The 60123-nt window shown below is 46.4% G+C and overlaps 5 protein-coding genes across 13 annotated transcripts; 2 read left to right on the top strand and 3 right to left on the bottom strand.

Annotated features, from left to right (window-relative positions):
* Nucleotides 1-530: 530 nt before the first annotated feature.
* On the bottom strand, nucleotides 531-22935 carry DNAJC18 (DnaJ heat shock protein family (Hsp40) member C18). Its single transcript, XM_045830211.1, has 8 exons — nucleotides 22839-22935; nucleotides 20740-20926; nucleotides 13804-13949; nucleotides 9967-10152; nucleotides 9169-9278; nucleotides 7679-7788; nucleotides 5610-5782; nucleotides 531-743 (listed from the first exon to the last, which is right to left on the bottom strand). The coding sequence occupies exons 1-8, from the start codon at nucleotides 22876-22878 to the stop codon at nucleotides 619-621; spliced, it is 1077 nt and encodes a 358-aa protein (XP_045686167.1). The 5' UTR covers nucleotides 22879-22935; the 3' UTR covers nucleotides 531-618.
* Nucleotides 12733-13260, top strand: LOC123813224 (60S ribosomal protein L28-like). The gene has a single exon (XM_045830214.1). The coding sequence runs from the start codon at nucleotides 12850-12852 to the stop codon at nucleotides 13258-13260; it is 411 nt and encodes a 136-aa protein (XP_045686170.1). The 5' UTR covers nucleotides 12733-12849.
* Nucleotides 22936-27168: 4233 nt separating the features above from the next.
* ECSCR (endothelial cell surface expressed chemotaxis and apoptosis regulator) lies at nucleotides 27169-35997 on the bottom strand. Of its 2 annotated transcripts, XM_045824192.1 has the most exons (9): nucleotides 35772-35997; nucleotides 32318-32362; nucleotides 31769-31828; nucleotides 31162-31287; nucleotides 29950-30063; nucleotides 29449-29547; nucleotides 29195-29231; nucleotides 28431-28527; nucleotides 27169-28182 (listed from the first exon to the last, which is right to left on the bottom strand). In XM_045824192.1, exons 1-9 carry the CDS (start codon nucleotides 35830-35832, stop codon nucleotides 28174-28176), a joined length of 648 nt encoding a protein of 215 aa, XP_045680148.1. In that variant the 5' UTR covers nucleotides 35833-35997; the 3' UTR covers nucleotides 27169-28173. The 2 variants fall into 2 exon arrangements, with proteins under 2 accessions (XP_045680148.1, XP_045680157.1); XM_045824201.1 differs by lacking the exon at nucleotides 31769-31828 and having other exon boundaries at nucleotides 35772-35925.
* A 7772-nt stretch (nucleotides 35998-43769) lies between these two features.
* SMIM33 (small integral membrane protein 33) lies at nucleotides 43770-49306 on the top strand. 3 transcript variants are annotated; one of them, XM_045827152.1, is made up of 4 exons: nucleotides 43770-43958; nucleotides 45181-46107; nucleotides 46607-46712; nucleotides 48705-49306. In XM_045827152.1, exons 1-2 carry the CDS (start codon nucleotides 43950-43952, stop codon nucleotides 45754-45756), a joined length of 585 nt encoding a protein of 194 aa, XP_045683108.1. In that variant the 5' UTR covers nucleotides 43770-43949; the 3' UTR covers nucleotides 45757-46107; nucleotides 46607-46712; nucleotides 48705-49306. The 3 variants fall into 3 exon arrangements, with proteins under 3 accessions (XP_045683108.1, XP_045683100.1, XP_045683118.1); XM_045827144.1 differs by having other exon boundaries at nucleotides 45181-46712; XM_045827162.1 differs by having other exon boundaries at nucleotides 43781-43958; nucleotides 45367-46712.
* Nucleotides 46735-53759, bottom strand: STING1 (stimulator of interferon response cGAMP interactor 1). 6 transcript variants are annotated; one of them, XM_045827104.1, is made up of 8 exons: nucleotides 53742-53759; nucleotides 52755-52853; nucleotides 52034-52260; nucleotides 51721-51904; nucleotides 51353-51461; nucleotides 50251-50489; nucleotides 49328-49514; nucleotides 46735-48754 (listed from the first exon to the last, which is right to left on the bottom strand). In XM_045827104.1, exons 3-8 carry the CDS (start codon nucleotides 52258-52260, stop codon nucleotides 48561-48563), a joined length of 1140 nt encoding a protein of 379 aa, XP_045683060.1. In that variant the 5' UTR covers nucleotides 52755-52853; nucleotides 53742-53759; the 3' UTR covers nucleotides 46735-48560. The 6 variants fall into 6 exon arrangements, with proteins under 6 accessions (XP_045683060.1, XP_045683051.1, XP_045683067.1 ...); XM_045827095.1 differs by lacking the exon at nucleotides 53742-53759 and adding an exon at nucleotides 53196-53242; XM_045827111.1 differs by lacking the exon at nucleotides 53742-53759 and having other exon boundaries at nucleotides 52748-52961.
* Between the last annotated feature and the right edge of the window lie 6364 nt (nucleotides 53760-60123).

The raw sequence follows: 60123 nt of genomic DNA, 5'->3' as shown, positions 1-60123 counted from the left end.
TTCTGGAACCCTCTGCAAGAGAGAGAGAGTTAGGGAAGTAGAAGAAGAAACTCAAATCAGGCATTTTGCTAATAATTCTGAATAGAGATTCAACAAATAGAATACTACTGACGGTAATAGTTTACTTTTCTCCACATTCCCATTAGGAAATGGAAATATGAGTAGGAACACGTTCCAAAGGCTGGGCTCTGGGGAAGACGACGACTCTCATGTAGGGAGAGGTATAATTCTTGGTGCACTTTGTAAACAACTAACATTCAGCTGCTTTGGCTATGCCTAGGAATGACTGGTTAGTGAGGAAGGGAAGGAAGAAGACTTGAACCTGCTGTGGGATGCCCTGAACTACACTCCTAAGGCCCGGCAGGTATGGGGTGGGAAGGCTGAATCCAACGTGTTGCCATTAATTCAACTTAGAAGAACTGTTTCCGGCCCCTAGAGCCAATCCCAGGAAGGATTCTGTGGCCAGTCTGGCTCCATGTTCAAGTGCCTCTAACTCAGCCCACCGAAGTTAGCAAATTGTAAAATGTTCATCATTTCCTAGTTCTGTATTATCAAATGGAATTAGGAACATAAATAACAAGTAGCAAAACCCCGACCCTGCATAGAACTATCATCCTCTCAGCCCCCTCTGCGTAGGCCAATAAGTTTGGACAGTTTTTCACAGTTTTCAAGTTTCAGCGACTCGGCTTTCTCTTTCAGTCGTTCATCTCTGTACAATCCTGCCAAGTTTGTCAGCTCCGACTCTGAAAGATAAAAGAGGCAACCAATTCATCAAAAACACTCAAGCTCCTTTGTGTCATTTCAAATAGTTCTGAAATCAAAGTTCCTTTTACTTTATTTAATGTTTTCTCTTTCGATTAAATTTAAGGACCACTCATTTATTCAAGAAACACATATCAGGCAGCCATCCTCCACCAGGCGCTAAGGATTAAAGGACACCTGTGGGCCTGGAGTCCACCAGCATCTCTGCTCTACTATAAAAACACCAGACTCAGTTCTTATCAACAGAACATTTGGCACCAGATTTAGGAAGCGTGCATGTGTGCAGTAAGAGGAGACTGTTTCACAGTCTTCCTACGAATGGTATTCAGATGGCAGTTGGGAGAGAATGGACTCCAGTCGCCTGTTCCTGTCATCTGAAACAAAGACAGCTGCTTCATTCTTTCCCTTGTGTTGCTGGATCATAGCTCACACTCACTCACTGACACAGAGCCTGCTTCTGGTGGGTAGGCCTTCCATAGAAGGCCAGGTTGCCGGCAGCTTCCTTCATTCCCTCCCCACATGTGGGGTACCTAACTCAAAGACCAGAGGCAGCCAAACTCCTTTAAAAGTGAAATCATCTGGATCTGGTGACCGTTGTCTCCTTGACTAAATGAATTTCACTTTCTCTTAATGGTGGAGAAGGTCATTCTATTTTTAACCAGAATATAATCTCCGCAGTCTTCCCCAACTCAACAGTAGTGGCAGCCTCTATTTTTTATTGTTTCGTAAAGTTTCAGAAACAGCCTTGGGAGGAAAGACCTTAAAAGCACCTCCAGAGACATGCTGTGTATTCACAGGATGGCATGCTTGGATGGGCTGCGTCTCTTCCGAAAGCCCCCGACAGCAGGCAGCTACGCAATGTTTAAAGGACCATGCTTGTGAAAATGCTATTTTAATCATTTGGAAGTATGCTATCCATTCTTAATCATCTTGCTGACAGATTTTGTTTTTCTTGGTGGAGCCAGAGACACCTGTCTGATTAATCAGTGAACTGCCTGGAAACAGGAATTAATACTTAGACAGGGGGAACAATGGGCATTGGTTTCTGAATAAGCTTCTATCGACACAAAACACCGTCTGGCATTTCTGCTCACAATGATTCTATTTACACCAAGTAAGGCCCAAAGTGCAGATTAAGTGCAGGACTCCAGGGTGAGGGGTGGGTATGCATGAAAACCCTCCCCCTACAATGAGGGCTCAGAGCCTGGGCCCTAGCTCAGCAGTTGCTTGGCAAGCGGCGAGTCTCCTAGGCTTCAGAACAATGTGCTCTCTTCCCTTGCTGCGGGTGCCTGCAGTGCCTGCTAGCCACAGCTTGCCTTGGCACCGTCTCCTTGCAGGTGATGGGCTTCATGGAGGAACATGTGCTGCACCCAAATGAAAGCCCTCCGCTCCTATGTCCTGCCCAGAGGGCAGCACTAACTCATATTTCTCTGGCTCCTTTGGCTTGTGGGAGAACTGCTTAGGAGGCCTCTATAAAATCAGTCTGTCCCTTTGGTCCTCTGGAATCACACCGGTTACACCGGTGTTACACCGGTGTATGGGACAGCTTCTGTGGCTTTGCTTTTCCCTGAAATGATTTCTGTAGGTATTTTTTCTCCTTCCTTCTCATCTTTTTGTTTTTTGATTTCCTTAGGTTTTTTGCTCACAAAGCTTATCTAAATACCTCATTGCTTGAAATCTCACTCCAGAAAATGTCAGGGCTATTGATTCGTACTATTTTCTACATTGAAGACCACGGTAACAAGCTGGTGAAAGATAATTATGCATATGTGAATGCTTTTCTTAAAACATCACACTGCTTTTCATAAAGTTCATTGAAACTGTGTTTCAGTGCTCCAGAGCTTGAGACTCCTGCCCCAGAGCAACGACTTTGCACAAGGTTAGTGACTCAAAACAAACCATGTCCCAAACCCCCACCACCACGCTTAGAGAAACTTCTCTCCAAACTGCCAGTGAACCCTTTTGCTTTTCAATGAAGCAAAAGGTCAACTCAGTGACTATGTTATGTTTGACAGGTTTGGTTAATATTCAATAACTTCTAAGGGGAGAAAATCTTTGGGAGGGACAGGATTGAGAGAACATCTTTTCTTTGTAAAAGGTTTACTGTACCCTGAATGCCAGTATAATAGGTGGGCAGAGCACTGAGCCTTCAAGGTAAACTGACTCAGACAAGGTGCCAAGAGAATCAAGTCCCAGAACCTCTCCCGAGAACACTCTGTGCAAAAACCCAGATCAGAATCTTGATGGTGGAAGACCCCAACAGATCCCAGCCACCCTTATGATCCAGCCTAATGAGACAGCGCTGCATCCAGTCTAGCAAGGCCAGTCAAGGCCCGAACTCCACCAGGAACGAGGCACTTACTATGTGCCAGACACCGTGCTAAGCACCCCTTCCATTTTCTGTAATCCATAAAACCTCTCTAGGAAGAAGTTCATTTACCCCCATTACGGAGCCTAAGCTTCGACCCACTCTGCTCCCCTTCTCCAGGGCACAGAAAGAAGTGCTCCTCCGCCAGACAGAGCGAGGAGCTCAGCTCAGCTCAGCTGGGCCAGGAGGCGGCTCCTGCCCGTTACTTTTGCCCATCCCAGCCCACTGGCATGGCCACTTCCCCTGGCGTCAGGTTTATTTTCTAGACGCAGCTGTGAAGGAGAAAACAGGGCAATTAGTGTTCATAGTAAAAAATTACTCATAGAATTCACTCAGATTAAGCATTCTAAGGGAGAGCAGAGAAAAGAAATGAACAAAAGATTAAAAAAGACAATGGGTAACTTTGCTAAAACCGGTTTCGATTCGGTATTTTGCCAAGAGTGAACTTTGTTCTCAAGTGGGTTTATTTTTACCACCTCCAAGGGCTAAATTTAACCTTGTTGGCTGCACTTGCTGCTGGATCCGGAGGGCAGATGCTGCTTGTTCTCAAATGGCATTTGGGTTGTGTGGGGGCTACGGACAGTCACCGCCATCCTTAAATGCCAGAAATAGATTTTTAAGGGGTTTGTGCTGATAACCCCGGTTAGAACCTGTGGGTACATGCATCATGTTTACTCACTGGATTTTTATTTATACATCAAGAGTGCAAAAGCCCCGAAAATAGCCCTTGTGGGGGTGAGGGCAAACGTCTAGAGGCCGCCTTAGGTGCAATCCTTATTATGAGCTCCTTGGGTAGTTCCAGCTGGGGTATGTGTGCGGGTGTGTGTGTGTCTGAAGAATGTCAAATGCAGATTTTCATCCAGTTCTTGTAGAAAGCAACAAATTCAAAACCCTCCCAGGGCCCAAAACAAGGGGGGCTTTCAGGGCACACACTGTGGCCTTTACCAGATTTGGATCTACAAATATACGGCCTTTCAGTCTGAGGCCTTTGTCTTGATCCAAATTCTTTCCTGATTTTTGGAAACTTGTAGGATACTTCCTGAACCCTCAGACTTTTCAACAAAAAAAGCAACTTTCTCCTTTTGCTTAATTCCCCCTTATGCCCCAGAGTCATTGCCTACCATGCTCCTAATGCAGCTAAGAGTTCAGCTGGGCTTTGCCCTACGGATGTAGAGGGCAGAGACAAGGTCCCTAAGACCAGGGTTAGGACACTAACCCTGTTCTGTGAGTCCTAATCCTCAGCATTTTCATTGTTTTCCAGTCTTGAGACTCTTCTCTTCCAAAGACATTTGTTGAGCACCTGTTCTGAAATAAGGACTGGGCCAGGTTCTGGCGACACAAAATTCATAAGACATGGTTCTTGTCCTCAGACCCCACAGTCCAGTGCGGAGACTGACATGTACCTACAGAACACTAGCTCTGTGAGAGCAGCTCTGTGTCAAGGGGATGAGCAAAGTGCTTTGACAACACACAGGAAGGAGAGATTAACTCGGGGCGGGGCTGGGATGCATGAAGGGTCAGCTAGGGCTTAGCAGCACTGTGACTGAAGAGCTAATTTTATCAGACACTTTCAGATGTTTAATAATACCCAGTACTAAGGTTTTTAAAAAATGAGTTAGAGTTTGCTTTCAAAAAATTAACGAAGCCACATTTTATAAGAAAGTTACTAACAGTGCGTGTGTGTGTATAAGTCAAGTGGGATAAAAAGTGAATCTGTTGGCTGAGGAACAGGGCTACGCTTGCTACCAGCACTCCCCGTTAACACTCATTAGAGCTGTAAGCCAAGTGGCTGTTGCTGTTGCCCAAACTGTCTCCAGAGAGGGAAACAGAGTGGCAGGCCTGCCCACACCCACCCTCACTGAAGCAGCAGACCCAGGGAGGGTGGCTTTTGCTCTGTGTCCATAGCTGACAGGAGAGGGAGGGAGGGGGCATGTGTCTCAATAACAAAAACTTATAAACCTTTGGTCTAGCTCAAAAAGTTAGGCTGGATCAAACAGATTTCCCTCTTGGGAATGTGGTTGGAATTAGGAAAGTGGACCAAATCAGCTAGCAGCGAGAACTTACAGAGGAAGCTTGTGATAAAAGAAAAAGGGGCCAGTGATTGGTGGGACTGGAGAAATTGGAAGAGCAACCACAGAAGACAAGGTTATGAAGGAGGAGAGCCTGAAGAAGCAAAGGAAGGCAGATGCAGAGAGCGGAGCGGGAGCAGATGGGCAGAGAGAGGTAAAGGCTCAGAGACAGGAGGATACAGAGGCGTCTAGTGCTTCCAGCCTAAGTTCCTAAGATTTCCAACTCCTGGCTACACGTGTCCTGTCAATAAACGTCCCTTTTTTATAGTAGCCTGAATGGACCTCCGTCCTGACTCTGTTCACATAAACACGTGCAGCTCAAACAAGGAGAGAGGACTGATCAGGAAGCTGGGGGGTGCCGCAGGTTGGAAGCATGGCCCCCAGCGAAAGCCTCTTTAAGAGCATCTTACTTTGTTGTTTCTCCTTCCAGCAACTCGTCTGGATGTAGTCAATGTAATCCTTCTCTATCGTCTTCTCCAGCTCACGCAGAGATGCTCCCCTGTAGACCTTGTCAAAGTTTTTATCCACAAAGTAAGGCACCTGCAGGTTCTGGGTTTCTCTAGAAATGGTATAGCCCAAGGTCCTAAAACCGGGAGAGAAAGGCTCAGGTAAGTTTGTTATATTTGGCGGCATCACTCAGCACTGGCCTCACAGACAACGCGATCACAATGACCTCTGCATAGGGTAGAGGTAGATATCATGGTCTAAGGCACCTAATGTTGATAATTTCCCTAGCAAAGTAGTTAGTGTAATGTTGTTATTATTGCTCTTCCATGAGCATCTTCATGCTGTGGGTTCAGCCTCAGCTGAATTCTCTTAAAGGATTCCTCTCTTTTATGTGTTCTATGCTAAAAGTACAATGCTAATGTCCAAAATTCAATTCAGATATTGTGTAGGACCTAGGTAGTACTTGGTGCAACCGAGCAAATGCTGGTTGAATAAACTGTTACAGTAAACTATTTACAAATAAGCAATTAGCTCACACCCACCCAGCATCAATCTGTAGGACACAATAGAAAGTACTTCACACATAGCTAAGTGAGAACTGCAGCAACAACAACAACAACAAAAAAACCCCACAAGATTCCATTGATGCTTCTAGGCTACTTTTGTGGGTCTAAGGTCTCCAATGGTATCTGGTGCTTAGAAATATTGACAGGTCTGGGTTAACTAAATTTTAACCATAAAAAAGTATAGAAGGGAACTCAAATTCAAGGTAAAATAATGTAGCAGCAATGTGCAAGATGCAAGCTGATTTTACTCAAGCTGGACAAATTCTATCTCAAATGAGCTATACTTGACCTTTCCTCAGCCTCCTCCTTTGATCTCTCTCCTTCAGGAACTTGCTGAGTGTCCAAGAGCTCAGGCCATGACCACTCCCACCTCCCTCTGGGGAACCGTTAGCAGTTTCCTGACTGCCCCACTGGCCTGACAGGAAAGGAGGCAGTAGCACATGGAGAAACATGGGAAGTCGGGAAATGAGGGTTTCAGGCCGGTGTGATCTGATAGCAATGACCTATCTGTGAGTCTCAGATTTCCTCTCTGTGAAATGAGGATATTGACTTAGAAGGATACTTTTCAGTCTCCAGTGGTCACCAGCAAAGACTCTTCCTCCTAGGTATTGCCCAATGGACTGCATGTTTTAAGGTTTTTGTCCACTAAGCTATAATAATAAGTAATGGCTCATTTTCTCATTATTAATTTTTTAAAATAATGATTTTTGAACTTTAGCATGGACCAATAATAACCTGGAGTGCTTCTTCAAAGGCAGACGGCTGGCTCTCACCCTCATTTTTATCACCCTCACCAGTTTCTGGTTCAGTAAATAGAGACGAGGCCTAAGAGTCTGCATTTCAAACATGTTGCCAGTTGATGCTGATGGTCTGGGGACCAACTTTGAGAATTGAGTTCATTGAAATAATTAATGAAGAAATAAAAAATTCCTATCAGGGCTCATAATCTTCATGTAATACAAGCATTACAATGCATTTCTATATTTTCAGCAAAAGCAAAGAAATGTGATAGCTATGGTTTGATTATACGACCTTATCATAAATAAATGTCCTATTGCAATTCCTTAAATTTAAAATCAGTGATCTCAGCTACTATGTTCCCAGACCCACAGGAGTCCAGCAATCCTATCACAAGCTCAACAGATCCTTTTAACTTGAACACCGTATGATAAGGATTTAATCTGAACCTGGAGTTACTTTCTATTAATATTTCAGAAATCAGTTGTTGCTGTTCTGCAACTGACCAGATGATGTCGCTGTCAAACAAAGCAATCCATGTCCTGAGTACACAGAAAACTGTCTACAGTATTTTTGAGTCTATGCACTATTATTATTCAGCTGTTGGCTTTAAACACAAAACCATGTTTTCCACAACAAAAGGTAAAATAAAATGTTAGTTATGTACAAGAAAAAACTTCAAGTCTTTCACCATTCAGATTGTTAAGATTTATAAATATTTGACTTACGATTTGTAGAATAGACTATATGGGGGATTAGTAGCTAGCAGCTGAGTAATGACAGATATAATCACAATCACAAGAACTGGAAGTAACTGGATAAATGCAGAATACGTAGTCTGAAAAAGAAAAAATATCTGGTGTAAGTGTTCTTCATCAATATAAAGCTTATAGGAAATAGGATTGTTTTCCCAAAGAAAATACATAATACCAGTTTGCTGAGAGGTACCGAACAACTCTTTGTTCTTTCTGCTGAGAAAGCTAAAGGAGGCCCACCCACAATCTGATTGACACACAGTAATTCTCCTGCATTCCCCTTTTCTAAGACCAGTGAAGTAGACACCTCTGGGTGGGTCTGCCCAGACTGACTCCCATGGGGCCATGTTAGTATTGCCCAATACTGTATAACTTTGTTGCTTCGGCCACAGCTGAACAGACTAGGGGACAACTAACTCTAGCAGGGATAATCACATTCTCCCCACTCCTAGGAATTTGGGATTGTGATTCATCATCATTTACTGCTAGGCAGTCACTCAAATGAAGGACACATACTCTTAGGCACTGGGGTCTGGCTGTTTACAAGGGTAAGTAGAACAAGCAAGGCTGATTAGAGAGAACACAGCAGATGAAAAAGGGTGGGGAAACTGGAGACAATCTGGCCTCAACTAGTCATGGAGCGCAGTTGTGTGGGTGCCCGGCAGCACACATTCCTGGTTCCCATCTGTCGTGAGGTTGAGCTGTGCTTCTTACCCTTGAGCTTCATGATACCCCTTTGATCCATTACCTTAAACCCCCTTTAGTTTTGAATATTTTGAAGGTTAAAGATTTTATTTATTTACTTTTAGAGAGGGGAAGGGAAGGAGAAAGAGGGAGAGAAACATCAATCAGTTGCCTCTTGCACAAGCCCCAACTGGGGACCAAGCCCACAACCCAGGCATGTGCCCTGACAAGGAATCAACCTGCAACCTTTTGCTTTGTGGGACGACACCCAGCCAACTGAGCCACACCGGCCAGGGTGAAGGGGGTTCTTATTTTCTGCAGTCAAGAATACCTTGGTCAAGGTACCCCAAAGGGGAAATGATTTCCTGGGATAGCCACTAAAGAATGGGTGAGGAAGGGGATTACCCTTCTGGTCTATCTGGGCCAACTATCCAGGTCTTCTTACCACAGCTCCTGCCTTCCTAAAGCTCATTTCAGTAACAAACTTCAGTTTGAACTTCTTTTTTTTTAAAGATTTTATTTATTTATTTTTAGAGAGGGAAGGGAGAGAGAGAGAGAGAAACATCAATGTGCAGTTGCTGGGGGTCATGGCCTGCAACCCAGGCATGTGCCCTGACTGGGAATCGAACCTGCGATGCTTTGGTTCACAGCCCGTGCTCAATCCACTGAACTATGCCAGCCAGGGCTCAGTTTGAACTTCTAACACCAGATCATCTACCATAAAGGCCAGCTTAGTACAAGTGTTTATGAGCAGCATTTCACCTGTCCTCCCTACGTACCTGAGGTTTATCTTCTTCCTCCTCCTTCCGTGTCTGCATCCTCTCATGTCGGTGCCGCCGGTGGTAATAGTGGGCATCATCTGTCACATTGGAAAACATATGAATATTTCCTGAAAAAGAAAGAAAAACCCTTAGTATGGGATATGGTAAACTCTCCTTCCTTGCCTTTCCCAAGTTTCTTCCTCCAAATTAGGTTCTCTGAAGGCAGAATATTGTCCCATCTCACCCAGCAGAAAAATAAGACAATAGGTAAACCAAGTGAACTACCTGGAGATGGAATGTACTTAGCTCCCTGCCTTTGTTTAAATAGTCCTTTGTAACCAGTGAGTTCGAGAACTGTAAAAGCAATTAAAGAAAGAGCATTTGGGCCCTGAGTCCTGTCTGACATCCTATGTTTGCTTCCTTGCCCAATATCAGAATCTTTAGCAGCAACACATGAAATTCAACTTACTTCCTGGGCATTTAATTATCCCAATTTCCAACTTGCTGAGGGTGCTTTTCTAACTTTTATCTTTCTATAGCTGTTATTTTGCAATAATAATAATAATAGGCATTTTGCTACTAATTTATAAAGAACTTAAAAATATCTACTCCTCACAGCAGCCCTGTGAGGTAGGTATTATTAACCCCATTTTTCAGGTAAAGAAACAGAATAAAAGAGACTAAGTTATTTGGTTAGAATCACGCAGAGTTGGAGGCTGGAGAGTTGCCTCAAATGCAAGTTCACCTGATTCCAAATTCTTGCTGTTTTCACCATACTCTTTTTTTTTTTTTTTATGACAATTCTGGGATACTAACCTGTAGGAAAGTGTCCTCCAAAGAAGACATTGAATAGCTCTTCCGGAGTGATGTCAGCTTCAAAGTCCCTGTAATAATCATAAGGTCTGGCTCGAGGGGCAGTGAAAGTCACCTGTTCATCTCCATATTCATCATAGCGGAGTCTCTTGTCAGGATTGCTAAGCACAGCAAAGGCATTTCCTATTGCTGCAAACAAACAGAAAAGCACATGAATACATAGTCTTGGCTGTAGCTGAAGGTGATCACAGTAGCAGCAATGAAGAGCCTGGAGTTGACTGGTGCTGGGCAGCTTCACAGGGACCTAGAGAGGTGCTTGGGCTTAGAAAATTCACCAAAGTGCTTGCCCTTGAAATTTTGCATGATCTAGTTAGAAAAGCCAGAAACAACACTGGACTCCAGATGAACTAAGAACTACTGTTTTCATTCATAAAAATGTGTTCTTATTTCACTTGAGAGCAATAGTTTATGGTTGGGAATAGTTCATACATTAAGTATTGGTGTTCTAATTTGAAGTTTAGAAACAATTTTCTGAAGAAAATAATCAGTAAAATTATTGTTTGGCTAGAAGCAAAGTCCTTACTCACCACAATCTTTTTCAGCTTCCTTTAGAAAATGGTCTTTAGAACTCTGGCTGGTGTGGCTCAGTAGAGTGAGTGCCTGCCTGTGAACCAAAGTGTCACCAGTTCAATTCCCAGTCAGGGCACATGCCTGGGTTGCAGGCCAGGTCCCCAGGAGGGGGAGCATGAGAGGCAACCATACACTGATGTTTCTCTCCCTTTCTTTCTCCCTCCCTTTCCCTCTTTCTAACAATAAATAAATAAAATCTTAAAAAAAGAAAGTGGTCTTTAGAAATCAAGAAATGTATCTCTAATGTCTCAATGAAAGATCAAAGACTGAATAGATTACAAATGTCATCATCACCTCTCCTCCCTATTTGTCCAATTTATTTCAAACATATAATCCATACCTCCAATTAAATACCCCCCGAATCTTTTAAAGGTATCCCCACCCCTATCTCTGATTCAGTCAACACTATCAGAAACACAGAAAGAGCAGTACTTTATGATTCTTTTACCAGGGGAATTGTTGAATGTTTACAGCAATAAAACAGCTAAGCAAACAAACAAACAAACAAAAACCCTAAATAGAGTTGCTTAAACATTCACATCCCTTGAAATCGGGCAAATACATGAAAGCAATGGTATCAGTCTGTGAGAATCTGTACATGAGGAATGTGGGTTTCCTGTGTGTTTCTCTGTAGAAACCGTGGGGAGAACCAGATTCACCATGGCACATCATCTGAGGTAAATGGTGACTTTTTAAAATTTCTCAGATCCATCATTTTTTTACTTTTGAAAATTTCAAATCTATAGACGAGTTGAAAAAATAGTACAATAAACACATGTATACCCTTTACCTTGACTCACCAATTGTTAGCATTTTGACACTTTGCTTCCTTCAATTCTCTATACATACATAAATACATATAATACATTTTTATTTCTTTTGCTGAGCCATTTGAAAGTAGGCTGCAAATATTATAACACTTTACCCCTAATATTTCAACATGCATCTCCTAAAAAGAAAGACATTCTTCACCCTGACTGGTGTGGCACAGTGGATTGAGTGCCAGCCTGTGAGCCCAAAGGTTGCTGGTTCGATTCCCAGTCAGGGCACATGCCTGGGTTGTGGGCCAGGTCCCTGGACACATGCAACAGGCAACCAATTCAACGTTTCTCTCACACAACCATGTTTCCCTCTCTGTCTTCCTCCCTTCCCTTCTCTCTAAAAAAGAATAAATAAAAGACCTTCCCCTACACCATTATGACAGCTAAGAAAATGAACATTAATTATCACCCAGTCAAGGTTTACCATATATTTTGCACTTGGTTTCATATCTCTTTAGTTTCTTTTATTTATTTACTTATTTATAAGATCTTATTTATTTATTTTTAGAGAGAGTGGTAGGGAGAAAAACATCAATGTGAAAGAGAAACATTGATCAGTTGCCTCTCACATACCTTCAACTGAAGACCTAGCTGGCAATCCAGGCATGTGCCCTGACTGGGAATCAAACCAGCAACCTTTTGGTTCACAGGCTAGTGCTCAATCCACTGAGCCACACCAGCCAGCACTCTTTAGTTTCTTTTAATCTAGACTAGTCTCTCCAACTTTTTTGCTTTATGTTATATTAAATTTTTTGAAGAGTAGTTCAGTGTTTTTTTTGTAGAATGTCCCATATTTTGATTGTTTCTTCAATATTATATTCAGGTCAAACATTTTGGCAACATACTATACCACATTATGTAAGACTGTTTCAGTATTGGTGATGTTGGATCATTTGATTAAAGTGATGACAGCTAGGCATCTCCATTATAAAGGAATCTCCCCGTTTGTAATCAATAAGTATTCTGTGGGGTGATACTTGACACCATGTAAATATCCTATTCAACAACCAACTATCACACAATGGTTTTAGCATTGATAATTGTTGTCTGAATCAATGACTTCACTGAGGGTGAAGCTCTTAAGTAAGATTTTATTTGTGTGTTGGGTCCAAAATATTTTTAAAAATTTAATCCTTACCCAAGGATATGTATACTGATTTTAGAGAGAGAGGGAGGGGGAGAGCGAGAGCGAGAGCGAGAGAGATGTATGTGAGAGAAACACCTCTGATCAGTTGCTTCCCATATGCGCCCCAACCATGGATTGAACCTGCATCCTAGGTATGTGCCCTGACTGGTAATCACACCTGCAGACTTTTGGTGGACCAGATGGATGCTCCAACCAACCAAGGCACCTGGCTAGGACTCGAAATATTTTTTAAGAATATATTTCTGGCTCTTTCTGGCTCCGGCTGCCGCTGCGAGAGGAACTCCAGCCATGTCTGCCCACTTGCAATGGATGGACATCCGGAACTGCTCCAGTTTCCTGATCAAGAGGAACAAGCAGACGTACAGCACCGAACCCAATAATCTTAAGGCCCGCAACTCCTTTCACTACAAGGGGCTGATTCACCGCAAGACGGTGGGTGTGAAGCCAGCGGCCGATGGCAAAGGTGTGGTGGTCGTCATGAAGCGGAGATCTGGCCAACGAAAGCTGGCCACCTCCTACGTGCGGACCACCATCAACGAGAACGCCCTGGCCACCCTGAGCAGCATCCGGCACATGATCCACAAGAACAAGTACCGCCCAGGCCTGTGCATTGCGGCCATCCGCAGGGCCAGCGCCATCTCGCACAGCCAGAAGCCCGTGATGGTGAAGAAGTGGGCCCGCTCCACCAAGAGCTCCTGAGCACCCCCTCCCCCCAGAGCAATAAAGGTATCAGCTAGCTTTCTTCGGGGGAAAAAAAAAAGATATTTCTGAAAGTACCATGGAAATCAATGGAAAAAAGATTAGACAGGTTTCTCACATGAACATGTTGGGTGCTAACAGAAGCTTAATGAACGAAGGGTCCTATGGTTGGAGAAGTTCAGGAATGCTGTCTAGGTCCTGCTTGCAAGCGGCCAATAGCCTGTAAGTTCCACAAAAGGAATCACGTTTGTTTTACTCACCGTGGCTCCTGGCACATAGATCTTCCACAAATATTTGCTGAACCAATAGGTAAGTGGTCCCAAAAGGTATTATAGAGAAACAAAATATTTTTTTCCAAAAGAAATTAAGGTGATGTGAATGAAGACAGGAGGGAGCTAGGCTGATAATCACTATTTAAGAGGTGTGGCAAGGAAAAAATCCCTGCTATGGCTTCATAAAACAGTTACAGGAGAGGCTGAAAACAGGGTGTTATGACTGATCATCACAAGAAGGGCAGAATTAAGCATTAGTTCAGGGTCAGACCTTTGAAAGCATCTGTTGCTCCAGGAGCACAGTTCTTGTCAGGGTGAAATTTCAGGGCGAGTTTTCGGTAAGCTTTCTTAAGCTCTTCATCACTGGCATCTCGAGAAACTCCCAGAATTTCATAGTAATTTCTGCATTTCTTGATCCTAAAAACACACATCAGAAACATAAATGTCTACAAAGGCCCCTTTTATACAATTAAATACAAAGTAGTATACTGATCTTCCTTCTAGTTTGTGAGCCCCAAAACAAACCTAGAAGAAAATTGCCAAACACATGAATGAAACATTTAAAGTCATTAACAATGTCCTTCCACTGAGAGTGTAATGTCTTTCAAAGTAGTTTCACATCTGATATTTCACTCTTTCTATGTTCCTACAGGTAGCAGACAGAGCAAGTGTGCTAACCCACCCTGTCAAGGTGCAGGCTCAGGTCCTGAGAGTTGAACCACAGCCAGCAGAGCTAGAAGGAATACCTGTCCACTCTATTTGTTTATTATTTTCCCTTTCTCTCTCTTTATTCCTAAAGCCATCTTTTTAAACTTTGTTTTTAAAGTTAATCTGAGTATATACCCATGATAGGAGAAAAATATCCAACAGTACTAAACTGTATGCAGTAAAAACATTTTCCACTCCCCCATTCCCTGTCCCCAAGGCCCCCACTCCAAGGGCAGCCGCTGTTAGAAGTTTTCCTCGAACCCTATGCCCAGAGTGAGAGTACATGTACAGGGGCACTTCTATTTTTTTTTTTTTAACCTAATGGCAGGTCTTAGGTACTTATAATCACCTTTCTACATCTTGTTTTTTTTTTTAATTAACAATTTATCTTAGAGATTGATCCATAACAAATAGAGATGAGAAGTATAGGAAAAGAGTTTAGAGTGGCAGTTCTGAATCTTCTGATCTCAGAAATATTTTATACTCTTAAAAGCTTTTGTTCATGTGAGTTATATCTATCAATATTTACCATAGTGGAATAAAAACAAAAAAATTTAAAACACAGCATGATGACATAATTACATATCAGGTAGCTTTTCAAAAACTCCACTGTACAATCCTGAAAGCATAATAATGAAAAAGCAAATAATGTGCTTGTATTACTATGAAAAGTTTAAAACTTGCAGATCCCCCAAAAGGGTCTTGGAGTTCCCAAACCACACTCTGAGAACTGCTGAACTAGAGCATGAACTGGGGAGTCAAAATGCCTTGACTGGGATCTGATCTTGCTGTGTAGTTGACCTCTGTGCCTCAGGGTTGTCTTCTGAAGTGGGCTAATAATGACAACTGTTTTCACCGAGTTGTTACTATTAAATGAAGAACTCATCACAGTGCTCGATACTCTTCTGTCTCTCCCTCTCTCCTCTATAAAGTACTTGTTTAATAACAGCTTTATTAAGCTATAATTCACATATTGCAAAGTTCACTCTTAAAATGTACAATTCAGTGGTTTTTAAAGTATATTCAGAGTTGTGCACCCCTCACCACTATCTAGTTCCAGAACATTCTCATCACCCCATAAAGAAACCCAGTACTCATTAATAGTCATCCCTCACTCTCCCACTCCCCAGCCTCTGGCAACCACTACTCTACTTCCTGTCTCTATAAATTTGCCTATTCAGGACATTTTATATATAGGGAATATACAATATGTGGCCTTTTGTGTCTGGCTTTCTTTACTAGCATAATGTTCAAGGTTCATTCATATTGTAGCATGTAATTGTATTTATTCCTTTTTATTACCGAAAAGTATTCATTGTACGGACATTCCCCACTTTGTTCATCCATTCATCAGTTAATGGATTATTCCAGGTTGTTTCCATTTGGGGGGCATTATGAATAATGCTGTATGAACATTCATGTATAGGTTTTTGTGTGGAGATATATTTTTATTTCTCTTGGTATATTCCTAGTAGTGGGTTGCTAGGTCATATTCTATGGTTACTCTTCTGAGGAAATGCCATATTTTCCAAACTGGCTGTACCATTTTATATTCCTGCAAGTAATGTACAAGGGTTCCAATTTCTCCACATTCTCATTAATACTTGTTATTGTCCATCTTTTTTATTATAGCCATCCCAGTGAATACAAGATAATACGGTATCTCATTGTGACTTTGATTTGCATTTTCCTCATGACTAATGATACTGAGCAACTTTTCATGTGCATATTGGCCATTTGTCTGTCTTCTTTGGAGGAATACCTATTCAGATCATTTGCCCATTTTTCTTTTATTATCTTTTAAAGATTTTATATATATTGACTTCCGGCAAGATGGAGGAATAGGTGGACGCACTGTGCCTCCTCGCACAACCAAGATTGGAACAACAATAATTTACAGATAGAATAACACTCGGAACTGATAGAGGATTTATCTGAATGGAAGTCGGACAGCCAAGAAGTTGAAGTAGACCCGTGCATCCAGACTGGTAGGGGACGACGAGCCGGGTGGGTGCGGGGCTGGCGCGGGTCGGCGGCACACGGAGGTTGGGAAGGATTTGCCGCGAAATCATCACGACAGCCATCCAGGGCACAAGAACGCAGCGGGGGTCCCTGAGTGCGCAAGCTGCGGCTGGCGGACCCATTGAGGCAGCGATTGTGGACCAGGGTAGAGCTCGCAGCCCAGGATCCCAGAGAAGGGTCTGAGCCCAGGAGAACGGATCTGCCATCATTGTTCCCTCCCGTCCCGCTCCCGCCCCCGCCCCCACATATAACGTCACAATCTAGCGACTGGGGTGCCCAGCCCCGTGAACACCTAAGGCTCCACCCCCCACCGTAACAAGAGCGACCAGACCAAAAAGGAGAGAGACAGGGAAAGACATAAGATATGTTTCCAACAGAACAGATCAGTCCCCCCAGGACTCATCCTTTTGAGCGACCAAGAAATAGCCAATCTATCAGATGCACAGTTCAAAACACTGGTGATCAGAAAGCTCACGGAATTGGTTGATTCTGGGTGCAATTTAGATGAAAGGATGCAGGTTACCATAAAAGAGATGCAGGAAGATACACGGAGGAGAGCCAATAGAGACAGGAAGGAATCTGAGTCTCAAAACAATACAGTGGACCAGAAGGAAGATAGAATCAACCAAGCAGGAAAGCATGATGAAATAAGAATTCAAAAAATCTAGGAAAAGCTTAAGAGCATCCAGGATACCTTTAAACGTTCCAACATCCGAATTATAGGGGTACCAGAAAGGGAAGGGGAAAAGCAACAAATTGAGCACGTATTTGAACAAATAATAAAGGAGAACTTCCCCAATCTGGCAAAGGGAACAGTCTTCCAAGAAATCCAAGAAGCTCAGAGAGCCCCAAAGAAGTTGGACCCAAGAAGAAACACACCAAGGCACATCATAATTACATTAGCCAAGGTAAAAACGAAGGAGAGAATCCTAGAAGCAGCAAGAGATAAGGGGACAGTCACCTACAAAGGAGTTCCCATCAGACTGTCAGCTGATTTCTCCAAAAAGACCTTACAGGCAAGAAGGGGCTGGAAAGAAATATTCCAAGTCATGAAAGACAAGGACCTACATCCCAGATTGCTCTATCCAGCAAAGCTCTCATTTAGAATGGAAGGGAAGATAAAGTGCTTTTCAGATAAGGTCAAGTTAAAGGAGTTCATCATCACCAAGCCCTTATTTTATGAAATGCTAAAGGGACTTATCTAAGAAAAGAAGATAAAGAAAAAGACATGTATAGTAAAAGGACAGCAAACTCACAATTATTAACAGCCACACCTAAAGCAAAACCAAAAGAAACTAAGTAAACAACTAGAACAGGAACAGAACCACAGAAATGGAGGGCACATGGAGAGCTAGCAGCAGGGGGGTGGGAGGAGGAGAGAGGGGGAAAAGGTATAGAGAATAAGTAGCATAGAATGTAGGTTGAAAATAGTTAGGGGGAGGGCAAGAATAGTACAGGAAATGTAGAAGCTAAAGAACTCACAAGTATGACACATGGACATGAACTAAAGGGGGGGAATGTGGGTGGGAGAGGGGGTACAGGGTGGAGGGGAGAGAAGGGGGGAAATGGGACAACTGTAATAGCATAATCAATAAAATATATTTTTAAAAAAGATTTTATATATATTTTTTAGAGAGATGGGAAGGGAAGGAGAAAAAGAGGAAGAGAAATACCAATGTGCGAAAGATTCATTTGCCTCTTGCATGCCCCAACTGGGGACCTGGCCCACAGCCCAGGCACATGCTTGACTGGGAATTGAACTGGTGACCTTTCAGTTTGCAGGCCGGCACTGAATCCACTGAGCCATACCAGCCAGGGTGTCATTTCCCCATTTTTCAAGTGGACTGTCTATTATTGAGTTGTAAGAGTACTTTGCATGTTCTAGATATAAGTCCCTTATCAGATATATAATTTGAAAATATTTTCTCCTGTACTGTGGGTTGATTTTTCACTTCCTTGATGTTATCTTTTGAAGTACAAAAGTTTTAAATTTTTATAATATCCACTTTATCTATTATTTTTTTGCTTGTGCTTTGGGTGTCATGTCAAGAATCATCGCCTAATCCAATGTCACAAAGACTTACGCTTATGTTTTCTTCTAACAGTTTTATAGTTTTAGCCCTTACATTTAGGACTTACATTAGGTCTTTGAGTTAATTTTTGTATCTGTGTGAGGAAAGGGTCCAAGTTCATTCTTTTGTATATGGCTACTCAGTTGTTCCAACATTTGTTAAAGACGATTCTTCACCCCATTAAATTGTCTTGGTGCTCTTGTCAAAAATCAATTGTCGGCCCTAGCTGGTGTAGTTCAGTGGATTGAGTGCAGGCTGAGAACCAAAGTGTTGCAGGTTCTATTCCCAGTCAGGGCACATGCCTGGGTTGCAGGCCACGGCCCCCAGTGATCACACATTGATGCTTCTCTCTCTCTCTCTTTCTCCCTCCCTTCCCTCTCTAAAAATAAATAAATAAAATCTTAGAAAAAATCAATTGTCCATAAATATAAAAGGTTATTTATGGACTCTCAAAATTCCATTCCATAGATCTACATGGCTATCCTATCCTAGTCTACACTGTCTTCATTACTGTAACTTTGTAGTAAGCTTTGAAATTGGAAAATGTGAATCCTCCAACTTTATTCTTTTTCAAGACTGTTTTGGCTGTTCTGGTCCCTTGCGTTTCCATATGAATTTTAGCAACATCTTGTCAATTTCTGCAAAGAGCAACTGGGAATTTGATAGGGATGTGTGAAATCTGTTGATCAATTTGGTGAGTATTACATATTACCAATAATATGCCTTAGAATCCATAAACACAGGCTATCTTCATATTTATTTAGATATTTAATTTCTTTTAATCAAGTTTTGTAGTTTTCAAGGTACAGTTTTACTCCTGTTAAATTTATTGCTAAGCATTTTATTTTTTTTAAGGTGTTATAAATGAAACTTTTTTTTTTAATTGTTTTCTTGTCCATTTTGGATTATTCATTGCTATTGTATACAGAGACAATGATTTTTGTATATTGACCTTATACTTTGCAACTTTGATGAAGTAATTTATTATTTCTAATAGCTTCTGTTTGTGTGTATGTGTGTATATATTCCTTAGGATTTTCTATACTAGATCATATCACCTGTGAATACAGTTTTACTTCTTCTTTCCAATCTGGATGAATTCTATTTCTTTTTGTTCCCTAACTGCCCTGGCTTGGGCCTCTAATACAATGTTCAACAGAAGTGGCTAGAGTGAACATGCTTGTCTTGTTCCTGTCCTGTTTCTGATCTTGGAACACACTGCATTGTTCACCATTAAGTATGATGCTAGCTGTGGATTATTTGTAGATGGCCTTTACCAGGTTGAGGAAGTGCCCCTCTATTTGTACTGTGTGGAGTGGTGTTGTTATGAAAGTGTTAGATGTTTTTTTAAAGATAGGTCAAGAGAGGGAGAAAGAGAGGGAGAGAAACATGGATCTGTGAGAAAAACATCCATCAGTTGCCTCTTGCACACTTCCAATTTTGTCAATATTTAAAAAAACCCCGCCTTGGTTGGCGTAGCTCAGTGGATTGAGCACAGGCTGCGAACCAAAGTGTTGCAGGTTCGATTCCCAGTCAGGGTACATGCCTGGGTTGCAGGCCATGACCCCCAGCAACCGCACATTGATATTTCTCTCTCTCTGTCTATCTCTCTCCCTTCCCTCTCTAAAAATAAATAAATTTTTAAAAAAATTAATTAAAAAAAACAAGCTTTTGGTCTTGTTGCCTTTATCCTCTATTTCATTTATTTTTACTCTGTATTATTTCCTTCATTCTGTTTGCTTGGATTTAATTTGCTCTTCTTGTTTTAGTTTGTTAAGGTAGAAGACCCGTAAGTTATTGAGTGTATATAAGAATATATATAAATATTTATAGCCATAAATTTCCTTCTAAATATTGTTGTAGTTTCATTCCATACATTTCAGTATTGTATATTTTCATTGCCAATCATCTCAAAGTATTTTCAAATTTTCCTTGTGATTTCCTCTGTGACCTATTTGTTATTTAGGAATATGTTGTTTAATTTTCACATTTGTGAATGTTACAACTTTCCTTCTGTTGTTCATTTCAGAGAACATACACTGTATGGTTTTAATCCTTCTAAATTTATTGAGGCTTGTTTTATGACCTAACATATGGTCTATCCTGGACAATGTTCCATGTATACTTGAGAAGACTATATATTCTGCTGCTTTGGGGTAGAATGTTGTATAGATGTCTGTTATATCTAGTTGATTTTCCCTGCCTCTCTTACAGTAGAAGCAGGACAGATATCTCAGATTACACCCTACTACTCGACTTCTACTAGTCCTGCCCCTAATGCTAAGAAGCTATTTTGCTTTAATAACAACAACAACAGCAACAACAACAGTCAATACTTATATAGCAAATTGTCTGTGCCAGGCACTCTACATAAAATCACTCAACTAATCCCACCTCAGGCTCACCTTTGAACCCCAAGCAGCTGCTCTTCAGTGTAAGTGGCATTCCCCTCACCCTGCCAGGTCTGATTCCACTCATTCTCAGACTTCTTTTCCTTTTGTGCCTTCATGCAGTTACAGCAGCCACAGGGGTCATGAGTTTCACGAGGTCTGTCCTCTGCGTATTTGTTTCTTCTAACTGCATCAATGTAAGCTGCAAAGCAACAGTCACTCCGTTAGTCCTCAATCTGACCTGCGAATCAATTTTGCTACCTGCCTAACCTATCTGGGAGGCTGCTTGTAGGCAGGAGAGCTGAGTGTGAGGGTCAGGCTACTGACATCATGATGACTTTTAAGCATCCACAAAACAAATAAACACCTTCCTTGAGAAAACAATACTGAAAATATGGAAGCAACCATGAAATACTTATAATTCCAGAAACATGAAGCCATACCTAATAATGTCCATCATACCTACAGTGGTCAGTCATCAAATAATTTTGGCTCAGAGCTAGAAAAGGTGCTCAAGAGGTGTCTGCCCAATACCTAGCCTTTAGTGCAATGCAGGGGGAAGGCCTAGTTTTCTATGGTGCATGGTCAGAAGTGATATTGCTCATAAAATAACTTTTTTGTTGCAATGCCTCCCACCACTAAGATTTAAAGAAGAGATGAATTCAATTCTTTCTAAGCTAACAGTAATTAGAACTAATATGTACAAGACACTGGTTGGATAGATCAAGGAGAGGTATGGGTAAGATCTACTCCTGACCATAAGAGTGTTACAGTTTAAAGGGAGAGAATTTAATTAATCTTAACACCTACGGAATGTAAAGAGGGCCATAGCAACCCAGTCAAAGAAGGCAGAGTACTCATGTCCCATCTGGAGGATATGGAACATATTTTTAAAACATTCTTTTCCTGCCATGGCTGGTGTGGCTCAGTGGCTTGAGCATGGGCTGTGAACCAAAGAGTCACAGGTTCGATTCCCAGTCAGGGCACATGCCCTGGTTGTGGGCCGAGTCCCCAGAGAGGGCCACGTGAGAGACAACCACACACTGATGTTTCTCTCCCTCTCTTTCTCTCTCCCTTCCTCTCTAAAAATAAATATATAGAATATTAAAAAGAAAACATTCTTCTCCTGCTTAACATCCCTTAGTGACTACACATTGCTCCTTGTCCAGATTTCTTACCATGGGTCCAGGCTGTCTCCTGCCTCATTTCACCACATGCTCCTTTGCAGTCTATGCTTTAGCCAGTCCAAGCTCTGTGACCAGCAATGCTTTCCCTTCTCTCTGCTCCTTCTGCCCACCACATTCCTCCTGCAAGGCACTAACTACAATGCATTCTTTATGTCATCATTGTAACACTGTCTCCATAAGGCCTCCTCTGACATCCAGGCTGTGTTGGCTGCCTTGTCAGTGTGGTTTCCAAAAGTGGACCTTACTGTGTATAGCCCAGGACTTATTGACCCTGCTTTGTAATTGACTGTTTACCTGTCAAACTCCCTCAGTGAACTAAGAGTTCTGTGATCTCTGGGGCCCACGCCTGTCAAATTCCTGCTGCAAGATCAGCATAATGCAGGGTACATAATAGGTATTGGATCAATACTCTTTGCCTGACTGTAGGATGGAAAAAAACGGCCTGTCCGTCCTGGTGTGGGCTGCAGCGACAAGACCAAACCGAGACCAAGGATCAGGTGGCCCAGGTTGGTAGCGAGCATAAGGGGCCGGGTTAAGTAAACTGCGGGAGACCGCATTGCCCCGCTGACCCTTTGGCCACCCTGGTGCGGGCGGAGTCTGATTGCCCAGAGGACCCTGGGCGGGGCCGGGCCGGGCCGGGCCGGGCCGGGGCGGGGCTGGGGGCCGGAGGCTACGAGGCATCACAGATGACTCTGGGCTCCGGGCCTCTTTCTCCGCTTGAGCCAGCGTTCTCAGTTTTGGGATCCCGGCCCCTGCCCTGAATGGTCCACCACCTCCTCATTTGGAACCCTGCTCAGGCTCAACATGTCATAGGCCTGCATTCTTCACCTCAAGCCCAGGATCTCAGCTCTCGGGCACCTTCTAGGGCCCCATCCCTGATCGCTCCCAAACCCCACTCTGTCCCACCCTATGGCCAGGACCTGGTACCTTCCGTCCAGCGCTCCCCGCTGCCCAGAGTAGCTGCCATTTCTGGTTCCCAGTCAGCAGGTCAGCCGAGCCTCTCCGGCGCCTGAGGCTAAAAAAGATGAGGGGGGGCCTGGGGGAGGGGGCAAGAAGCGTGGGGCATGCTGGTCATTGTAGTCCAACCCATTGAAGCAGCGGGACATTGGACTACAACTTCCGGCAGTCTCCGCGAAAGGGACAGTTGGAGATGCAGTGGAGTAAGGGGCTCTTCCTTTGGAAGCGAGGCCTGTAGAGGTGCGTTGTTGCTAGTTGACTGCTGCGCGGCTAGTGGCTCACAGCAGGAAACTGTGACCACTGTGGGCAGCGCTGTTCTTCTTCTGAAGAATGGGGATAGTGGCTTCGTCCCCGCCTAACACTGGGGACATTCAAGGAGGCGCGATGATACCCTGCCTGGGAAAGCCTTTGCAAACTATGGGCTAGAGTGTGACAGTATGACTGTTTTTCTCCTCAGGGAGGTCGTTTCAAAATATACAAGAATGCCCTCTGGTCCGGTAACTCAATTGATTAAAGCGTGGTCCCATACGCCAAGGTTTTGGGTTTCATCCTCCTTCAGGGAACAAACAAGAATCAACCAATGATTGCATAAATGGGGAAGTCGATCTCTCTCTCTCTCTCTCTGTCTCTCTCTCTCTTTGAGATCGATAAATAATAAAAAATATATATATATACACTAACGCCTGTTAGGAGACTCAGAGACAGGTTTTGGGGATGCTGAACCCAACCCTGGGAAGTTAAGAGCCATGAAAAGTAGAAAAGTGGGGTAAATTTATGTGGATAGAGGGCAGTCTGGGTCTACCCCTCCTCCCTCAGCCCTTCAGGCACAGCGTCATTAGAGGAACCACTGGAGGTCAGGGGTGGAGAAAGAAAAATAGGGCAGGTGCATATTACAGCTGGCATTGCAGCCCCTGTCTTCGTTTTCTTTATCTTCCATCTCATCCTACTCCAGGACCCTTCTGAGACCTTTCTCATCTCTTACCCCAGTAGTTTCCTTAGTCCATTCCCTTTTATCTGAAGACCACACCTTAGAAGATCAGTAAAAAGAAAGTGAAGAAATATTCCCGCTTTCTCTCACTTAGGTTTGCATGGAGTCGAGCCTTTTAGCAAAGAATAAAACCAGTTCTTCAGCCCTGAGTGGTGTGACTCAGTGGACTGAGTGCCGGCCAGCGAACAAATCAGGGCACATGCCTGGGTTGCAGGCCAGATCCCCAGTACTGGGTGTGCAATAGGCAACCATACATAGATATTTCTCCCTCCCTTCTACTCTCTCTAAAAATAAATAAAATCTTTAAAACAAACAAACAAACAAACAAACCAAAAAAACCCAATTCTGTAAAAGTGAAAAAAATGATCATGGTCATCCCCAAACCAAACCAAAAAGCCTTAGGTAGTTTGGGAAGACTAGACATTTTGCTCTAGAAATTGGAAAGGTGGGGTGTGCCTTGGAGTCCAGGGGAGACACTCAGAGATGTCCTGGTTGCATGAAGTTAGAAGTATCAGTTGAAAGTGGGAGTGCTAGACAACTGTAGGGGTGATTGGACTGAAAAGCCATACTAAATTATGGGGCTACTCAGAAGTAGAGTCCAGGTTCAAGAACACTGGACAAGATTTGGGACACTGGGGCCTCTTTGAAATACTAATATATGGTACCTCAACAGCCTTTCCCGTCACCTTCTGAAACCTCACTTTCCCCTTCTTTTCTAGACAACTCATTTAACTCCAAATCAGAAAAAAAAGAGGTTCAGAATTGCAGCCTTCTGAGATAATTGCCATGCAGCTGTACCCTTCTGTTCATTTATACCTCAACTAACTCTTCTAGATGAATTTTCCTATGACTCTATCACCAGTACTAACTTAGAACTCCAAACCCCAGCATTTAGAACACTTCCATGCCAGTTTTTGTTTAAGTACACCAAACACTCAACAAAATAATTCCCACGGTCAAATTCAATCTCCGTGTTTGGTAAAAGAAAAAGCTGTGGGTTCAAAGGGTTCAGGATGGTGGGGTTAGGGAAAGCAACAGCAGGAAGAGCGAGAGAGCCACTGGGAAGGAAAGGGAAGGGAAATTGGGATCTGTAAGGCAGTTCACAAAGATAAGAAGGTAGGTGCAGAAAGAAGTTCAAAGAAGTGAGAAAGGACATCCGTTAATCCAGGGGTGCCGCTGAGCAAAGACACACCATGTTTTCCAGCAGATTCAAATAGAATTAAGTAGTACTGACCTGACTTTGGGAAACTGTGTGCAGGACCTAGGCCAAGGGGATGCACCATGATTTTTGTACACTATTTTACCTAGAGCCAGCCTCAGATTTCTATCAGTTTTCTCTCCTAACTTTTAGAAATGCTTGTTGAACTGTAGTGAATTTTTGCTCGTGATTCTGAGGTTGACCGTGTGCCCTATATGGTTGAGATGATACTCCATCCAGACCTGGAAGAAAGATGCCAAGTAAATGACTGCTCTGTCCAACTGGGTCTGTGCACCAGAGCTGGTTTGCTTGTTGCCCTTGCGTGGGATGGGGGGAGAAGTGAAAAAAGGACACTCTACAGCAACCACCCTACCCCCACCACTTGTTCCTGCTTTGGAAGTCTGTAGTTCTGGGTTAGAATAGGGAGGAAGCTGTCTTGTAAATGCCCACCATCCTGTTGTCTAGACATCAAGGAAGAGATATTGTCTCAGGGAAGCTTCAGGAGCTGCAGAAGGCTGCACTCGGATTTCCTGTCAGAGGTGGGGTCTTGTTTTTGCATAAATAGCAGAACCCCCTTATATAGTTTGCTAGAGAGCAGAATTCAGCATTAAGTGAATTCATCCTCTACCCTTTCTAAAAGGATAGTTATTTAGCAACTGGAAAATGAATATGGCTAATGTGATACTGCAGTGCTAGTTTTAGGGTAAAAGCCTTTCAATCTCATATTAATACCAGTTCACCCCTTTCCCCCCGCATATAAATACCTTATGACTAACAGCTTGTGTTTGCAGGACATTGTCCAGAGTTGGGGAAGCTTATGGCCTTATAATGGAGACATCAACTGAGTTACCTAGAGTGAAACCCATGTCCTTGACCTAATTAGTCCAGCATGGTAAGCAGCCGAACTAGGTGCCCATGATAGTCAGAATAACAACTGAAACAGAATCCAGTACTTCTAGCCATTGTTACGTCACCCGGAGGGTTCTATCCCAATGACAGATTTTTGTACTGGAGCTAGCTGGGAAGTCAGGTGCTTTTGGCAGTGTGGCTAAAATAAAATACATCTGAATTATTTTTTAGAAATACTACAGTATTGCTGTCATGGGTTGAGTACTCCAAGAAATAGACTCTGAGACACTAAGAGTTGCATGCTGACATTTTATTGGTGAGTGCCTCCAGGAGCATCTCTGAGGCGTAAGGGGAGCAGGATTGGGCCAGAAGTTGAGACAAGAGGTCCAGGTCTTCATCCCCACACCCATTCCCATCAACCAGTCATCAACCAGCTGTGAGCCCTTAGCAGCCAACACTTCCAGCAGTGGGGGAACGAGTGCCATGATCCTGAAGTGTGGGACCTAGACACAAGTGGCACGCCATGTTTTTCTGCTATAGTTGTCAACTAGTGCTTCCCAGGTATCTCCACATTTACCACCCCATTTTACAGGGCCATGAGGTAGACAGGGCCAGGTAGGTTCATTCTCTCCTTTGTACATGTGAATACAAAGGGAAATCTAGGTACAGGGGATGTAAAAGACTTGCCCAGAATCACCTAAGGCTTGTCTCTGGCTCCCACTCAGAGAAATATCTACTGAAAAGATTGTTTTTTCCTACTTTGAGAATTCATAGGACTTTAGAACATAAGGATCAGAAAAGTCAGTAGAGGCAAGTAGTCCAGCCACCTCACTTTTAAAGCAAACAGGCTCCATGATGGGGGCTGATTTCTCCAATGTTGAGCTGTGCATCTGTGGCAAAGCCCAACCTTGTGACTAGTCTTCCTGCACTCAAGAGCCGGTGTTCACGACCTCTGACATGCCGGGCCCAACGTGCCACGGGAGAGCTGCAGACGTGAGCAGGCTGCAGGCGCTGCCCCGAGGATTTTAGAATCCGCTGTTTCTTTAGTGCACGTGAATTGTTTTAGCGACACAGAGAAAATGAAACTTTTTGTTCTAGGCTTTCTCTCTCATATCACCTTGAGGAGTCTAAATCCAGAAGAAAAGAGCCTATTTTGGCTTCGGAATGGGTAATCCCTGTCCTCCCTCTGTTTTAAACCGCCAACGAGCAGATGCTTACACAGAGTTGAATGCTGCCTGCAAACATACACAGACGACTCTCCCGTCGACTCTTCCCAAGATTTATTTTCAAACACAGATTACTAAGAAAACAGATAATTGCTTTCTTTTCCTCCTTCTGTTTAAATGACTTTACATTATTTATTATCCTTTATTTTTAGGACACAAAGATAAAGCTGTATGGGGTAAAGAGGTGGGTTTTGCATTATAAAGTCACAGACCTGTCTTCGCCCAGACCTTCCCAGTGTTGTTCCCACAGCCAGAACCACAGTGAGGGAGGTCTGCCCTGGGGCAGGCGGAGGACATTTGCCCTTTTAGTATTCAGCTCATACCCCCGGCGTTTCCTAGTCAGAACGCTGTTGTGTCTCCCATGTTCTCACTCTCCAGATTTAGTATTTCTCTACAGATTTAGATTTCTCTAGCAATCTCTGACAATTGCTCTCTGGCTACAGCTCCTCTTCTCGCCCCTCTGTTAGAGTGGCTAGGCTAGTCAGTCACTGCATCCCCATACTCAGTAAACTAGACGGACAGAGGTAGGCCTGACAAAAAGTTCTTTCCACCTCCCAGGTCTCTCAGAGTTCCTCGCAGGGGCAGAAATTTGCATACATGCCTTGCCTAGATAAGGAGGCCCCAGAGCTGCTAGAATGTTCTGTTAAGAAATGTGCATGGGAGCATAGATCTTAAAAGAAATGAGGCTACAGGCCAGAAAATAATTTTAATGCCAAGTAGAATGGACCAAGCCACTTTGTCATTTTCCTTGCTTTTGCTCTACAGACTTCCCCTTCCTATGACATTGAGAAGGTGGGAGGAGCTGGCCGTGTTCCTAGAGTGACTGTCCATCCATGTGGGAGAGAGGCTTTCGTGTTGGTAGCTTGCTCCTAAGTCTGAAGGAACGTCAGTATCCTTTAGATCTGCAGTAATGTAGTATGGAGGAGATGTGAAGCAAAAAAATAATTTATGTGGTTTATTGCCTCTACTGATCCCATCGCCTTCCTCCTTACAGTCACAGGGCAGCTGCATCATCTTCGGTCTCCTAGGGACCCAAGGTTGCTTTTAAAGAACCTGCAAAATAAATACTTAATGAGGAAGGATGAACTCCTCGGGAGTGGTAAAATAGGCAAGAGGAGAGAAAAGGCTGGGTCTTTGAAAATATCTCATTTCTGGTTAAGGAACAAGAGCCTGACTACTTTAACATATTTTCTATTTATGTATCCTAGAGGATGCATTATAATATTCCAAGTAAATATAAGTGTTACTTTAAATAAAAAAGGAGCCTGAAAAGGAGAAGAGGGGGACCAGGAAAAATGCACCTTCTCTGCTGAGCGGCACCCTTTGCTGTTATTCATGTTGATATTCTTCATGGAGATGAGGGTGATGCTATCTTTCTCTCCATTGGCTGTGGAGCAGCTAGAGGTAGGAAGGAAACATGGGTTATAGATAAGAAAAGTGGGAGGGCAATGTGGGGGTCAAGGAACTGTGTAGGGCTTGTTGAAAAGTAGACCTTTGTTTCAGTGGTGGACCCTAATGAAATGAAAATGTTTTGAAGTCCAAAAGACTTGTATTTAAATCTTTGTATTACTACCTACTGCTTGTGTGGTCTTGACCAAGTTATGACCTCCCTTGAGTCTCAATATTTTATCTGCCTGAATAGAATATCTGCCTTAGTAATATCTGCCTGAGAGAATTACTCTAAGAATTTGAGATAATATTACCAAATATCTACCACAGGGCTTAGGACGTACAAGGTATTCAGTAAGTGGTTCCTTAAATGAGTATCTTCTTATTTAAGGAGTATAGTAGAATCTGAATTCCTATACTTTTAATGAAGGGGTAATAAGGGCTTAGCCCTGGGATTGAGGAGTTCCAGTCCATCCCCCATCACCAGTTGATTCCTTTCAGGTCCAGGTCTGCTCCTGTCCTGCTTGCCCCCAGCTCTGGCTTCAGAGGGGGCTGTCAGAATTCCATCCGTGGGTATGTGTGTGTAGAAGACAGGAAGCGTTGGTTGTTGGCTCCCTCTTGGAGGGGAGACTGAGGTCAGATGGATGATTCCAACTTATACCTCTGACAGTCTTACCTTTCAGATAGCCCGGAACTCCCAGGCTTCTGGGGATCTGTAAAAATCCAAAGGCACAGACTGGGGATCACATACTGTTACTCAGAAGTCCAACCTGCCTTTCAAAGGTCACCAAAGTGGACTTTCCCATTTTATCCACTGATGCGGATGTGCCATTCCAGCCCTCAATTCCAGGCTGGATGTCAGTCCCAGGATCTAGCTGTGAGTGCTCAGCAGAGAGAGGCAAAGGGGGGCCCTGAGGGTCAGGCATGTACCTTCGGGTTCCTTATTCTTCCGACACTTAAACCTTAGACTGACCACGCTGACCAGGATGATCACAACCACCACCAGAATGACAATGAAGCTGATAACACCTGAACAAAGAAAAGGTTGGGGTGAAGGGGAGGCAGAGGAAGGGACAAAAGGGGGTAACAGGAGTTTAAATTATTTTCCCAGCTAAGTGCTGTGTAGACAGGCTCCGGAGCAAAGTGAATTCCACTTCTGTGCTGAGAAGGGGAACGAGCTCTCAGCCTGCTGCCCTGGCCAGCATGGGCTCCACAGCCCTTCCCCACCCTCCCATGAGAACATGGAACCCCGCAGAGCCCAGCCGAACTGACTAGAGAGCCAGTGGAGACTCTTTCCCACCAGAGCCTTCTTTGTCAGCCAAACCCTCCCAGCACAAATAAGTGAGATCTGAACTTTTGTTTCCAGACTCAGAGTCCAAGTCAGTTCACGGGTGGGGTCCCTGCCACACCCCACTGTCTCCTCCCTCTCACCAAATGCGGCCACGGTGAGCACCGTCTCTGAGGTAGGGCTGGGCAGGATGGTGGAGTCTCCTCTGGTCCTCAGGTTCATGGTGGCTGATTTGGTGGTAACATTTTGAGAAGTGTCTAAAATGGAGTGGTGATGGGTTCATCAGTGAAGGAACTCAGCCTACAGAGAGAGCTAGCTCCCCTCCCACTTCCTCCAGGTAAAGGACTGCGGACACAGCTCAAGCCCTGCAGAAAAGACTTCCTCCCTGCCCATCTGACCAGGTCCCATGAGGATGGAGGCCAGGACTGGATGTTGTGGGATCACATGACTAGATGGCTGGTTGTTTGTGTTACTAGTTCCAAAGGACTCCAGAAAGTTCAGGATGCTTCCCTCACTATGCTCTTCCCACCACCCCCTTGGAGTCGAGAAGATTGGGATTTATGCTGCAGATATAGGGAGACAGACTAGGCAAGGTAGACTCATCGTGTTTTGCCAAGGGTTGAAGAGGGAGGAAAGAAGGGCACCAAAATTTGTCCCCAGGCACTGACTGATCTAGTGTGTCAGCCTGCCAGGTAAGACACCCAAGTTTCTGGTCCCCTTAAAAGGTGGTATGGTCACCCATCTCTTCCCTTCTGGAACTCATTGCAGGCCTAACTGCTGTTCCATTTCCTTGTCCTCACCTCTGTCCTAAATAAGCCTGGGAGTTTAAAAAAAATCCCAGAGCCAAGAGGTAGGATGAGAGAAAGGGTCAGGGTAGTCTTTGTTGGGAGTCCACACAGGACGTCCCTCCACTTCTGCTGCCACTGCTGCTGCTGCTGCTTGGGACACCATGCTCGTGCCACGAACAGCGGGCCAAGGTGGCAGGTACCCACCCCTGCCCAGCTCTTCTCCCGCACTGCTGGGTGAGGACCAACCTGCCCTGAGAGGTGTGCAACCCTTTCCTAACCTTGTCTGCCTTCCTTTGCACTGTTTGGTTCTCCTAACCTTCTCTTTCTCTCTCTGTGCCTTGATCGATCCTGAGTCCATACTCTTTCTACCTTCACTGTGACCAGGCCCAGGTTCCTGACTCTACTCCCCACCAAACCTCATTCCCTTCCAGACCAGGGTGCCGCTGATGTGGATCCTGGCCCTGAGACCCCTCATTGTGGGGCAAGACCTGGGCCCCCTGAAGAGGAGAGGAAGGAACCCAGCCAGACATGACCCATTGTATTTTACCGCCAGCCCCACATACTTACCAAGGGCTGATATGTGCTGTTGTGGCTGGGATGGAGTCAGGCCCGGCAAGCTCTGGAAGTGACCATCTATGGTGCTTGACCTCGGCGTCACGGGTGTGGGGACCTGTGAGGCCTTCCCTGGAGTGGCTGTGGATTAGGAAGCATGTATGAGCCTGCTTGGGGCTCCAACCAGCACACACGCAGAGAAGGCTCTTTAGTCCAAGATCGTTCTTCTCATTACTGCTTTCATTCCAGAAGGAGCCATCCTCTCTCACACCTCTGGGTCTTCACCCGTGCAGTTCCCTCTGCCTGGAATACACCCTACCACCCTTCACCTCCCAGTCTTCATTTGGTCAACTCATTCTTTGGTCTCTGCTTCAGCTCTCCCTCACTCTGGAATGTACTCGCTGGCCCTCAAGTCAGAAGCTGCTGACATTTGTCTGGGCTCCAGCAGCACTCTGCCATGCGCATCGCAGCCCTTCTCACCCTGCTTTGTGATTGGCGACATGACGTCTTGTTTACTTGTCTGCTCCCCCATGAGTGTGCATTCTCCTTTAGAGCAGAAACTGTGCCTGCCTCCCCATGGGGCCCTCCCTGGATGGAATTTGTAGTGTGAGTAGCGGAGTACCTGGGGCACTGGCGCTGGACAGAGACCTTGGGCTACTGGGCTCTGAGGAAGCACTGTCTTCTGCAAGGACAGACGCAGAATGGGAAGTGGAGGTGGGGCAGGTTTGATGACACCACACTTCTAACCCATATGAGAACCTTTGGACCGCAAGCAAGTCTGAAGGGATAGGCAGGGGACTGGGTGGAGGGCTGGGATTGGCCCCTCGACAACCACACTCACCTGCGCTGGGAGTTGACTCTGTGGTCATCTGAGGCTGTTTGTTGCCTCTTATTGCTCTGTCCCCCTCTTTTGCCCTATAGCTGGCGTTTTCTACGCTTTCTCCCTACCCCATCCCTCACCTGCAACAATTCCTCTCATTCCACTTTCAAGGCAGGTTAGACTGGGCCAAGCTGAAACAGGTCCCTAGAAGTGCTCAGTCTTGAATGCCCTGAGGTCTGGCCCCACCCCTAATCACTTGAGATCTGCATAAAACAGGGCCTAGAGATCCTCTCACCCTTACCAAGCTCCCAGACCTAAATGCTGGAGGAGGTCCTGTGTGCTGGGTCTTACCCTGAGGGCTAGAGGGCTGCGTTGTGGTGGGCTGGGAGTTGTGGCCTGCAAAAGAAAGCAAAACACAGACTAGCTTCGTGAGGCTCCTGCCCAGCACATACAGCCCCCAGAAAAACTGAGGCCTTTTGCCTTTCCAAGCCTCCCATGCCGACAGAGGCCTAAAGGATGTGGCTCCAGCTTAGGGGGCTGGCTTCCTCTGAGACTGTGATTGAATAGCACCATCACCACCACCTCATGATTCAGCATCCCGGAGTCCTTTCCTGTCTCTTCAGTCTCACATGGGTTTTATACCAACCTGACACAACGTCAGGGGAAGGTCATTTTAAATTAGTGATGTCTAAAGACAGAGGGCCAGTGACCTGCCAGTCTAGACAAAGACTCCAGGTCTCTAGGCTAATGTCGTCACTACACCACCATCGAGCCAGCCGTTTTCCCCTGTGGATCTCATCACACCAGTCCTGTCCCAAGGGAAGGGGATGGAAAGATGTGATGAATAAGATGGAGTTTGGGCCTGGGGTTGGTATCTGGGCTGTATCTCTGCCCTCCTCCAGCAGGAGGAGGGGCCTACAGGAAGCAAGTCCTGGCATATGTACAGGAGACAGGGAAGCTGTAGAACGAGTGATCAGCTTACTCTTACAGGCAGAGCCTACTCAGAAATGATTGTTGTTGGACAAACCTGGGGAGGAGGTCACTAGGAGGCCCCAGTAAGAAGCCCAGATTAGATCGTTTGGTAAGTACGAGTGTATGCCGGTCAGCCTCTGTACAGATGTGTGTGTGTGTGTGTGTGTGTGTGTGTGTGTGTGCGTGCGCGCGCTTGTGTGCCATATATGTGTCCCCCGTGTCTGTGGGACCTCAAAGGTCAGGTTGTGTTTGCTCATTTTCCACAATGAAATCATTCTTAAAACCTGTGAACAATGTGAAAGGAAAACGTGGGGAAGTGGAGCCGCCCAGCTGGGTTCCCGTCCCTCCGCTCCGGCTGGGACGACAGCCGCTGGCCCGGCTCTCCTGTTCCCTCCGCCCCTCATCATCAGGGAAACACTAAGCCGGGCCTGGGCGAACAGAGGCGGCTGGGGGCCAGGGGCCCGCCCAGCCTGGGGCAGCCTGCTGGTCTGTTTATTTTCCTTAGCCACTGCCTTCCTCCATGGGGCTATCACTTGGATGGCGTGGAATTAATTGTTTCCAAGCCCACACTTTCCCAAACGCTAGGCCATGCGGTGTTTTTCCAGGTCAGCATCTTCGATACTTCATTCCCTCACTGGGTGGTAGGTCGGGTCAAGAGGGGAGTGAAAACTTACGGGTGCCCCAGGCTAAAGAGAACTTTCCCCAGCTGGGGAATGACCCTTTTAATCCAAGGCATGTCCTGAAAACACCTATCAGTAAGTCCCAGGGGCCAAGTTCCAGTAGGTTGCTCTTTGTCTCCTGCCCCCTCCCGCTACGGGAACTTTTTGTCACCAGGAGATGCCTCTGTGAGTAGAGGAGGGATTTAGGGAGCATCAGTTTTGACAGGCCAGGGTGCCTCTGACCACTGGGCACTCAGACAACCAGAGCACACTGGCCATGGGGATTTCTTATTTTACTGTTTCCTCTCCCTCATTCCCACCTGCTCCATTTCCACCCAGCCTCTCTCTCCTCCCCTTCCACAACCTCATCCAGTATTCCTCAGCAGCATATTTTAGTGCTTAACAAATCATGGAGTGTGGAGTCTGGCAGGCCTGAGTTCAAGTCCTGACCCTGTCACTTATTGACCCGAGCCTTAGTTTTCTCCTCATTAAAATACACGTGATTTTAGCCGTGGGCAGTGTGGCTCAATTGGTTGGAGCATTGTCCTGTAAACCAAAAGGTTGCAGGTTCTATCCCTGGTCAGGGCATATGTGTAGGTTGTGGGTTTGGTCCCCAGTCGGGTTCAGTCCCTGGTCAGGGTGCATACGGTTGGTTGGGGTGCACACAAGAGGCGACTGATTGATGTTTCTCTCCCCCTCTCTCTAAAATCAATAGGCATGACCTTGGATGAGTATAAAAAATAATAATAAAATAACATACAAGTGATTTTAGTACCTTATATGTGGTTGTGAGGATAAGAAAATGCACATAAAGTACTTAATGCAGTGTCTGACAGATAGTTCATGCTCTATAAATGCTGGACATTTAAAATTTTTTCCCATTGTGTCAAATCCTCCCAGTCTCAAGCCTACTATGCCCTGATGTATGTATCCACAGTCAAGTCCCTCTGTGGTCCTGAATATCCTCCAAAGCATTCCTTGGTTCACCAAAATGAAGGAGACAGTAAGTGCTCTGAGATACTCGGTAAGAGGATAGGGTATGCAAGCAGTGAGCACGGCTTCCATAGAGTTTACACAGGGCAGTCCTAGTCCTGGCCCCCGTCAGGGACAAGGCAGTGTGTAAGGAAGCTGGGAGAAGCCCAAGCCTATGAAAATCCCACCTCATGAGTCTCATCTTTCAACCTTCTCTACCATTTCTGCAATTTCTACAACAGCCTAGTTCCCCAGCCCCAGATCAAAAGTGTGACTCTATCCTGTGGGAGGAGTCAGGGAGGAGTGGGGTGGGTGACCACAGTTTGACTTCCAAGCCATGGACCTTTAGAGAAATGTCTGACCTCCCCGGGAGGCAGTCTTCTAGTGCTCAGGCCTTCTCACCCACCACCAAGGAAGGGCGTCCTCCCTCCCATCCAAGCTCTCCCACACTCTCCACTGCTGCTTTGGGCACAGGTTCATCACCCTCCACGGAGGACTCATGGAGGGTGCTGTGGGGGTGGGAAGAAACGAACTAAGGGAAGTTGCTGCCCCATGAGTCAGAATCGCCTGGATTTCTCTTAGTTCCCAGCAACTGCTCCCTAATTAGAGGACCCCCTCTGGGCTACTTCTCTACTCATCCCTGGCAGGGCTCTGTCTGGGAGGTGTTCTCAAGTCATCTCTTCCGAAGCTCATCTCAACTGGGCCCCTGGGTGAGGATGTTGAGTACATCCTCTTCGGGAAATAATTCTTTGTATCTAACTTGAATCCCTCTTGCTGTGAGCTTAGAGTCAGTATTTGGAATTCCGAGGTTGTTACTCCCCACACTAAAGAAGAAAAAAGATCACCCGTAAAGCCCAAGGTGCAGACAATGTCATGCTAGTAGAACACCATGGAAGGAGCTTTGGGGCCTCAACCTCACACCCACACAGTCATTTCCCGAATTTCAGGAGGCCAGCCTTTCATGGGGGCCCCAGTTCACCCTGGAAATTTTCCCACAAAAAGCCTTAACCATATGCTGTTTTACTCTTGCCTGATAATGTCTACCTCCAAACCCAACCGATCCCTTGCACAAAAGGCTCTGGAATTTCCCTTGGGCACAGCCCTGGATGAAGAGCTGGATGTGAGGTGTGTGTCCTGGAAGAGGGATAGGACCACCAGCCCTGGGAGGGAACTGCTGAAGGAGAGGGGCCAGTGCCTCTTACCTTGGACTAGGAGGAAGCCGAGGATCACCCAGCACAGCCGCGTTGCTCTGACAGTCCCCATGTCAGCTGGGTCTGTAGTGGGCAGGCAGCTGCTCCGTGGAGGCTCTGTCCATAGTGGAGAAGAGAGAGGGAGTGCTGGGGCGGGGAGGGGCTGGGGGCTGGCTCTCCAGGAGCTTCCTGTCAAAGAATAGAAGGAAACAGATTGGGACTAACTCCAGGGGCCCTGCTCAGCCTGACAGCCCAGACGAGGATGTAAGGCTGAAACATCGATGACTGTGCCCTGGGCTCCGGGACTCTGAGTGGCCTGGGCTAGTGCCAGTTGTGCTCTCCTCCAGGGCCTGTGCTCAAAGACCAGTGATGGCGACACACCATCCCACCCCTCCCCACCCCACCCTCGCCCCCTGCCTTCCCCTCCCAGGGATCCATCATGTACCTCCACACACCACCTGGAAGATTTCCTGGAGTGTGATCCAGTCCCCCAAGCCCATTCTGTTTCAGACTGTGACTGTGCTCTAAAGCTCAGCCCACCAGCCGCCCATGCTGTATATACCCAGAATTCTTCACATTCTTCTCTCTCCCCAGGACTACCAATGCAGATGGGGCTCCCAGTATATCTTATTATTGTTATTCTTTTTTATTTTAAAGATTTTATTTATTTATTTTTAGAGAAGGGTAAGGAGGGAGAAAGAGAGGGAGAGGAACATCAATGTGTGGTTACCTCTCGTTTGCCCCCTACTTGGGATCTGGTCCACAACCCAGGCATGTGCCCTGACTGGGAATCGAATCAGGGACCCTTTGGTTTGCAGGCCAGAACTCAGTCCACTGAGCCACACCAGCCAGGGCTTATTATTGTTACAGTTTTAAAAAATATTATTGTGGGTAAGAGTCAAATTTCATATTATTTTTATTTATTTTTAAGGTTTTTATTTATTTTTAGAGAGAGGGGAAGGGAGGGAGAAAGAAGGAGAGGAACATCAATGTCTGGTTGCCTCTTGCATGCCCCCTACTGGGGACCCAGCCCACAACCCAGGCATGTGCCCTGACTGGGAATGACCCTTTGGTTTTCAGGCTGGCACTCAATCCACTGAGCCATGACAGCCAAGGCTATTATTGTTATTCTTAAGGAAAAAACAAGAGAACCACATTCCAAGCATCCCTCCCTTTGGGCACTACCCGTACTCTGGGGTCAGGCCCTCCCTGTGCTCCAGCAGTATTCTTATTCTTAGCATTCAGCCACCATACATCCCACAGTACTCTCTCCTGTAGACACATTGTCACTGTTTTCAGTATCCTTAGGACCTGGCACAATGCTTGACATATAGCGGGTCCTCAGCACATATTTATTAAACTAAACTCAAAAGGTTTACAGCAATGTAACGCACAATCCTCTTTAATATAATTATCATTGTGAATTTTCTTCTAGCCTGTGATATAATATGCATATATATGTAATCATTTTATAACTGGTGTCCTTTTGTCTCTTATTTTTGTTTTTTTATGAATATTTCATTTTGAAGCAATCACAAATGTACAGAAAGTACATCATACAGAACTTTTCTTCCTTGAACCTTTTGAGGGTAAATTGCCAACAGAATGCCCAATCACTCAGAGTGTTGTAGTATGTATTTCCTACAAATAAGGACAATCTCCTATATAATCAATACAGCCATCAAAATTAGAAAATTAATTTTGATATATTAATACTATCTAATCCTCAGATTTCATTCCAGTTTTGACAGTTGTCCCAAGAATGTTTTTTATAGCAAAGCGGTCTGGTCTAGCCCTGACCGGTGTGGCTCGGGTAGCTCTCGTCCCCCCTCAAAGCAAAAGGCTACTGGTAGGATTCCCAGTCGAGGCACTTGCCTAGGTTGTGGGTTCGGTCCCTGATTGGGGTAAAATCGATATTTCTATCTCACATCAATTTTCTCTCCCTGTTTTTCTCCTCTCTAAATAGACAATTAATACATAGATATATATTTTTAAAAGGTTCCAGTCCAGAATCACTCATTGTACACCTCTTTTGTCTCCTTCAATCTGGAACAATTCTTCAGTTGTTCCATGATTTTCATGACCTTGACATTTTTAAAGGTTACAGTCCAATTGTGTTGTAGAGTTTCCCTCACTTGGGTTCATCAGGTCATGCATCTTTGGCAAGAATGTCACAGAAGCAGTGTTGTGTTCCTCTCTTTGCAGCCTATCAATTGGTGCACGGTTTTTGATCTGTTCCATGGATGGTCACTTGACCACTTGCTTAAGGTGGTGTCTGCTACTGTCTTAGTTTCCTGCGGCCATGTACCAATGACCATAAACTGGGGACTTAAAACAACAGAAATGTACTCTCTCACAGTTCTGGAGGCCAGAAGTCAAAATCAAGGTATTAACAGAGCCACACCCACTCTGAAGATGGAGAGAAGAATCCATTCCTGGCCTCTTCCAGCTTCTGGTGGCTGTTGGCCACGCCTTGGCATTCCTTGGTTTGTAGCTGCATCGCTTTGGTCTCTGTCTCTGTCTCTGTCTTCACATCGCTTTCTCCTTTGTGTTTCTCTCCAAGGACCGTGGTCCTTGAATCCAGTGCTGTTCTAGATAATCCAGGGTGACCTGCTCATCCCAAGATCCTTAACTTAGTTACATTTGCAAAGGCTCTTTTTCTAAGTAAGGTAATATTCATATATTCTCAGAATTAAGATACGGACATATCTTTTTGGAAACTACCATTCGGCCACTATAGCCAGTTTTCTCCACCTCAAAGTTACTCTTTTCCCTTTGTAATTAATAAGTATTTTGTGGGGTGATACTTTGAAACTATGTGAATATTATATATTACAAGCATTTATTATTTTGATACTCAAATTGTCCCCATTTTGGCCACTGGGGACCCCTTCAGGCTGACTTCCGTGTCCTTTCAACCTGTGTCCATCATTCTTTGAACACTTCCTTACTTTCTGGCATAACAGGATATGCAGCTTCATCTCCTGCTTTACCAGCCCCAGCCCTGCAATCAGCTCTTTCTCCAAGGGGCCCTACTTTCTTTTAATGGAAATAATATTCAGAAACTGAGACATCACGCCTGCCTGAACACTGAAGGGTCGCCGGTTCCATTCCCAGTCAGGGCGCATGCCTGGACCACAGGACAGGTGCCCAGTAGGGGGTGCTCGAGAGGCTACCACACTCTGATGTTTTTCTCCCTCTCTTTCTCCCTCCTTTCCCCTCTCTAAAACTAAATGAATAAAATATTAAAAAAAAGAAAGTGAGACATCATAGATACAGAGAACAAACTGATGGTTGCTGAATGGGAGTGGATGGGATGAGGGGCGAGGTGAAAAGGTAAAGTGATTAAGAAGTACAAATGGGTAGTTACAGAATAGTCATGAGGATGTAAAGTACAGCATGGGAAATATAATCATTAATATTGTAATAACTATGCATAGTGCCAGGTGGGCACTAGACTTATTGGGAGGGATCACTTTGTAAATTATATAAATGACAACCACTATGCTATACACCTGAAACTACTACAAAGTAATATTGACTGTCAACTGTAATTGAAAGAAATAAAACACCCGAGATCTAGGTGGCAGGTGTGCCCACTGCTGTGAGGGGGTGGCTTCTCCAAGGCCCTTCTCTGAAACTTGGCTCCCATTATCCTCGTTTGATCACTCCCTCTGTAACCTAGCTCCCACCTCCACCACTGTCCTTGTCTCACGGATGCCTTCCACATTCTACTCAGGCCCCAACCCTCCACCCCGGGCCATTCCCCCACCTTTCCTATTCCTTGTGGGCTCGGAACCCCTGCTCTGGGCCACTGTGACTTCCCCGACCCCCACCCCCCATTGATAACCTTGTTCTGCCTGACCTTTAGGACTGAATTATTCCAGAAGGGAGAGGAAGAGGAAGAAGAAAACTTTCCTTATTTTCAAACTATATGCATTTTCTGCTGGCTCACAATTTTCATAGTGATTATCTTTAATGGCAACTTATGTAATATTCTGTGGTCTATCTAATCATCTTTCTGCTTTTGAACATTTAAGCTGATTCCATTTTTCCCTTTTATGACTGATTCTGGCATGAACAGCTATAGTACTATCACACTGTTTTTTCAGTCATTCTTAGAATGATTTTTCTTTGTGGTTTTTAAAAAAAGATTTTATTTGTTTATTTGTTTGTTTTTAGAGAGAGGGGAAGGAAGAAGAAAGGGAGAAAAACATAGATGTGAGAGAGAAGCATCCACTGGTCACCTCCCATACATGCCCCAATCAGGACCGAACCCACAACCCAGGCATGAGCCCTGATAGGGAACTGAACTGGCAACCTTTTGCTTTGCAGGATGACCCCAACTAACTGATCCATACCGGTCAGGGCTCATGGTGTGTGTGTGTGTGTGTGTGTGTGTGTGTGTGTATAACAGCTTTATTGAGATATCACTCACATACTGCTTGCTATAGGCTGAAAGTTTGTGTCTCCTGAAAATTCATATATTGAAATCCGAACTCCAGTGGTAATGGTATTAGGCCATGGGAGCTTTGGGAGGTGATTAGGTCATGAGGACAGAGCCCTTATGACGGAGATGAGTGTCCTTATAAAAGAGGCCCAGAGAGCTGGCCTGCCCATTCTGCCATGTGAGGATGCAGCAAGAAGGCACTATCTGGGAACCAGGAAGTGGGCTCTCATCAAGAGACCAGATCTGTTTGTGGCTTGATCTTGGATTTCCCAGCCTACAGAACTATGAGGAAAAAAATCTCTGTTGTTTATAAACCACCCAGTTTGTGATATTTTGGTATAGCAACCTGAGCAGACTAAGACACATAGTATGCAATGTATTGATTAAAAGTGTACAATTCAGTGGCTTTTAGTATATTCAGACTTGTATAACCATTCCCACAAACAACTTTAGAACATTTTTATTACCCCACAAAGATATCCCACTCCCCTTATAGAGCTATAGCTTGTAATAAGAAGGCTGGAAGTAGGGTGTGGCTGAAATGGGCAGCCCTGGCTCTTGGCTTACTCTGGTGACCCAGAGCTTAAGATGAGCTCTGGAAGTCAGCCAGCTCTCAATGGCTCTCTGTCATGGCAACCTATAGGGAACGATCCATGTGGCAGTGGCAGATGCAGGCCAGCTCCTGATTCAGAAAGCTGGCAGGAGCAAGGAGGCACACAGGACCCAGGTCCACAAATCAGTTTTCCCATGGGGAACCAGGCCTGCATCGTACCTAGGCTGCCTTGAAGCTTGCTTTTGCTAAAACTTCCTCACCCTGAATTGAAGCAGAAAATGTTTACTGCATATCTTTAAAGTAACTTCCTAAAATCTGTGCTAAACCTCCCAAAGATGGAGTGTAACCAGTTCAACCACTTTTCCCCTTGCATTAGCAACATTCTTTCCTTTGTTATCTGTAAAAGGTAATCACTTAAAGTGAACCTGTGCATAGTAAATGAGGACCATACTGGATATAATGTGCCTAGAAAAGCAATAAAAGTCTGTCCAGGCAAGGGTCGGGGCTCTCTCTCACTTAGAGAGTGGCCATGCCGTCCCTTTTTCTCCACAGGACTTCTGCAGTCTGCGTGAATTTGCTTGTCACATCCATAACACACAGACCCCGCTGGTCGGAGTCCACATCAGCAACCTCTCATTGGCCTGCTGAGGATGTTCCCACAGTCCTTCTCCAGCTTCCTTTGCAGAATCCTAACCTTGGCTTCCCTCAGTGGGGACAGAATGAGGGAAGAAGGACTGCTCTTTGTCTTACTTAGGCCAAAGGGCCACTTCCACCTCCCATGGGGAGTTGGAAAACAGATGTGACCCCACTGTACAGAACTGAGTCGGGGAACTCCAGCCCAGAGGGGTGATGGTAGGGAGAGCCCCAGAGTCCTTGTATCTTTGGTCCCAGGGCTCACACCTTGAAAGTCATGGCTTTTCTTCTGTAAAACAAGAACAGATTCTTAGTCATTTCAGCCCTATGAAAACATCTAAGAGGGTCCCTGAGAGCAAAAGCCGAAAAGAAACAGAGGGAGCAAGTCAGTGAACACTTGTCAAGGCTCAGAGTGCCTCCCACAGGTGAAGGGTGCTCCTTGCCAGCCTCCAGTACTAAGGACAGGACAATGGTGGGAGGTTAGTCAAGGTTCTGCTTCTATTCAGCAAGCTCTTATCCAGCACCTGTGTGGGGTACCAGTTACTGTGATGGACTCCGGGAACCAGACAGGAATGCCCTGATGGGGTTCACAGACTGGGAAGAAAAATGAGCCCCCACACACCTGTACCATAAGACAAATGTCAAGAGCAAGTTAAGAAACATACTGCTACAGGGTTTAAGGAAAAGAGAAATCTACTTCAGTATATATTCCGGAGTAGGTGACATTTGAACTAAGCCATTAAAGGGGGTTAGTGTTTGGATGGTGGGACTTGGGGAAGGGTGAGCATGGAGATGGGAAAGAGAGAGAAGGCTGGGACAATAATCTGGTCCTTGAAGTGCCACCCCTTACCCTTTCTGAAGCCCTTTAGGAGATAATCCAGGATTGATGAGGGAGGGGAAGGAAAAATCAGTCATCAGAAGGATCAGAAATTGGGTTTTGGACTCAAAGGCAGGAGCCCCCGTGGTGGTGCCTGTGAGAGCAATGGGACATGTGCATTGAGGAGGCAGGGGCAGAGGGCAAGTGGCTGGTGCTCTGCACTGTGGCAGGATCCAGATTCCCTCTGGCTGATGTCTCAGGGGTCCGAGGTGGGAGGTAGAGAATGATTGCAGCTTCTGATTGCATCGGGAGTGCTATCCCCCCAGGGATCGCAACTAGGGGCGAGCCTCCTAGTTGGTTTCAAGGCCAGCCAGCTGCTGGTCTCACTCACTTTGCAGGTGGGGCCAGCAGCCCAGTGACCTAGGCTTAAGTGAGTTTGGAGGTCTGAGTGGGGCTCCTGAATGTCAGGGTGTGAGCAGCTTGGCTGAGAGCTAGGGAATCAGGGTCAAGCCACTGGGGAGGGAAGTTGCTGGCAGTCTCTTGGTCTCCACGCTGGAATGAGGGGGAAGTGATGCATGCACAACAAGGGACAGCATGAGGGATGGCTGGTCCCAAGGAGTTAACTGGGACAAAATATTACCCTTTGTAAACTGTCTCCAGAGGGAGGAGAGCCCAGTGAGCACTTCTTGTGACTTAGACATGTTAAATCACACACTTTCTCAAATGAAGTCACTGCATTCAGACAAATGCAGAGACATGCAGAATTCATATTCATAAAAACCAAAGAAGAAAACAACCCAAAGAGAAAAGAATGCCTTGCATGGGAATGATAAACATCAAATTCAACAAGATGGTTATCCCTGGGGTGAGGAGGGGGGGTTCTATTTTATTTGTAACATTTTGGTTCTTAAAAAAATTTATTTTCTCACCCTTGCTGGTGTGGCTCAGGAGATTGAGTGCCCACCTGCAGACCAAAAGCTCAGCGGTTTGGAACCGACTGGGGTACATGCCTGTCTTGCAGGTTGGACCCCCAGTTGGGGGCGTACGAGAGGCAGTCAACTGATGTTTCTCTCCCTCTCTTCCTCCTTTCCCCTCTCTATAAAAATACATAAATAAAATATTTAAAATTTTTTTCTTAATTTTTTATTGTACATTTTCCATTACCATTTCTCTCCCTTATATCCTCTTCCATCTCCACCTACCCTCCTGTCCTCCAAACGTTTTGAAATAAATGTGACAAACTATTGAGACAGACAGAGCTGGTGGTTGGGCCAGACAGATTTACTATATTATAGTCTATGATTTTCTGGTGTGTTTGAGATATTGCTAAAAAAAATCGAAGGGTAGTACTTCAGGAAATAGGTTGGGGTGGGGACTCAGTACATCCTGGTGGGTGGCGGGGCTGGGTAGGAACAATGAATGGCCAAGTGTCTGCGATCAGGTAGAGGAGGGATGGGCAGGCAGACCCACCCAGGCTCCTGAAGCTGGCAGGGGGCACGAAAGGAGGTGCCAAGGAGTAAGATCAAGGTATTGTCAGAGTTAAAGGCTGCTGTCAGTATTGTCCCTACGTTCAAGGAAGTGAAAGCGCGGGAGAGCACTGAGGGTGTGTGTGTAGAGGGTGTGTGCCCCGTGAGCCTTATGGGACGTGGCAGCTCCGGGTAGGGGCCCAGCTGGGACGGCAGGCTCTCCTTTGACCAGCTGGCCACCAGTCTTGCGGGAATCTTGCGCTGGGGAACAATGCTCCAGGTAGACTCTCCCCTCACCCGCTCCTGCGAGGGTAGCCTGACTCCCTGAAGGGGCCCCTTGCCTTTCACCAGCCTGTGCTTCCTTTTTCCCCTGCACATCCGGGGGAGCTGCTTACCCAGCGCTGCCTGGGAGCTGTGGCCTGAGCCCCAGAGAGCCTCAGAATTTTAAGGGAGGTGGGGGTGGGATATTGGGCTTTCCATATTCAGAGGGACACGTGTTGGGGGATGGGATGGGGTAGACAGTGTGACTGAGAGACTAAAGGGAGTGGGTTTGTTCTGGACAGCCTTTTCTGGACCCCAAATGCCTACCCATCAGAAGAGCCAGGCTGAAGGCCCAGAGTGAAGGGAGGGGCTCCACCTCACAGTGCTTACTTGCGATGGTCCAACTGGGGACCATGAGGCTAGGTAGAAAAAAGTTTTTGAGACTGTGATGACCTTGCTGGCTCTGGGGTTTATTGTTTGGAGGTTTGCTATCTTCACGGCAACCCCCACAACCCCACACTTAGCAGGGTGGAGACAGGCAGAGGTAGGGGTCAGGACTTCCAACTTTAGGCAAAACAACTCTGGGGCCCTGAAGGAGGTAGATAGAGGCTGCCATGGCATCTCCTCAGTCTGTCCTGGGCAGAGCCAGGAACCCACACTGGGCACCTCCTCCCCTCTAAGCCTAGACTCTGATCCTGAGACCTGAGCGGGTATTATGAAAGAGATATTCCCCTTGACACATTTCTGGGGTTCCTATTTCTCCTTCCTCTTTCCCTTCCCCCAGGTCACTCCTTCCCTATCCCCCCTTCTATGTGCATCGTGAGAACCTAAGATGCTGGACACAGTGACTCCCTTTTCCCAGGACTCTAAGAAGCATTGCTCACTGCCCACTGCCCACTGCCCAGGACATGGGATAGCAGCCCATAGTGTGCTGAGATTCCTGACCTAGGACACAGGGTCTATTTAGGCATTTTGATGGAGACCTGGGAAGGGAGGGCTGTAGGAGGGAACCTGCAGGACTAAACTCTGTAACCAAGCCCCTCTCTTTGTCCCTTTCCAAACAACTTCATCTCCCTCCCTCTCTGTTTCTTTTTTCTCTGTCTCTCTGTGTCTGTTTTCATTGCTTTCTGTTTATCTCTTCTTCTCTTTTTCTCTTTGCGTCTTTCTTTCTCCCCATATCCCCCTCTGCCTGTCTTTTTTATTCTTCTGTTGCTATGTTTGTATTCACCTCTATGTTTCAGTCTCTCTATTCTGTCTCGCTCTCTCCATGTCTTTACTCTCTCTTTGCTTCTGTTCTTCTCACTCTCCCCCTGAAGCTCTCTGTCTCTCCCTTTCAGTTCCCTTTGGGGGTCTGTTTCTCTCTACTTCAGTCTTTTTCTGTGTGTACTTGCCCATGTCACCGTCTCTCTCTGCCACTCCCCTCCCAGGCTGACCACTCTTCCTGGCCTCCTCCAGCTGTGAACGGCTCAGCAGGGCAGGAGCCCCAGAGGCAGCTCCCAGAGGTGCTGAGTGGGGCCTGGGAACCACCTCCAGAGGATGGACTGCCTCTGCTCACCGTCATCACCGCCATGTTTGTCCTGCTGGCAGTCTGTATTGTGGTGGCAGTCCACTTTGGGCCAAGTCTACACCAGGGCCGTGCCAATCTCCCCACAGAACCACCAGCCCCAAAGCCAAAGGATGGCGTCTACCTTACCCACTGGCGAGTGCTGGGCCCTGAGGACAGACATGAAGACACCCAGGAGGGCCCTCCTGTCTCTAGCTCCTGCCTTGTGCCAGGTGGACCTAAGCTCAGCACTGATGAAGTCACATATCTATAGGAGGGTGACTTTGGAAAGCTGGTGTGACCTGGCTCAGAACAAGAAACTGAACAGAGAACTAGGGCAAAAACAAACTGGGGCCTGGGTGTCAGTCAGAGCTTCGGAAGGACACATATAGACTAAGCTGGAGCTGCCCTTTCTGCAGAGTACAGAGAAAGCCTTGTGTGGACAGGAGAAAATAAAAGAAGCTTGAAAGCCCAGCCCAGACATATGCTATGTCCAGTCCCTGTGCCCAAGGCTGCCCTTACAAAGCTTCTTTCTCTTCTCCAGGGACCACCAGCCCCCTGAGCCTCCTTCTCCGAGTCCCCACCCCTCCTCCCATCCCTAATCTTCTTTCCTTTGGGTGTCAAGGTAAGTTCATCTTGGAAGATTCCACCACTCAGCCTACCTTTGTGCAGGGATGTCAGAGGCTCCCTGTCAAGGCCTGCTGCCCCAGTGCCCAGGTGCCCATGAGATCCAGCCAAGGAGTGCCAAGGCAAAGGACCCAGGGCTCTGCCTTCTCTGGGACTCAGGAGAGGAAGGAGAATCTGTTGCCCTTCACTGATCGGGGGACATCCTTTTGACTCTCAGGGCCCAGGACTTGCTAACAATTTTTAAGGCCCTTGCAAACCCCCAGGCACCAATTATGGCTCCCCAAATTGGCTTTGAATGGCCCCCAGTCTCTTGGGGCAAGACTCTGCCTTGCCTTCCCACGATGCGATGGGGGAAATTTGGGAGCTCTCGTTACCTTCCCCTCTCTGTGTGCATGGGACTGTTGGAACTAGCCTAGTATTTACCCCAGGACATTTCCCAAATCCTGGTGGGGAAACAGAAAGAAAAAAATGAGGAACTTCATGGAGCTTGTTTGCAGGAAGAAAGGAGTGGAGAGAAGACCTACAGAAGGAGGGACATGGAGGTTGGGAAGAGGCTGGAAGCCAGGAAGGCAGAGCTGAGCCTCCCAGTGGCTTCCTGGAAAGGTACCTTTTTCCCTGACACTTCTGAGCTTCATTTATGTGCAGTTAAGAACATGCAGACAGACATTTATGGAGCCACCTCTGCGTGCTTTACCCTGGGGAATAACTGAAGGAATAACAAGTCAACCCTGGGGATTGCCCTCGGTGAGACCCCAGCAGTCAGGGAAGCTGAGAAATAACAGAAGGTAAAGAGGAACAGAGATGGGGATTATAATGTGTGCAGAGGACCAGCTTGCCACCTTTGAGCTGATGAGAGGCAGCTCTAAGGTTAATAGCTGCCCTTCCTGGAGGCCAGCTATGTGTTGGGCACTGGCTTCCTCCATGGGCCTGCAGATATTGTACCGTTCACTCCTCATAACACCTTTGGGAAGAGGAGCCACTGTTATCCCCATCTTACAGTTGGGAATATTAAGACACCCAGGTGGATACGTGTACTAAGTGGTAGAGAAGGGTTCAAACCTGGGGCCACCAGACTCCACAGCCTGAGCACCATGTTGCAGGCCAGATGGGTGGGGACAGTCATGTTGGGGAGGCCCTTGATCCTGGTCTGGCTTCTAGCTATAGGAGTGACTGGTGTGATGTGGGAGGGTCCTCAGGGCTGGAGACAGAATGGCTGGGACAGCTGGGGAGAGGAAGGGACTATTTCCCCTTCACTCTCTTGGCTGTGTCGTCCTTAGGGGCAGTTGGTTCCCTCTGGCCAATGTGTGTCTGTGTGTGGAGCCCTTCTCTACAGCATGCTGTACTCAGATGTGCATATTGAGCATTTGTGTCAAAAACAAAGGTGGGAGGGAAGGAAGGAACAAGTGCTGGGTGGAATGAATGGAACTGGTAGAAATGGGCTGCCTCCTCTCCCAGATGGGGGCAATTTTGCCACCAAAGTGTCACTGCAGTGGCTCAGTTCTAACAGCAATAGCATCCTTATGCCATAAGGCATGGCAGGTGGCTGGCTGTGCTGTCCCCCAGAGTATGTCCCACCTCTTCACACAAACCCTCTTCCCCCGTCCCTTTGTGGGCTCTCTCATCTGGGCATGTTTACTCAGTGCCCCCTGCATGAGCAGCCCCTTACCCATGCATGGTCATGTGCCCCCCACAGCATTGGTATGCTCCCTCAGGCAGCCCCTGGTCTCTTCCTGCTCCCCACCAAGTCCCCCATTGGAGACAAGGGCACTGAAAGGGCAGGTGGAGGGGAGGGTACTGCCCAACCCTCTGCCCTCAGCTTGCCTGTCCACACTGAACTGATACCCACCCCCCCCACCACTGCCCTATACTGGGATGAGGAGGGGTGTGAAGAAGCATGTCTGTGCAAGCTGGTTTGGACACTGCAGATGATAAATGCCAGTAGCTTGTATCAGTCAGAGTTCAGCCAAAGAAAGGTGGCACACTCAAATGTGTAATGTGAGGAGTGTTTAAAAAGGAGACCATTTAGAAAAGGCAGGAATAAGGGAACCAAAGGTGACAGTGAGTATGACAGGACGCCCCTTGGTGGGGAGCCATACCTCTGCTGGGTCTGAAGGGCCAGGGGGAGGAAGCAGTTCATGGGACCTAGAGAGACACAGGGTTCCTGGGCAAGTTTGGTCAAGACATGCAGACAGTTCATAGTGACCTTGACACCACAGAGAGGGTGCCAAGGTAGGCAGGGCAGTAATTATGACCCCATTTCATAGATGAAGGCACTGAGACTCATCTTGCCCAAGGTCCTAGGACTCATCTTGAGATGTCAGGTCCTTGTACCTTCTTTGAGATGCCCCTGGGGGAGGAAATGGCTTTGCTGAGTATCTAGCCCCTAAAGAAAGCCCCCAATCCAGAGAGTCTTGGGGATTTCTGGGGGCTCAGACGAGCTGACCCTGGGCCTCAGTAGACATCCGTGCGGAGCGGGAGAGGCTGATCTGTGCTACTGATGAGGAGCTCGGGCTCTTGGTACAGCGTGGAAGAGTCAGGCATCACCGAGGTTCTTGCACTATCCACAATAACCTCCTCCTTTTCCTCCTGCTTCAGGTGCCTGAGAATCTCCTGTGACAGGGAGAAGCTGCTTCCCTCTGCAGATTCTGGAATGCAGGTGGGGAGTGGAGTGAGAACCTCACACATTCCCACTCCAACACACCCAGAGAACTTGCTGGGCAGATCCGTCAACTCTCCCTCCTCTCCTTCCTACTCTCCCTCCCCATCCAGCTCATGGAGGTTAGAGTTTCATGGATTCCTAGAGATAGAAGTGGTTTTAGAGATAGTGGAATTCTACCCTCTTGCTTTTAGAGATAATGCTTAGAGAAGGGCAGAGACCTGCCCGAGATCATGCAGGGAAGGAGTGTCAGAGCTGGGACTGCAGCACTTCTCGGTCTCAATTCTTGGCCTGGGCTCTTTTGCTTCCTCTACTTCCCTAGATGAGGTGAGGAGCCCCTAGAGCCTACCTTTTCATGTTCTACCCAAGACCCATGGTCAAAGACCTTAGAGCAACCAAGCATCCCAACCTGGGGAGGTGGACCTCTCTAGGGGAGGAAGGGGCAGGGCTTGACTGCCTGACCACTTGGGAAGTCCTAGGGCGTGAGGCTGTCATTATCTCCTTCTGACCCCTGGAAGACCCCTTACTCCTCCTGCCCTCCAGACTATCATCAGTCCCTTACCCTGATAGACGATGAGGCGACAGTTTTTCCGATACTCAGGGGCATCTTCCAGGATGTCTTCAAGTGTCCGGCAGAAGAGTTTGGCCTGCTCAAGCCGATCCTCCCGGCTAAAGGCAGCTCGGCTATCCTGGGACATGGCAAACAGGGTCTGCAAGGGGGTGGCATACTCCAGAACACAGGTGCCCACCTGGAGGAGGTGAGGGGAAGACCAGACTAAACCAGGGCAGACAGACTCTGGACCCCAGTACCCTCACAGGGACCCCACTCCCTCAGTCTGTAGAGATGGAGTCCTGGGAGGTGCCGCCCTAATGGGGTTATGCTGTCCAGTTGGACTTTGCCTCTGATACCCAACTCCAAAAATCAGGGTCAGGACTGGGTTAAATTTACCCTTCACAGATCCTCTTCCTAAGATCCCAGGGCAAGGCCCCCTGAGCCAGGTTGTCAACTGCTCTTGTTTGAAATCCAACCCGGGGGCCAGGCTCTGGGGTTCAATCCTGCTCTGGGTCTCCCCCTACCCCAAGCGAAATCCATCAGATGTTCTCACAACCTTCATCTAGGGCAGCTTTATGGTAAAAAACATGGTATACTCAGGTTGAAGTTGTCTACTCTCTCCCTGGTTCTCTGAGCATCGCTTTCATCAACTGTAGAGTAGAGGTTGTAATAGTCCCTACCCCACAGAGTGATGGTGAGGATTTATGGCGTGGTTAGATGAAGCATCTAGAGTAGCATATGGCAAGCATAAGTGCTCAGTAAATGTTACTTATCCTCATTCGGTGCTGAATCTTGATCAGCCCTGGGACTCATTGGGTAAACTGAGGCTCAGAGAAGGGCTGTACATTTTTATCAGTGGTTGGCTAGAGCCCAGAGTTCTGGGGGTCTGGGTCTGAGCCTTCCCAGCAGGACCCACCTTCCTGCACACTCACCAGTCTCCCGTTCTCCAGAAGCTCATAGATGCTGTTGGTGTAAACCCGGCTCTTGATGCCGGCTCGGTCAGCTTTCTGCAGGGGCAGCTCATGCAGGAAGCGAATGTTGGGGTCAACCACACTCAGGTCGTTAGGCACCCCACAGTCCAACGGGATGAGAATGTACAGCCGGTGGCTTGCTGTGCCCTGTAGCGTGTTGTTGTGGTGCTGATTATAACTGCGGATCCGGGCCGGAAGCTCTGAGGTAGAGAGGCCCAAGAAGACATTCTCACAAACCCTGTCTCCCAACTGGGCCATTGGTCCCCTCCATGTGTAGGTTCAACAGAAATGAGAGTCCAGTCCCCTCATACTGCCTAGGAGGCCAAGAGGGGCAGTACATTCAAAAACCCTCCCTTCCACCTACTCCCACCACCGCTTTCTCCCCCTGTCCTTTGTGCAGATTTCTGTCAGCCCCACTCCTTCCCCCCACAGCTTCCAGGGCTCTGAGAGGCAGGCAGAGCCCTGCAAGGTGACATTGCCAGCACCCCCAGGTGCACAGAGTCAGACCTCCAGCACGAGCCATTTCCTAGCAGAGGCCCAGGTGTCCAGGGAAGGCAGCAACAAGATGTGGGACAACCCGGGCCTGAGCGGACAAGTGGGAAGAGTGAGACGCCGCACAGAGACTCGCAGTAGGGTGGTCCAGGGTCCAAGCTCTGCCCTCACTGTCTCCTCTCAGATCCTGTCTTCTCTTACTAAGCTGTGTGACTTTGGACAAGTCACTTTATCTCTTGGAACCAAAATTTTCTTATCTCTTAAGCAAGAATAATGATTATCCCCTTTGTCACAGGGGTGAATGAAAAGAGAAAATACACATGAAGGGCACACAGCATGCAGTAAATAGGTATTGAAAGAATTCATGGGTGACCTTGGACAAGTCACTTGATATTCACCTGATACTCACAGACACAATAACAACATTCTTCATGCCTACAGGATTGCTTTGGGAATCAAGTGATTTGTTAGATATGAAAATACTTTGAAAAATATACCAACTTCTGGAAATGACGTGTCTTAATGTCTGTGTGTCTTGTAGATCTAGAAATGAGGACAGAGGGTGGCCCACCTGGCAGAATCAGCTTCAGGTATCCGATGTAAAAGGACCATGCCAGCCCATGGGCCACGTTGAGCTTCCTTTGTTCACAGACTGCAGAGACCTCAGCTGGGGCCAGGCACTGTGGACAGCAGGGTGGGGGTCAGGGGGCCTCCATGAAGGACAACTAGGGCTCTCCTCCTCCAAGAAGATTTCCCCACCTACTGCTGATTTTCTCCTTTCTCTGCCACTGCTGACCCCGCTATTCCAGGACATTATAGGTTTCACTCCAAGAACCAACCTTTAAATTAGTCCCACTCCCTGTACTGAGCTCAGAGCAGGTCACACTTCCTGCCACAGCCTCCACTTGGTCATACCCCCCACGTCCCTCTGTGTCACACCTGGAGGTCCAAGAGGATGTTCAGGGCCTCTGAGAGGCTCAGGAGCATAAGCATCCAAGTGAAGGGCAGGTCAGCTGGACTTGGAAGGAAGGCGATGAAATAGCAGGACAGCAGCAGCAGAGTCCCACAGCGGATGGGGCAGCCCATGCAGGCCCGCACAGCCTTCCAGTAGCTGCTCTGGTACCTAGAGGTGAGAGCCAAACCCCAGACTCCAACTCGGCTAGTGACATTCTAGGAGGGGCAGAGCTGGGGGTCAAGGGATTAAGACGTGCTGAGTGAGTGCCCAGTCACCACGGGCACTGTAGGGACTCACCTGGAGTGGATGTGGCGTAGTTCCTCAGTCAGATGGCACACTCTCTTGAGCAACAATCCCAGCTGCACGGAGGCCAGGTGGAGCGTCAGCCACCAGAGAATGTGTTTTGGCTGCTCACCTAAGTGCCAAAGGGCTACCAGGCAGATACTCAGCAAAACAAGGGCTGCCTTCTTAGCCCTGGGACCTCTGGGCTGAGGGATGGATGGGTGTAAGCTGGAGTAGGCCATCTGTGGGTACCAAGGAATCCATGCTATGCTCCTGTCCCTCTCCTTTCATTCCATGACTGACATCCTGACTGGGCACCTCTCCCCAACTGTCCCTTTTCCTGAGGCCCAGCCATAACCAGGGGCTGCTCTTAGAGACTCCCATGGGGGACAGGCTGGGGATATAGCATCCCAGAGCTCCAGTCCAGGAGAGATTTGTTGAAAACAGAACAGGTGGAGAAGTAGGCCCACACATATACTCCCCACCCAACCCCAGGAAGACCACAGGGCAGTGAAGAAAGAAGGCAGCTACCATCCCAGGCCCAGACCTGTGAGGTGCCATCCACCTAGGGACCCTTTGGGGACCTGAGCTTCCCTCTCCCCAAAATCCACCCAGAAAGGCTCTTAGCAAAGTTGAAAACCACGGTTCAGGGAGAGGGGGCAGGGCAGCCAAAAGGGATCTCCAGGGGTCTCAACCTTGGAGCTTTGGCTGGGCTGCTCCTGACCCTACCTCCTACCTCCAGATGGAAGCTTGTTTCTGGCAGTCAACAGGAAGAGAAGCCTCGATACAATGGCTCTGGCTCGCAGGGACTAAGGGCAGCCTCTCCGGGTGTAGCCTGAAAATGGAAAGTTAAAAACAAGTTGAAGCTTTCTCTACAACACTGCACCCCTGGCATCTCAGATCACAGCTCAGAGTGCATTAGGGAGGAGGGTATTTCCTGGTCTCTAGGGACAGAGGAAGAGCCCTCCTCCCAAGGCCCTGATGAGTCATGCAGCAGTCCTGGGGGGTGTGGTTGGCAAAGCTTGTGCAGGCCCCCACTCCACGGCAGTTTGCTATCCCAAAGCCAAGTTTCATAAATTGCCTCACACGCTCCTGAACCACAACCTAACACCAGCTCCCCCTTAAGCTATGCACAAGTAAACACATTCTACCGATCCCCACACAGCACTCCACACACCCAGCCTAAGGCATCACATGCTACACCATGCCGCCCTGCCTGATTATTTTTATTCTGATTTCCAGATGAGATTCTCTTTTTCTGAAGACTGTGATATCAGAAGGGAGGCGGGGAAAATGAGCAATTATTTCCTGTAAGACCAGCCTTTTGAGTAAAGAGCTTGGTAGGAGCAGAAAGCCAGCAGGGGAGTGTAGGATTTGGGCTCTTCACAGGAAGTGGTCACGCCTGTGACTTCTCAGAGAGAATCTGGTGGTTCCAGCCAAAAAGGAAGTTGCACGGATAATAATAATAAATTATACCAAGTGTTGTGCATATTATTCCACTTAATCAACTCAGCTACCCTGTCAGACAGTTATAATACTATCCCCATTTTACAGATGGGAAATCTGAGGGTCAGTGAGGTGAATTAACCTTACCACATTCCACAGATAGTAAATGAAGGAGCGGGGACTGGAAGACAGGTGGGTTGCTCCAAAGGGCAGCTTGCTTTGTGCCTTGATTTTCTGGGAAAGGGCAGAAAGTGCCAGGATCCAGTTTCATGCTTACAGTTTCTGCTGGAGTGGGAAGTGCCTCTGGCCTCTTCCTGGCAGCCTGATGAGCTGATGTGGTTTGAGGGTGGGCAGGCCTGGAGAGTGGGATCGGGGTGCCACCCTCAGAGCAGCAGCAGTTCATTCCTGCCCAGGCCGGAGAGTCCTTGCTTTGACCCTCCCCCACATCACAGTCAGACACAAGAAGACACAACGAGGCTTCCTGAAAACTCTCTTGGTTTTGAAACTCATTTCCTAAGAATGGAAGTAATTCCCTCCGTTTTCTCTCCCTTACACTTGGCTCACAGAGGGGCTCACCGAGGTGGACAAGGTCTCAGCTGTTTCACGGCCAAAGACAACGGAGGTTGCCTGAGAGAAGGCCCACACAGAGTCCTGCTGGAGGGGCCCCAGGTCCAGCTGCGTGGAGCAGCCTCTAGCCCCCAGGATCCTGCCCTGCTTTCCAGCCCCAGCTCCCGTGGGCAGCACCGCTGCTGCCAGCTCCGCTGCTCCACGCTGGTTGTCGTTTCCTCTGAAGCCTGATTCTTCTCCAAACCCTGTTCTTCCTTCCCTGGCAGAAAATCCTTTACTTGATAGGCCAGGTTGGCACTCTGCTTCAGAAGTCTTAAAAACACACACATAATCGTGGACCTAGCAATCCATTTCTAGGAATCCTTTTTATTTTTCTCCTTACTATGGAATTTATTGGGGGATGGATATTGGTTAAGAAAATCATACAGGTTTCAAGTGCCCAATTCTATGACACATCATCTGTGCACTGTGCTGTGCGTCCACCACCATTGACCCCCCCCCATGACCTCCTCCCTCTCCCCTCACCCCCAGGAATCCTTCCTCAAGAAATAATCACCTTTAACCTGAAACCGATATAATTTTTAAAAGTTTTACTTTATTATTTATTTTACAGAAAGAGAAACACAGATCCGCTGTTCCACCTATTTCGTCATTCATTGGTTGCTTCCTGTATGTGTCCTGACCGGGGATTGAACCACAACTTCTGTGTATTGGGATGATGCACTAAAAAACTGCACTACCTGGCCAGGGAAAACCTCTATCATTTTATTAACCAATGTCACCCCAATACATTCAATTAAAAGAGGAAAAAAATCACCATGCATGCATCTCAGTCTAGCAGCCTCCCACTTAGCTAAATAAATTATGGTTCACCTTACAGTTGAATGTTGGGCAGCCACTAAAAATGGTGATGTAATTTTGTATTATTGATCTTTAAATATGCTTATTATATGCTTCTTACTGGAGAAAAGCAGTGCACAAAACAGTATAACTGCATTTTAAGAAATATGCATGGCTGCCCTGACTGGTGAGGCTCAGCTGGTTGGGCACTATCTCTCAAAGCAAAAGGTTGCTGGTTCAATTCCTGGTCAAGGCATATGCCTGGGTTGTGGGTTCGATCCCCTGGTCCAGGAGCACAGGAGAGGCAACCGATTGATGTTTCTCTCCCTCTCTTTCTCCACCCCCTCTCCTTTCTCTAAAAAGAAATAAATAAAATGTTCTTTAAAAAAAGAAATACACATGACATGAAAAAGTCTGGAAGGGTATATAACAAAATGCTAACAATGATTACTCTGTGCAGTGGGAATATAAGTGATTTTTAGTATATTTTCCCCTTTTTGTTCATGATGTTTTCTGGGGTTTCTTTTCCTGTCAGTGAACATAAATTGGTTGTTTACTGTTTAGAGAATGCTGTAAAGAGAAAAAAAAGCTAACAGTGCCTCAGCCTTGGGGCTTTGGGAATAGACAGGACTGCTGGTGAATGTGTCAGGCACTGTTGTCATGACAACTGCCGCTGGCCAGAGCAATGGGTATTACACCCCTGAAAGAGAAAGTAATTAACCACAGATGTGCTAAGAGTTGTGAAGAATGCATTCCTATTGCTGCTCTGAGGGAAAGCCTAGTCCAAATTTTCCTGAAGGAGTGCCATTTAAGCCAAGTTCAAAAGGAGCAAGGGACAGGATGTGGGGAAGGTGCTGGTATAGAACACTCTGAAAGAGCAGCAGGTGTAAAGGCCCTGGAGCTGGGAGAAGGAGCTTAGCCTGCGGAGGAGCAGAGAGATGGGTGGTATGGCTAAGGCAGGTAAGCATGGTGGGGGTCTTTATTATTTTCTTAGGGCTACTGTCGCGAAGTTCCATAAATGTAGTGGCTTTAACCAACAGAAATTTATTCTCTCACACTTCTGGAGGCTGGAAGGCTCGAATCAAGGTGTTGACAGGACCACGTGTCCTTGGAAGCCTCTTAGGTGAGGTAGCCCCAGGTGTTCCTTGGCTCGCAGCAGCAGCACCCCAGTCTCTGTCTCCATCACATGATGTGCTTCAACTTGTGTGTCTCTGTCTTCATGTGGTGTTTTCTCTTCTCATAAGGATACCAGTTGTCCTGGCTAGTGTGGCTCAGTGGATTGAGTGCTGGCCTGTGAACTAAACGGTCACTGGTTCAATTCCCAATCAGGGCACATGCCTGGATTGCGGGCCAGCTCCCCAGGTGGAGGGGTGCACAAGAGGCAACAACACATTGACGTCTCTATCCTTCTCTCCCTCCCTTCCCCTCTCTAAAAATAGATAAATTTAAAAAGAAAGAAATGAGAGCTGAGCACTTCCAGGGGTCTGGAATGAAGAAGCAACTACCACACAATGTCACTCAGCAGTGTGTGAGACAGGCAGCCTGGAACTGAGGTCTAATTTCTCTCTGTGGCCCTTAGCTTCCTCTTCAGATGACAGTGTCAGTCTGGAAGAGCTGATCTGTCTGAGTGTTGAAGACAGTCCCATGTGTGCAGCTGTCTTGATGCTCTCCAGGAACTGAGGCCTTGGTCACAGTCTGCAGGACTCGGACCACTCTCAAGATCCCTTTCTATGACCCCTTCTTACATCACTGGCCCTGGGTGGAATTGCGTTCCCTAAAAAGATATGTTGAAGCCCTGGCTGGTGCAGCTCAGTGGACTGAGTGCTGGCCTACGAACTGAAATGTCACTGGTTCAGTTCTCAGTCAGGACACATGCCTGGGTTGTGGGCCAGGTCCCCAGTTGGAGGCAGGCGAGAGGCAATCGACTGATGTTTCTCTCTCTCTCTCTTTCTCCCTCCCGTCCCCTCTCTCTAAAAATAAATAAATAAAATATTTTTTTAAAAAAAGATATGTTGAAATCCTAAACCCCCCAGTACCTGTGAATGCGACCTTATTTGGAGATAGTGTCCTTGTGGATGTAATGACTTCATCCTAATGAAGTCATTAAGGTGGGCCGTAATCCAATATGACTGGTATCTTTTTTTTTAAAGGAAGAGCTTTTTACAGATTTTATTTATTTATTTATTTTAGGGAGGGGAAGGGAGGGAGAAAGAAAGGGAGAGAAACATCAATGTGTATTTGCCTCTCACGCGCCACCCGGCCCCAACTGGGGACCTGGCCTGCAACCCAGGCATGTGCCCTGACTGGGAATCGAACCAGTGACACTTTGATTTGCAGGCCAGCACTCAACCACTGAGCCACATCAGCCAGGGCAGCTCTCATTTCTGTATCCAGCCCAGTTATAACTTCCATCCTCATTATCAATGTGCCTGGGAGAGGAATAAACTTCTAAGCACTTCTTCAGCAGATGCTGGTCCGGGGACAGAGTGTGTGTGGGATAGGGAAGCCTGTGGCCTCAAAGGAGCTGCCCTTTGCTCACGCAACCTCTTTCATGTTTAAAAGTTTCTGAAATCAATGTGCAAAGGTCCCTGAATCCTGCTAGGACAAAAGACATTGGAGGGATTTTAATAGCAGCTGACCATGGATCCAATTTGGCCTCTGCCTTTACTAGCTATGTGACCTTGGCCCAGTTATTTAACTGCTTTGAGCATCAGTTTCCTCACACCTAAAATAGGAATGGTAACACCTTTTATCTCAGAAGATTGTCATGAGGATGGAAAATAATGCTGTTGTAGACCTGACTTCTTGTAGGTGCTCAGTAGCTGTTCTTTGTCACCACCACCACCACCACCACCTTTATCATCATTGCCATTAATGGTCACACTCCTGGCCCTGGCTGGTGTGGCTCAGTGGGTTGAGCACTGGCCTGCCAACCAAAGGGTCTCTGGTTAAATTCCCAGTCAGGCCACAGGCCTGAGTTGCGGGCCAGGTCAGATTCCCAGTAGGGGGGCGCACAAGAGGCAACCACACATTGATGTTTCTCTCCCTCTTTCCCTCCCTTCCCCCTTGTCTAAAATAAATAAATAAAATCTTAAAAAAAAAAACCAGTCATATTCCTGGGGTTGCCAGACCGTGTCATCTTGGCCTTTACCATGGGCTCCAGTCACCTTTCCAACAGAGATTCGATGTCTCCTCCATGGGTGGCTCTGAATCTGACCCCAGCTACCTCCTTGTGATGATTTCATTGCACCGTGAGGGAGTCAACTAGTGTGTCACGGTCTTTCCTGGATAAGATGACAGCTTAGTAGATGTGATAGAAAAAAAAAGGGTGAATGATGCATGGTTGGGGTGCAGAAGCACATCCGGCTGAGCTACTGTATCTCTAGGGAGTGAATAATGTACCACACACTCTGGGAAGCAGGTATCCAGCAGAGTAGAGAGATCTACAGTTGTTTTTGTTTGTTTTTGGTAGCAGCTTTATTGAGATGTAATTAATATACCATACAACTCACCTATTTAAAGTGCACAATTAAGCAATTTTAGTATACTCACATAGTTGTGCAACCATTCTCACAATCAACTTCAGAACATCTTCATCACCCCCAAAAGATATCCCTTAGCCATCACCCCTCAACCATCCTCACCCCCACCCCACCCCCAGGCAATCAGTAATCTACCTTCTGTTTCTGTGGGTTTGCCTATTCTGGGCATTCCATATAAATGAAATCATACAGTATGTGATTATGTCTGTCTTCTTATTGCGTTATCATGATATAATGACAGTACATAGTGAGCAACCACAGAAATGACAGTGTAGTGCTAGATTTACTGACACTGAGAGACGTTTATAGTATATTTTTAAATCACAGAACTAGTTACAAAATAGTCCATATTAAATAAACTCTGATGCTTCCATTCAAGGAAATATTCTGCAGCTCTTTTAAAAAACGAGACAGCTCTTTATATGCCGCTGTGGAAATCTCTGAAAGATATAGTGAAGGAAAAGAGCAGTTGCTGAACAGTGAGTGTGGAGACAAAAGCACAGAGATGCATATTTTATAACATAGTGAGGGCGGTGAACTGAGTGACTGAGGGCTAGTGAGGGAGGGAGACTCACTTTAACTGTTTATCTTTTTGTGCTTCTGTACCTTTGAAGTTTTATATTGTGTGCATTATTACCTATATGAACATTAAATAAAATAGTAATATACCACAGTATATATATTATGATACCATTTTTATTTTTTAAAGTAGACATTTGCATGAGAAAAATTCTGGTTGTAAATACAACAAAATATTCATAATGGTTATTTTGGAAGGGGATTTAGGCTCTCTGGGGGTTAAAAAATATACCCACCAATTATTTGATACTCCTCCCTTCAAACGTGTAGGACTGCCCTGGCCGGGTAGTCCGGCAGGTTGGAGCGTTATCCCGATGCGCCAGGGCTGTGGGTTCCATCCCCGGTCAGGGCTCGTGCAGCGTCAACCACTGAATGCAGAAATAAGTAGAACAACAAGTCAGTATTTCTCTCTCTCTCTCTCTCTCTCTCTCTCTCTCTCTCTCTCTCTCTCTCTCTCTCTCTCTCTCTCTCTCTCTCTCTCTCTCTCTCTCTCTCTCTCTCTCTCTCTCTCTCTCTCTCTCTCTCTCTCTCTCTCTCGCCCCAGATCAACAAGGAAGTTTAAAACAATTTTTTAAAAAGTGTAGGACTAACTAGATCATAAAAGGCTTTGTGGCTTCTTCCTTGTTCTCTTTTTTGGATCGCTTGCTCTGGGGACAGTCAGCTGCCCGTATCATGAGACTCTCAAGAAGCTACAGAGGGGTCCAAGAGGTGGGCTACAAGGCCTGTCATCAGCAATCAGGGACATTTGGCCAGGTCTGAAAACCATACACCTTGCGAGTGGAACCCCAGCCCCTGCCAAACCTTCAGATGACTGCAGCTCTGGCTGACAACCTGATTACCATCTCATGAGAAACCCAGTTCGGCCACTCCAAAATTCCTGCGTCTGAGGAACGGTGAGAGAACAAATGCTTGTTTGAAGCTAGTAAGTTTTGGGGTAATTGTTGCACAGCAATAAATATAATAGTGCAAGTATTTAGGTAGTGCAGGTATTTAGATTTTTGTTTATTGTTGCCATAAATTTTAATTAAAATTAATGCATATTTGTGTAATTAAAACTGAGATAAGCCCTAGCAGGGTAGCTCAGTTTGTTAGAGGGTCATCCTGATATGCCAAGGTTGCTAGTTCAATTCC

Source organism: Phyllostomus hastatus, unplaced genomic scaffold (assembly GCF_019186645.2).
Source record: "Phyllostomus hastatus isolate PE091 unplaced genomic scaffold, TTU_PhHast_1.1 phas_contig_150, whole genome shotgun sequence".
Taxonomy (NCBI): Eukaryota; Metazoa; Chordata; class Mammalia; order Chiroptera; family Phyllostomidae; genus Phyllostomus; species Phyllostomus hastatus.
This window is presented reverse-complemented; position numbering and strand designations above follow the sequence as displayed.

Excerpts from the sequence above, each read along its gene's own strand:
- ECSCR (XM_045824192.1), bottom strand. The coding sequence starts at position 35,832 with ATGGGGACTGTCAGAGCAACGCGGCTGTGCTGGGTGATCCTCGGCTTC. Across the intron at positions 31,829-32,317 it reads GCAGCCCTCTAGCCCTCAGG|AAGACAGTGCTTCCTCAGAG; the intron begins GTAAGACCCAGC and ends CTGTCCTTGCAG. Across the intron at positions 31,288-31,768 it reads GTCCAGCGCCAGTGCCCCAG|CCACTCCAGGGAAGGCCTCA; the intron begins GTACTCCGCTAC and ends CCTAATCCACAG.
- DNAJC18 (XM_045830211.1), bottom strand. The coding sequence starts at position 22,878 with ATGGCAGCTACTCTGGGCAGCGGGGAGCGCTGGACGGAAG. Across the intron at positions 9,279-9,966 it reads TGGAGGACACTTTCCTACAG|GAAATATTCATATGTTTTCC; the intron begins GTTAGTATCCCA and ends TTTCTTTTTCAG. Across the intron at positions 744-5,609 it reads CTGGAAGGAGAAACAACAAA|AGTCGGAGCTGACAAACTTG; the intron begins GTAAGATGCTCT and ends TTTATCTTTCAG.
- LOC123813224 (XM_045830214.1), top strand. The coding sequence starts at position 12,850 with ATGTCTGCCCACTTGCAATGGATGGACATCCGGAACTGCTCCAGTTTC.
- STING1 (XM_045827104.1), bottom strand. The coding sequence starts at position 52,260 with ATGGCCTACTCCAGCTTACACCCATCCATCCCTCAGCCCAGAGGTCCC. Across the intron at positions 51,905-52,033 it reads CTACGCCACATCCACTCCAG|GTACCAGAGCAGCTACTGGA; the intron begins GTGAGTCCCTAC and ends TCTCACCTCTAG. Across the intron at positions 49,515-50,250 it reads TTCTGGAGAACGGGAGACTG|GTGGGCACCTGTGTTCTGGA; the intron begins GTGAGTGTGCAG and ends CACCTCCTCCAG.